The 69674-nt window shown below is 38.6% G+C and overlaps 1 long non-coding RNA gene across 1 annotated transcript; it reads left to right on the top strand.

Moving 5' to 3' along the window:
• Positions 1-28042: 28042 nt before the first annotated feature.
• LOC138368786 (uncharacterized) lies at positions 28043-32595 on the top strand. The gene is made up of 3 exons (XR_011229687.1): positions 28043-28176; positions 28873-28979; positions 32042-32595. It is a non-coding gene; the product is annotated as an uncharacterized lncRNA (long non-coding RNA).
• The last annotated feature ends 37079 nt before the right edge of the window (positions 32596-69674 follow it).

Here is a 69674-nt window from a genome sequence, read left to right as displayed (position 1 = left end):
CCAAGACATTACTTCCGTTTAAAATTAAGCCGGAATAATCCTCAGGTATGTGGAGGATGTGGGAGGCCTTTGATCAACCACCGACTTCCTGCCCCGTCGACGGGGCCATCACCCCTCAGTGTGCCCTCAGCCAAAATAATGTGAAACATGTATGTGGGTGTATTAAATATTTTAATTTATTATTTCCAAGATTTAGCTGTTAGCTCTTGGACCCCGCCTTTCTAAGCGTCGGTTGTCTAATGTACCGACTCTCGGCCTCTTTTCCTCCATCATATCTAAACAACATATATTTTTATCTAACACACTCACACATCCCCAAGATGCAGCCTTTAGCAGCTTCCTGACTTTCAGGTTCCTATTTACTGCAAGGTGAATAGAGGCATTAGTGTGTGTATGTTTGTGTCTGTGTGTGTGTGTGTGTTTGTGTGTATACTCACCTAGTTGTGGTTGCGGGGGTTGAGCTCTGGCTCTTTGGTCCCACCTCTCAACTGGCAATCAACTGATGTACAGATTCCTGAGCCTACTGGGCTCTATCATATCTGCATTTGAAACTGTGTATGGAGTCAGCCTCCACCATATCACTGCCTAATGCATTCCATCTATACCTGGTTGATACCTGGTTGATGGGGTTCTGGGAGTTCGTCTACTCCCCAAGCCCGGCCCGAGGCCAGGCTCGACTTGTGAGAGTTTGGTCCACCAGGCTGTTGCTTGGAGCGGCCCGCAGGCCCACATACCCACCACAGCCCGGTTGGTCCGGCACTCCTTGGAGGAATAAATCTAGTTTCCTCTTGAAAATGTCCACGGTTGTTCCGGCAATATTTCTTATGCTTGCTGGGAGGACGTTGAACAACCGCAGACCTCTGATGTTTATACAGTGTTCTCTGATTGTGCCTATGGCACCTCTGCTCTTCATTGGTTCTATTCTACATTTTCTTCCATGTCGTTCACTCCAGTACGTTGTTATTTTACTGTGTAGATTTGGTACTTGGCCCTCCAGTATCTTCCAGGTGTATATTATTTGATATCTCTCTCGTCTTCTTTCTAGTGAGTACATTTGGAGGGCTTTGAGACGATCCCAATAATTTAGGTGCTTTATTGCGTCTATGCGTGCCGGATATGTTCTCTGTATTCCCTCTATTTCAGCAATCTCTCCTGCTTTGAAGGGGGAAGTGAGTACTGAGCAGTACTCAAGACGGGACAACACAAGTGCCTTGAAGAGTACAACCATTGTGATGGGATCCCTGGATTTGAAAGTTCTCGTAATCCATCCTATCATTTTTCTGGCTGTCGCAATATTTGCTTGGTTATGCTCCTTAAACGTTAGGTCGTCAGACATTATTATTCCCAAATCCTTTACATGCTGTTTTCCTACTATGGGTACATTTGATTGTGTTTTGTACTCTGTATTATGTTTAAGGTCCTCATTTTTACCGTACCTGAGTACCTGGAATTTATCACTGTTAAACATCATGTTATTTTCTGATGCCCAGTCGAAAACTTTATTAATATCAGCTTGAAGTTTTTCAATGTCCTCAGCCGAGGTAATTTTCATACTGATTTTTGTCTCATCTGCAAAGGATGATACGAAGCTGTGACTTGTATTTTTGTCTATATCTGATATGAGAATAAGGAAAAGCAGTGGTGCAAGGACTGTACCCTGAGGTACAGAGCTTTTCACTGCACTTGGACTAGATTTTATATGGTTGACAGTTACTCGCTGAGTCCTGTTTGACAGAAAACTGAGTATCCAGCGTCCTACTTTACCGGTTATTCCCATTGACTTCATTTTGTGTGCTATCACGCCATGGTCACATTTATCGAAGGCCTTTGCGAAGTCCGTGTATATCGCATCAGCATTCTGTTTCTCTTCTAATGCCTCAGTGACTTTGTCGTAGTGCTCAAGTAGCTGTGAGAGGCACGATCTTCCCGCTCGAAATCCATGTTGGCCTGGGTTATGAAGGTCATTGGTCTCCATGAAATTGGTGACCTGACTCCTAATCACTCTCTCAAATACTTTTATGATGTGCGATGTTAGTGCAACTGGTCTATAATTTTTTGCCAATGCTTTGCTCCCTCCCTTGTGTAGAGGGGCTATGTCTGCTACTTTAAGTGCATCTGGTATCTCCCCCGTGTCCAAGCTCTTCCTCCACACTATACTGAGTGCCTGTGCTACCGGCACTTTGCATTTCTTTATAAATATTGAATTCCATGAGTCTGGACCTGGGGCCGAGTGCATGGGCATGTTTTCAATTTCTTTTTCAAAATTTAGTGCGCTCGTGTTTATATCAGTTATATTTACCGGGGTTTGAATATCCCTCATAAAGAAATTGTCTGGATCTTCCACCTTCATGTTGTTTATTGGAGTGCTAAACATGTCCTCATACTGCTTTTTTAGGATTTCACTAATTTCTTTGTCATCCTCCGTGTATGAACCTTCACTTGTACGAATAGGTCCAATATTGGCAGTGGTTTTTGCTTTTGATTTCGCATATGAGAAAAAATATTTTGGATTTTTCTTTACTTCCTGAATTGCTTTCTGTTCTAACTGCCTTTCTTCAGTTTCATATGAGTGTTTCAATTTCCGCTCGATTTCTTCAATCTCCCTATTTAAATTATTCCTTCTTTGACGGGAAATTCGTGTCTGCATAAGCAGTTCCGTTATTTTTTTCCTGCGTTTATAGTGTCGTCTGCGTTCTCTTTCTACGTTAGATCTCTTTCTGGCTTTCCTCAAAGGAACATGTTTCAGACAGACTTGATACGCTTCTGAAGTAAGTTTTTCTATTCCTTCTGTAGGACTTGTATTATTTAGAACAGTTCCCCATGGAATGTTTGTAAGTTCCCTGTTTATTATCTCCCAGTCTATCCTTTTATTATTAAAATTGAATTTACTGAATAGCCCCTCTCGCTTTATCAACGTTTTAGGTCTATTCTGAGTATTGATGGTCGTTTGCACTTCAATGAGTTTGTGATCTGAGTATGTGGTATCTGATATCGTAATGTCTCTGATAATGTCTTCATTGTTCGTAAAGACCAGATCTAGAATATTTTCATTTCTCGTTGGCTCCGATATCTGCTGATTGAGTGAAAATTTGTCACAATCTAAGTAGTTCTCTAATCTGTGGTTGGTTAGGTCCTGATAGATTTCCTGGTATAATATTATTGTTTGCTATTTTCCACCTGAGACTAGGCAAGTTGAAGTCACCTAGGAAAATAATATCAGGTATCGGGTTCTCCAAATTATCAAGGCTATTCTCTATTTTGCTTATCTGTTCTGTGAATTCCTCAGCCGTTGCATCTGGCGGTTTGTATATTAGTATAATCACTAAATTTATTTTCTCTATTTTTAATCCCAGTACCTCTACCACCTCATTTGTAACGTTTAGGAGCTCCGAGCATACAAGGTCTTCCCTAATATACAGACCCACTCCTCCATGTGACCTAATTTTCCTATCACACCTGTATAGGTTATATCCTGGAATCCAGATCTCACTGTCCAACAATTCCCCTGCATGGGTTTCTGTGAAAGCTCCAAATACTGCATTAGACTCCGTGAGGAGGCCATTTATGAACTGTACTTTGTTGTTCTTGTTTTCAGTCCTTGTATGTTGGCAAAGATGAATGAGGTTACTCTATTAGTGATAGTTTGAATGGGAGACTTTTTCGGCACGTCCATTAATCGTGGACATAATGAGTTTGTTCTGACCAGTACTGATTGTTGTAGGGCAGTTTTCTGTCGTAGTTGTAGTTCCCTTTCGGTGGGTAATTGTATCTGTAATTCTGGAATGCCAGTGGATCTGGCATCCAGTTCCATACACTCTCCATGCTGCTCCTTTTGAATTCTCTGCCGGTCTGGTATAAAAAATTTATAGAGTTTCCTCCAAATTCATTATCCTGCTTGCCACTCTTTATGTAGCGTTCCGTGCCTTTCACGTGAAAGTGTGGGCAGCTAAGGTCATAGCATTTTCTGTCCTCCAGTGAGGTTTGGCACATGTCAGGATGGAAAAACCTACATATTGATCCAAATCGACACTCACCTTTCCTAAGCATATTTAAACATTTTTTGGGATGTTGGTAACTGCATTCTAATCCTTTCTTATTACCAGCATATCTATGTCTGCATATGCCCTTTGCATAAAATTTGCATAAGTCTGTCCTTCTGTTCTGAATTGCTCTATCGAGAACCGTCGTGGTGTCTGTACCTATCGAGCTGTCAGTGCTGTCTGGTACACTTTCTAGTTTACTGTCATCTACATCCAGGCCTACTGAGTCAGAGTTTGCAACTTCCTGAGTTTCAGCCTCAGTTTCATCCCTGACTATAGCCTCCGCCCCTTGTATATTAGAATTGTTGTTCCTTTCCCACTCCTTCTGGATGGCTGGTAGGCTTCCAATGAATGATGTTTTCCGATCATGCGTCATGTTATCTAGAAGGTTTTTTAGGATATTCCTAGCTGGCAGGTCATTTTTACACACCCAGAGCAAGTGGCCATCTCTCAGTGCCGTAGTGTTACTCACTCCTGTACAAGCCGAATGGAATCTAGTCTTACAGATATAACATTCAATTCCCGTTACCTTCGTCTTTAAGAAGTTGTTACAGTGGCCACAAATTTGTTTATTTACTCCCATATTGCCTTGTTTTGTTGTATATATCTATATATCTATATATTTATAATATTATATGTATATTGTATATTTGTAACAATATATATGTATATATATTTATATGTTTAATATTTATAATATTATATGTATACCGTATATTTGTAATATTATGTGTGTTATTTTGTTCAAACTTTATGGCAGGTACTTAGCGTAGGTAGCGAGGCTGGTCCCCCGGTCAGTACAGGTGACCTCTTGTGGCCCAAGTTGATGTCACCAGTTTCCAGTTACCCGATTTATAACCACTGATGCCGCCTCTTGCCACTATTTTATATTTCTAGTGTTCTATATTTATAATATTCACTTCCAACTTATATGTTGTTGTGATACCCGTTCCACATCACTGTTCCACGAATCACCGTTCACTATTTTTTTTTTGTTTCGTTTTTTTTTATCCTAATACACGCATGTACACAAAGCCTCGTTCACTGGCTCACACGTGGTCTCCCGTTTATTCTCTATTTAACACAAAGTTCTATTGTTAATGACTATTTTCAATTTTCCAGCGGTCACTATGCACTTTGTTATGTCTGTAATCAGTAGTCCACGGCAGTAGTCCTACGAATCCCTGTTAATGTCACGATTTTAACGGAGCGCGCACGGTACGTCTACCCCCTCCCTCGGCCTACTTGTCTGGACTCTATCAACTACTCTGACACTGAAAAAGTTCTTTCTAACATACCAGTGGCTCATTTGGGTACTAAATTTTCACCTGTGTCCCCTTGTTCGCCTACCACCCGTGTTAAACAGTTTATCTTTATGTACCCTATCAATTGCTCTGAGAATTTTGTAGGTAGTGATCATGTCTCCCCTTACTCTTCTGTCTTCCAGTGTCATGAGGTGCATTTCTCGCAGCCTGTCCTCGTAACTCATGCCTCTTAGTCCTGGGACTAGCCTATTGGCATACCATTAAACTTTTTCAAGCTTCGTCCTGTGCTTGACAAGGTGTGTGTGTGTGTACGTGTATAACACACACGTACTTATGTGGTACGTATGTACTACATAATTGGAAGGCGTTTGCTGAATTAGAAAAGTCGGCTAGCAGTCCACCCTTAACGACACAATTAACTCATTACATAAAAAAATACGTGGCTGTGCAATAGTGTGTGGGAATTGGGGAACTGGTGTGCATTTAGACGACTGGTGAGGACCAATAATGACGTAGAAGGATGGCACCAGCGTCTGAATCAAAGGGCAGTGAGGGACAACTAGGCTTTATATATTTTAATCCCCTTACTGTACCGTGAGGCGTCCCTGGTAACCTTGCAATACCAACTGGTTTCTGATCAAAAGCTAAAGTCCAGTCGCCGCAAGGGCAATAAAGAGAAACAGGAACATTTGTGGAAGCTTTGGGACCGTTACGAGGAAAAACAGATAAGCACCTCACAGTTCCTCAAGGAATGTTTGCGTTTTATCCCAGGAAGTGCCTGAACTAGAATTAGAAAACAGCAGTCTGTTTACTGGTTGTTATTTAACTTAAGTTAGTTGTAAATGATATTGTAAAAATAGCCACTGAGAACTGATGAGTTGCCCAAGACTTTTGCTCGTAAAGAGGGAATTGATTACAAACTTGGACTGCCTTTGAGCAGCCTGAGGGCAGCAATATCCCAGGAACATCAACTAAATTTCGGAGACTTGAAGCAAAGTGAAATTCACACCAGTTACTCCATCTATGCAGGAAGAACCGCACGTCTATGGGTCATCCAATAATGTTAGCAGACTTCTAGATGTTACCACTGCTAGGCTTAGGCTCGGCTACAAGTACCTCTGGGAGTTTGTAACATCTGCTGATGTAGATTTGACTAAATACAATACAATACAATACAATTTTATTTAGGTAAGGTACATACATAAAATAAATATTTACAAGGATTGTTTGACTTATAGGTAGAGCTAGTACATACAATGCCTACCCAGCAAACACAGAACGTTTGTGGACGTTTTTAAATGGTTCCACAAAGGTAATACTGTAACTTTTGACATAAATACGAATATCTGACATTCTTAAAACCAAAGGATATAACTAAAAACATATTTTCTTATGACACAGTTTTTTAAGATTTATGTAAAAATTTAAAAATAATAGTAAATGCTATGGTATTATAATGTTTTCATGCTTTATATTTAAGAATAAATAATTTTCAGTCAACATTTAGTTTTTTTTGTTTACTTTCTGTAAAGCTATCCAATTTACGTTCTTATAACATAAATATAACATTTATATGACGTCAGTATAACGTTATTTACACGACATCATTACGTTATTATGGTGTTATATTAACGTATAATTCCTGTATGAAAACCAGAATATATATTGAACTTTATGTTTTAAACATTGTAAAGTTATCATAAAACTTGGAATAAGACGGTAAGCATGCTTTACTTATGAAAATATACAAACAAATCAACAAAAACATTTTAACATAAAAAACATGAACATAACATAAATTAACAGCATGCATGGGAGTTAACTGGAACTCTGTAATATTGCATACATGAACCTTAAGGTACAAACCCAGTGTATTTACTCATGCAGTTCTTTCCTAAATCTAAATTTTTCCAATTTTTACACTTTGTTTCGAGTTCTGTCTTGTGTTGCTACTTTTAATACCCCATTAATGTCCCCTTTGTTATGTCCATTCATCCCATTGTGCACCTCTACCATATGTCACTCCTAATTCTTTGCTTTTCTAGAGAATGTAATATAAGCTTTGACAATCTTTCTTCATATGACAGGTTAACAGGTAGAACAAAGATTACCATTTATATATGGATAACTATTATAAGTCGGTTTGAATGAGTGAATTGCTGCTTGAAGATAGGTATATACACGTGTGGTACTATCAGATTGCATCGTGGTGAGCCTAAAACCCTTCAGATCCAAGCAAAGGGTAAAATGCCAGCAGATACAATTGCGAACACATTGATACCAAAATGAAAGACATATGACGAGAATTGAGGTAACCAAAGTGAAAAGTGTGTTCACATTACATTGCACTAGAGTGCTCCTGGGTTACTTTCTCTCACTTTCTGTTTTGTGTGGATGGTCCGCCGTGCTTTCATCACGTCAGCGGGTGGAGCACGCTGCTGTTTTTGACATTTCATGCATAAATTCCGGTTGGAAATTCTATTGCGAACACATTGATACCAAAATGAAAGACCTAGGATGACAATTGAGGTGACCAGAATGAAAAGAGTGTATACATTTTATCGCTCTTGTGCGCTCCCTGGTAACACGCTCTCGCTTTCTCTGTTTGTTGCGGATGGTAAGCCGGGCTTTTGGAGTTTATATGCCTTTAGTCCTGTAGAGAATTCTATTGCGAACACATTGATGCTAAATTGAAAAACCTAGGATGAGAATTGAGGTAACAAAGTTGAAAAGGGTATACACTTTTCAGTATTATCACGCTCAGCTTTCTTTTTCTGGTACCCTTGGCCTACATTCATCTTGTCGGCGGGTGGAGCGCGCTGCTGTCTTTGACATTATATTTACATAGTTCTGTTGGGAATTCTATTGCGAACGCATTGATACCAAAATGAAAGACATAGGACGAGAATTAAGGTGACAAAGTTGAAAAGAGTATACACTTTTCAGTATTTCCGCACACTACCAGGGAATGTCCAAAAAAAAATGGAGAGAGTGGAGGGGTAACTTGCCCAAAACGCGAAATTGTTTGGGGAGATTAACTTTCGTTCAATACTATTATGCAAGAGGAGCGACACATCTATGGTTCATCCAATAAAATCAGCAGACTTCTAGATTCAGATTCAGATTCAGATTCAGATGTTTATTCAGGTAAGGTATATACATACAAGTGATGTTACATTAATGGATTGATATATAGATAGAGCTAGTACATACAATGCCTAAAGCCACTATTACGCAATGCGTTTCGGGCAAGAAAACATTAATATCTAGAACTTAATACTAATTGAGCATAAAGAATAAAAGATGTTGAGAACAAATACAAATAAAGATAAAAAAAAAAGGGGGAAACATGACTGAAAAAGCAGCACAAATACAATAGGTTGACAAACAGTGTTGATTAAAAAAAAAAAAAAAAAGAAAATAACAGACATGGGTTGACAATAGAGGAGTGAGGTAGATTACAGGGAATTTATTAGGTAGTGTTTAGTTTTTATCTTAAACTGGTTGAGAGAGGTACAGTCTTTAACATGGTTGGGAAGGTCATTCCACATTCTGGGCCCCTTGATTTGCAGAGCATTTCTAGTTTGATTAAGACGTACTCTAGGAATATCAAAACTGTATTTATTTCTGGTGTGGTGCTCATGGGTTCTGTTACAACCTACTATGAAGCTTTTAAGATCAGGATTGGCATTATAGTTTAGCGTTTTATATATGTATAATACACATGAGAGAATGTGCAGTGAGATGTTACTACTGCTCGGCTTAGACTCGGTTACAAGTATTTCTGGGAATTCTCATTATCTGCCGATGTAGACCTGACCAAATGTTAACTGTCAACAAAATTATTCGCACACCCTCCGTCACTATGTGATAGTGAATTCAGAGACAATTTTATAACCAATGTACCAACGATGTGTCAATATTTCATTCAAAATTATCTGGTACCAGAAATTTTAGCCAAATACCCCCAGTTTGCTAACTGTAAGTAGTAACAAAGTGATTGTAACCTATCCACCGCTGCCCACTGGATGAGGGGCGGTGTGCAGGACAAACATATCAATTGTGACACTAGCTCTCCACATATGTCAGTTGCTTAATTTTGAAACTGTACTTGTGATCGATCTCGAACCCATTGTTGATGTGACGACTTATACTGAATTTTGTAACTAGCTCATCAAGATTGTAACTTGCTTAGCTAAATGAATTGTGGGGTTCAGTCCCTGAGCCCATTATGTGCCTCTGCAACCCTTTCCACTACTGCCCACAAGATGGGTATGGGGTGCATAATAAATGAACTAAACTAACTTTAAGGCATCCTGAAAGAAAGCTTGGAGGGCTTGAAAAATTGCAGAACGAAGCCGTGAGGATAATCCTTGGGTGCCCTCGTACCACAAAGATACTTAATATGAGAAAGGAACTTAATATTCCGAGCGTTGTTTATCGTGTTACTGAAAATAACTGTCAAATTGGTATAAAAATGCTTAGGCTAGCTCATCCTAACCCTTGCACAGAAGCCCTCCAGAATTTCTTTATTGAATGTTGAAAACATCCCTCAAGTTGACTATTTCCGTAACAGCATGCACTCCTGTATGCTAATCCCCACAATCACCAAGCCCACCCGAGTCACTCAAACATCTGCCACTACCCTGGATCACCTTTGGACTAATATAACAGCTCCCCTTACATCTGGGGTAATTTATGACAGAACAACTGACCACTATCCTACTTTCCTCATAGCAAACATTGACACATCACCACCAGAAACCAAAAAACTTTCATTCAGGCTACATAGTGAATCAGCTTTAGGCAATCTCTCTAATGCACTTCACAATATTAACTGGGAATCTGAATTTAATAATTCACAGGATATAAACTCATCAACTAACCTCTTTTTCTCCAAAACTCTAAGCCTGTACAACACTCACTGTCCCCTCCTTACCAAACAAGTAACTGATAAAAGAAAAAATAACCCGTGGCTCACAAGTGGCATAATTAAATCAATCAACAAAAAACATGAATACGAAAAGAAATTTAGGAGTGGCCTAATTCCAATGGAAGTAGTTAAAAGGTACTCGTCAGTGCTTACCAGTATCATAAGAAAAGCAAAACTTTCATACTATGAGACTAGATTCAAAGAAGCAAAAGGCAACATGAAAAGCACATGGAATACCATCTCTAACATCCTGGGAACTAAACAACACTCCCACAACCAGATAACACTCTCTAAGGATGGCCTTACACTGTCATCTGACTTAGAAATGGCGAATGAATTTAATAGCTTCTTTTCATCGATTGGTGCTAACCTTGCAAGTAAAATCCCACAGAGTCAGACACATATCAACACATATCTCTCAGGCAGCTATCCAAACTCTCTTCTCCTCTCACCAGTCAGCCCGTCAGATGTTGTGTCCATCATACATTCACTAAAAACCAAAGCTGGGAACATCAGTGAAATCCCATCCATTGTATACAAGAGCGCCTCCCATATGCCCTTGCACCACCTATAGCTCTGCTGTTCAACAAATCCCTTGAGTGTCATACCTTCCCTGATATCCTTAAAAACGCAAGAGTAACGCCAGTTCATAAAGGAGGTAGTGGATTATGTTGCATCTCTGCTTGCCTTGATGACTGAAAGAAAGCTTAAAGGGCTTGAAAACTTGCAGAACGAAGCCTTGAAGATAATCCTTGGATGTCCCTAGTACCACAAAGATACTTAACATGAGGAAGGAACTTAATATTAACTTAATAATAGAATATGAGTGCATATTCTACTGCATTACTATTTGTAATGATCCTCATATTGTGCTTCAGTAATCCAATGTATAACCCTGAGATGTTTTCCTAATTGTACTTAGGATTCCTTGTTCATTATTGTGTATTGTTCTGATCTGCTTTTGTGTCGAAAATTCTTGCATCGTACCTGTAAACAATTTTTTGACAATTTTACTGTAATTATCCTACTTAAAATCATCTGTACTTGTAAAGTAAAGCTGTAATGTACCTGTTAAACACTTTTTATCAATTTTACATTTAATTATTTCTCTAAAACTCTGTTTAAGAATTTGCTTAAAGATTAGTTTAAGGACTTGCCCGAAACGCTATATATGCAAGCTAGTGGTTTTACAAGATTATAATTCTAACTTAAGCTCTATGTTGTCTCTTAACCCCCAATGTACGTTCTTGTATATATATAAATAAATAAAATAAATAAATAACGAGGGATCGAGGCATTAATGCGCAGTACGTGCTTCCCTCATCTGTGACGTCACAGCGCCATCTGACGACAGCATAAACACAGGCGGTCATTTTATGTTCTACCAAGATTAAAAAAAAAAATAATTTTGCCCCGAGGGGCGAGTTTATTGGGCAGCGCCCAATGTGTTCGCAATAGAATGTTCTACAAGAACATGTATAAAATAAGTGACACAGAGATTATTGATGTGTGTATTTGTGTGGGTGATTATAAATATGCATGTGTATGTATATATGTATACGTATATATATATATATATGTACATGTATGTATGAGAGTGTGTACATGTATATATAACATTAATAATTTTGTAACTAGCGTCAAAAATTGTTATTTGCTTAGCTAAACAAACTAGAGAGTTCAGTTCCTGAACCCATTATGTGCCTCTGTAATCCTTTACACCACCGCCCACGGGATGGGTATCGGGTGCATAATAAAGAAAGAAATTGAAATAATAAGGGTATGAAATGTATCAACATAAAACATTAATGTTATTGGCCATCAGGTAAAATCAGGTTATTATTTGTAAAGAATTTAAATGAGTTAAACTAAATACGAACTTAATATGTTTTGCTAACGCAAAAATATATTCCCGAGGTATTGTAATTGCAAATAAATATTTAATACAATTATTTGTATCATTTTTTTTATTTTAGATTTCCGTATTGCTTGATAATATATAATAGCGTTTAGATAATGCTAGCGCTGGACATTCTTTAGGCTCGTTGCATGTTGTGGTAGTCGCCGCCATTTTAAAACCGTGTCGAGAGGGACTGCTGCTGGCTTATCCACAAAATCCTACTGCATCTTCAATAGTTAAGGTAACTGTTTTCTTTTATTTGCTCTTAGACATGTGTAGTATATTTATAAGCTTGTGGTGGTAGGCTGGATGGTGTGTTGATGGCCCTGAAGGTGTGTTGGTGGCCCTGGCTGGAGGTGTGTTGGTGGCTCTGGCTGGAGGTGTGTTGATGGTGGTGTTGTGTTGATGGCCCTGGAGGCGTGTTGATGGCCCTGGCTGGAGGTGTGTTGGTGGCCCTGGCTGGAGGTGTGTTGGTGGTGGTGTTGTGTTGATGGCCCTGGAGGCGTGTTGATGGCCCTGGCTGGAGGTGTGTTGGTGGCCCTGGCTGGAGGTGTGTTGGTGGTGGTGTTGTGTTGATGGCCCTGGAGGCGTGTTGATGGCCCTGGCTGGAGGTGTGTTGGTGGCCCTGGCTGGAGGTGTGTTGGTGGCCCTGGCTGGAGGTGTGTTGGTGGCCCTGGCTGGAGGTGTGTTGATGGCCCTGGCTGGAGGTGTGTTGGTGGCCCTGGCTGGGGGTGTGTTGGTGGCCCTGGCTGGAGGTGTGTTGGCAGCCCTGGCTGGAGGTGTGTTTGTAACAGACTAGGCTGTTGTAAGAATTATCCAGAGTGGTTTATCGACAAAAGAGAATGGGAAGCTGAGCCGCATGGTGACCTGACCCCCAGGGAAATTCGCGGTGGAAATAACCGACGCTTTGTTCATATCTGCGTATAATGAATCATCCTATAGTATTCAGTAATTTAGAGAAAATTAGCCTTTATTCATTTTGCATTAAAATTGTATTGTATAATAGTACTGGATACAATATCAAGAGTATTCTAATTATTGAGTTTAAGTCACCATCAGTGACGTCACGAATCAGATCTAACTTTTAAAGCGGAGTGACCGGCGGTCATAGGTCATCAGGGGTTGACAGGTCTACTATTTCTCAAAGTTTTAATAACCATTTTGGGGATCGGGAACAGCTCTGCCGTTAGATGTTTGTAATTCAATTCAGTAAAATAATTCAACCAGTCTGGATCAATTAAGTACAACAGAGGTTAATTGTTATAACTTAAACCTGGCTAGTAACTTGGTAAAACTTTGACTAGGCGGAAGGATACAAGGTTCTAGTCTGGGCTAGGCCAGACGAGGACAAATCAGTGTGGTCACGGAAGCAGCTGGGATAAGAGGTCAACATCTTACCTCTCCCCAAGAACAGCCCCAACACCTAGAGCTGTGGTCGCCCAAGGTATAGTTGCTATTGTTAAGTATAGAAATAGTCTCATTTGCCACTCAGGTCAAGTAGGGAGTGTTAAAGTGATAGGGAGTGAACACATTTAGATTTTGTTTTAGTTTTCTTTTAATAAATTAAATTTGTTATTAATTTGCATTTTATTGTTTCCATGTGTTTTATGTGTATACTTGTCCTGGTCACGTGGTCCACACGAGGCAGAGTTGCATTGGGCGCCGATTCTAACATCGAATCGGAATTATCATTACCGTGTAATTTATTCCACACTCAAGGTCATCGTTTATAGTGGGGATCAAGCCCCTAGGTTGATTAATTAGCGTGATCGATCCAGACCTCGATCATTGCTCTTCTTTTACTGGTCTGGTGGTGGCAGCAGAGGTGACTCTAGGGTTTTGTTCAGAGCTTAGGTCACGTCATACTGGGTGTAGAATCCTAAGTCGGTCAATCGTATTAGGACCACGTGGCGTGGAGTTGGCTTTGGTAAAAGTTTTGGAGTCCCTTGGTAGAGAATAATAAGTAAGAATACGGGTAGAGGGCAAAGAAGGTAGATAAGTAGAGAGAGGAACTCGAACCCGTGTTACAATGGTGCACAGCGGTGGTTTCAACAATTTTGATTGAAATTGTTGAAAGGCTCACGCGTCTAGCCGTTCGAACACGTGCGCGGATGCTAAGGAGACAGCCGCGGGCCAGGATTAGCAGTGCGCCCCACAACAGTGCGGTTGAGTGGGGATTGGCGAATCTTGGGTCATGCGGGCTGATATGATTAAGGTTTAGTTAGTAAGATTAGGCTGTTAAACTAGATTTATTGAAAAGGAGACCGCTCCGAGTTGATTGGACTGGGTACCATACTCGACCCATTGCAATTAATTCAGAGGTGTTGGGAGCCACCATACTCTCAACAGCAGTTCCTTGAGGGCTGTCGGGGGCGGATATATCTGTGGGACGCCAATAGATAGTCCGAGGGCGTTATTAGACGACCCAAAACGCTAGGAAAAACGTAATCCGTGAAGGGCGTTGCGGCCTCCGAGGGACGGACTAGTAACCTACCTAGCAGCGATTCAACAACTAAGTGATCGCACACTTAGTGGAGGTTGAGTCGTCCCTAGTCATAATTGTTGCTGAAAGCTGCGTGTCGCTCTGTTGGAACCTAGATGGTGTGGCCTCTAGGCTAGGTGTGGTACGGCGAGCCGGTAGGAACAATTATAAGTTTAAGTCGAGTGCATTTTTGAATTAAGTATACTTAAATTTATAAAGTAATTTCCGTTTATTTGCGTTGTTCTAGATTAATTTTTTCCCCTAAATTCAATCCCCGGTTAAAATTTTTCCCAAGTGTTTAGCGTTTTCTTGCATATTAGGCTAAGTGCGTACGTTAAGTTTTGTTATTCCCTGTTCTATTAGTCTAAGTCAGAGGCGTTGTTGCTAGAGTGTAGTTAATCCTCTGGACTTAGGGCTATATGTCGGTCACGATAGATAAGTGAAGGAGTTTAAGGGATAATAAGTTGCGTGTAAATGCTTAATAGAGTCCGTGGTATATTTCTAAGTATTTTGGGATAAGTTTTCGGCTAAGTCGATGTCGGAAACTCGTTAACTAATTAATTTGTATTCGTGGGTCACGTGTATGATCTGGGCGTCATTAGGATTCTCCAGTCGATGCGAGTGATATTTTCTAGTTTTTACCAGTAAGACGGTAGAATTGTGTTTGTAGACTTGGAATTCTGTTTTCAGTAGAAACGTAGGTGGAAAATTTTCTAAGTCCAGCTTGGGCTAGAATCTGACTTTTTGGCGGAAATTCTAATTTTTCATGTTTCGTGTATATTCTGGGGCCAGTATTACTCTCTAGTGCGCGCAAGGGACGTAATTCTGTTCGTAAAGCATTAAACAGTGATAATTACATTTTTGCCGAATTTAGTTATTTTTCGAGAAAATCGTGTCGTAATTTTGTCAGAGTCCATTTGAGGTGAAAATCTCTGATTTTGACGAAAATTCGAATTAGTGAGTGTGGAAACCGCCCGATGTGTCAGTATTGTTCTGTATACAACGTCAGTATTAAATAATAACGTATTTATATCTGGGAACGAGAAACCCAAATTTTTGTGAATTAAACGAGTTTTGTGATATTTGGGGTGATAGAATTTTTTTTCCCTCGGAGTCAGAAAAATTGGCAGAGTCCAGCAATTGAGTAAAAACGCAGTTTTTGATAAAAATTCAATTTTTAGTAAGCATTTATAGGTCCTGGGTGTCTATATTAATCGCTAGAGCGGTTTATTAACGTAAAACTAGTTATTTTTCTTCAGAACAAAAATTTTGATTTTTCAGCGTTTAAGCGAAAAAGCGCGGGACTTAGTTTTTTTTCAGCGCAGCTGGTTCCGCTCCATCAGTCATCAGGGGCCACGCTGCTCACTTCAAGCGCGTTTAGTATTCAAGTACAGTAAATATTCTTTATTAATCCATCACGAGTGCTACGCGTTAGTTGCGTTATCATTTAAATTGTTTTATATAAATTAGATTCTTTAATTTTTTTAACGTAAAGGACTTAGGTTTCAGCAATAGAACTGCGGGATATTTCACGGTCAGACACGAGTGCGGGGCAGACACTCATTCATTGGATTCACTTCAGCGATTCTCTCGATAAATCGGTGTATTTCCTATTTTGGGAATTTAGTAGTTTTCTCTTAGAATAGAGTTGTGATTTTTTTTTTGTGTAAGATCACGGTTGTAGTGAGTCCGGGTCGAGGGTGTACTAAAGGGTAGTTTAGAAGAGACGTGGCACACCAGGAATCACAGGAAATGTTTAACCCAGATAATGGCCAGTCAGTAGGGACCAGTGGGAATGGGAGTGTAGAGGATAGAACCTCTTCCGACACCACTGGGGACCGCTCAGGTAGCTCAACTGGCACCACAGGTGGGGCCAGTGGGACTGAAGCGACGAGTTCACGGGTTCTGCATGGGACTGGGCAGTCGAGGGTATCTTTCCATCCCTGGAGAGATACTATTATTGACATGAGTGGGGAGTCTTGCGAGGAGTCGTCCCATGAGTGGGGAGAGCCGTCTTGGGTTCCCCCACAAATAACATCGACGCCATGCCAGCAGGGTAGACAGGGGGCCTCAGTTAGTATGGCAGGACGTCCCACTTCGCTCGGTAGAGAACAGCAACCCGTTCAACGGGAACATGAACAACCACACCAACAGCAGGAACTACCCAACATAACACCAATACCACAGCACCCACAACACCTAGGTACACCTCATCCGTCACTACAACAACCCCAACCCCACCTCCCATACCTACCCCATCCTCAGTTCCCATACCAACCGTTCCCCCAACCCCAGGCCACTCCATACCCATTCCAACCCCAGGCCACCCCATACCCATACCCATTCCAACCCCAGGCCACCCCATACCCATACCCATTCCAACCCCAGGCCACCCCATACCCATACCCATTCCAACCCCAGGCCACCCCATACCCATACCCATACCCATTCCAGCCCCAGGCCACCCCATACCCACCCCAACCTCAATCCACACCCCAGCCTGAGGTCACCCACACCATACCTCAACCCCAACCTCCATCCACACCCCAACCCCAGGCCACCCACACCATACCTCAACCCCAACCCCAGGCCGCCACAGCCTTAGACAGGCAGATGCGCACGGAGACGCCGGGCACTCAGTTGTCGCCATACGTAGAGGCGTTAAGTAAAGGCGAGGGAGCCAAGCCGAGGAACTGTGGCGCGGGTTCATCAGGCGGGAAGCAGCCCTCAGCTGCAAGTTCGAGCCACCCTGCGCGGGGTAACAACAGAGATCCGCGGACGTGTTACTCCTGCTGGAAGCGCGGGCATATACAGAGGGATTGCGAAGTCACTCCTACGAAAGCATGAAAGCAGGCTCCTAGTGATGGTAGGCCTACTTTTGAGGTGAAAGTGGAAGGTGTGAGATTGACAGCTTTTGTTGATACAGGAAGCCAGGCAACGGTAATTAAAAAGTCAGCCTTCAGCAATTTTAAGTATGCACGTCTTCAACGTTGCGCAAAGACATTAACAGCAGTCAATGGGGAAAAGATTGAGATCGTAGGTCAAGGTACAGTTAATTTTGAGATTGATGGGGCATTGCAGCCTCACACATGTACGATCGTAGAGAACCTTGATTTTCCTGGTCACATCTTAATGGGAACTGATTTTCTGTCGCGATTTAATTATTCCTTGTTTGCTCAAAAAGGGGCTAGGAACTGCAGGTTGCAGTTGGGACAGACTTCCTACCCAGTGGAGATGATCGACCATCCCCCAGTTGTAGCTTCAATTAAGAGGAAGCTGAAATATAATGCGCACTATCCAAAATTGATTTTTAAGTCTCTTCCAGACACAGTTAAGAGGTCATGCGCCTTGCATGCATTGACCAAACAGAGTTGCCCACCACATTCTGTTAAATTTATTAAAGTAGCCGTGGGACGTCACATACAACCAGGTACCACCCTTCAGGTGGCTGGGAGATGTGATAGTTTATTAATTCCTCATCACTTAGTTGTAGTGCTCGATAAAGGTGCACTCATTCCAGTTGTTAATCTTTCACATAAGACTTTTCGCTTCAGGGCAGGTGATAGGGTATCTCAGGGAACCATGGTGGAGGACACAGAAATCTTTCACCATGAGTCAGCTGAGACGCCAGCCGTCACTGCACAATGTAGTGCACTAAATATGTTGAACACTAAAACACCATCCAAAGTACAATACGAGACGAGAAATGTTGCACAGAATGTAGAGGAAGTAGAAAAATTAATTTCAGCACTTGATTTGCAACATGTTGCACAGGCGGATAGGAAGGCACTGAGAGGAGTTTTACGAAAATTCCCGAAATTGTTTGCGACAGAGGATGACCAGATTGGTCTCCTTGATAAGATCGAGCACACCATTCCAACTGGTGACCATTTGCCTGTGTACACAAGACAGTGGAGGTTGCCAGAACAGGCAAAGAACATTATCAGGGAGGAGTGCCAGAAAATGTTGAGACAGGGCGTGATAGAGCCTAGTACGTCACCGTGGCTCTCTCCTGTTGTGCTAGTTCGGAAACCGGACGGTAGTTATCGTTTCTGTGTTGACTACCGGAAGGTGAACGAATTAACTAAGGGTGATGTGTATCCGTTGCCCCGAATACAGGAGATAATAGATCAATTTGGTGCTGCTAAGTATTTCTCAACTCTTGACGCAAAATCGGCGTATTGGGCGATTCCGGTGGCAGAACAGGATAGGGAAAAAACAGCATTCTCGGATGGTAGGCACACTTATCAATTCCGTAGGATGCCGTTTGGTTTGAAGACAGCGCCTTCGTCGTTTCAGAGGGCCATCAACTTTATCCTTAGTCCGGTACTGGGTAGGCATTCTTTAGCGTACCTGGATGATGTTGTGATATATTCCAGGACGTTTGAGGAACACCTGCAGGACTTGACTGAGACTTTGAAGTTGTTAGATCAGGCAGGTTTCAGGCTGAATGTTCAGAAGTGCACCCTGGCGGCTCAGAAATTCAAATTTCTGGGGTTCCAGGTGTGCCCAGACGGTATCCGACCTGACCCAGATTCTTGCCGCGCCATTGCTGACATGCCTATTCCAAGGACAGCAAAGGACGTGCGTAGGTTTTTGGGGGCGGCCGGATATTTTCGTCGTCACATTGAAGGTTTCGCTGGCATTTCAGCACCCCTGACTGATCTGACAAAGAAAAATGCGAAGTTTGTGTGGAAATCAGAACATGACGAGGCCTATCGCAAACTGAAAGACCAACTAATCACGACACCGGTATTGGCTATTCCTGATTTTGATAAAGAGTGGGAAGTGCACACTGACGCCAGCGGTATAGCTATTGGCGGGTGCTTAATTCAGCGAGACGCAGATAATTTACCCCATCCAGTAGCCTATTTCAGTAGGAAGGTCAAAGGACCTGAAGTTCGTTATTCAGCTACGGATCGGGAGGCACTGGCAGTAGTAGAATCAGTTAGGTATTTCGAGCCTTACCTATTTCAGCGGCATTTTGTAATCTACACAGACCATCGAGCATTAACACACATATTTAAAAAGCGAACGAAATGCCCACGAATGTCACGCTGGTCTCACGAACTTTCGGCCCACTCATTCCAGATTTTGTACAAGCCTGGTCCAGCCCATGTTGTGCCAGATACGCTAAGTAGAAATATAGCGGCAGTACAGATTAATGAAAATATTGAAACCATTCCATCGGATAAAATGAGAGAATACCAGATGAACGAGCCGAGATGGAAAGAGATTATTGAGTATTTAGAGGGAGGAAAATACCCCAAAAAGAAAAAGAATTTACCTATACATGATTTTGAGATGAAACAGGGCGTCCTGTATTATGTTAATAGCCAGAATGATAGGGCAGTATTTCAACTCGTTATTCCGGACGCGTTGCGGTCATCAGCGTTAAAGCTTGCGCATGCTTCAAAAATTGCAGGGCATCCGGGGATCTTTAAAACGCACTTAAAAGCAAAGTCTCTATTTTATTTTCCAGGATTACTTTCTGAGGTAATCAATTTCGTGAAGTCGTGCCCTCGTTGCCAGAGGAGGAAAGGTACCCTTAAGGTACAAGCCCCACTTCAGGAATTTCCTGAAATTCGTGAACCGTTAGATCGTGTGGGGGCCGATCTGATTGATTTACACCACAGTCATTCAGGAAATAGATATGTGTTGGTGCTAGTTGACCATCTGTCTAGATACACTACACTAGTTGCATTACCTCAGAAGGATTCTCGTACGGTTGCAGATGCGTTCTTGCGTAGGTTCGTTACTGTATTCGGACCTCCTAAAGTTTTAGTCTCTGACCGGGGTCAAGAATTCAATGGGAATATATTTAGAGAAGTTTGTAAGATTTTAGAGACAACTTCGGCTTTTACAACAGCCTACCACCCACAAGCAAACGGAATGACGGAACGGACTAATCGTTCAGTCAAGGATATGCTTGCAATCCTTGCTGAACATGATGCAAACACCTGGGATGAACACCTACCCTATGTTCAGTTCGCCTTGAATACTGCCATCCACCAATCAATTAACACCCAACCACTTCATTTGTTTACTGGTAATTCATGCAATTTCCCGTCAGGTCTGCTTAACAGACATAATGTTGCATACGGGGAGGACTATCCTTCAGAGGTCCTTGGAAAAATGAGAAATGCATGGAATATTGCAGCTGAAGCGTCCAAGAAGGCACGGACTCGGTATGCTCATTTTTATGACAAGAAAGTGCGCCCTCTTGAGTTGAAGGAAGGAAGCCTCGTATTGAGAGTGAATGAGGCTGCGCCCGCCAATCAGAGCAGGAAGCTAGCTCCGAGGTGGCGAGGACCCTATAGAGTAATTAAAAGGGCGGGGCCGGTTAATCTTGTTATAAAAGGAGTGTTCGAGGACCAGGTGGAAAGGACAATTCACGTGAATAAATTGAAACATTATCATGCTAGAGAGGAATTAGAACTGCCTTCAGCGGGTCTAGTTCCTGACTCAGCAGGGCTGACTCATGGCTTCACCGACGAGTCAGAAGATGAGGATGACCCTCTGTCATCGCTCATCAGTAGTCAGGTGCAGTCTCGCCACCCTATGGTGACGAGATCTCGCGCTATACAGTAAAGTAACTTCCCTAGTTAGTATAATTTAGTGTTCATTAGATTTTCCTGTAAAGGCAATGAGATGTACTATGTCTATACTTGACTCAGGTAGCAACTTTTACCGTGCTCTGGGGTTCCACCTCCACCAAACCCAGAGTATATCTATGCTTCCGCTGTGTTGTGTCTGTCTGTTCCTAGGTCTGATTGGTACACCGACCCAGTTGTTCCAGCCACACGTGAACCCTTGTCTGTAAAGACCGAGGGGGGAGGCACGTTACACAAAGCCCTCCCCCCACCAGACCCAGTAACCCATACATCAGTTACTTTGGGGATGAGTGACTGTCCAAGAGTCACCCGGCCGACGCCTCACGTCACTAACGAGGTTGTCAGGGCCAGCGAGCTGTCCACATTATAGCAGTCACCGGAGGTGCCATACAACGCCGGGGGTAGCTGTCTCGAGATCACCAATACCCACCTGCTGCGTCATCAAGACTGCAGCCATTCCAGCAGTGTTGGAGGAGAGGTCAAGAAATGGAAAGCGCGTAGCAGTACTCAAGAATTTCGCCGGAAGATTAATGATTACGTCATCTGAAGTAACAAGAAAGCGGAAGTAAGGCGGTCACAGGTGGAAGGCACGGTTTCCCTACAGAGTACCGGGACTCGCCAATAGAAGGTCGCAAAATTGTCTCCTTTGGCCTAAAGTCGGCGGTACGAGGGTATACACAGTTGGTGTTTACGGCCTAGTAACCTGGTGACATCAAGAAACGCCTGAGATGACGTGAGCAATGATGGAAGACGAGATTCACCTGTTCTGCAAACAAGCAACCCGCCTCTACGACCTTCTAACATCACTCCTGCTAAGAGACACCGTTGGTACATCCAGTTCTGCTCTGCTGTGGTCATCTGCGACGTCAAGTTTAACATCAAGACTGCCGTGTGAACTGTGATTGATACGAAGGCGTGTGGACTGTCGAGAGCAAGATTAATGGCCGAAGTAACAGTATTCTACAGCTGTCACTTGGCACTCCGCTCTACTACACTCTGTCGTCATTCAGGAGTACCGGATGGGAGTACAAGAGGACCAGGTATTGATGTCTACACATGAGAAGAAGCAAGATCGACACCGTCATCGTCAGCGACTACATTCAGCATCCAGCAGCATCGATTTTTTTTTTTTTTTTCGATTACTCAATATGAACAATTGATACAAAACAACAAAGTTGGCTCTGAACATCTGTGTAAAGAACATCTGGACACTTTTGTTTAAATGTTGAAAAACAGAGTTAGAATCAATTCTTTATAAATGTTGAAAAACAGATTTAAAATAATTCTGGTATAATATATGAAAATTTAACTATAAATTGGTCAGTAATCAAAATCGAAGCCCCTGTGTAATTGTCTCAGCCCAGAACAAACGGTTATGGAAAATTATGTTGTGCTATTTTTTTCAGAATGTTTGAACACAGGAGAGGCGGACCAATATAAACATTGACACTTCTAGTGAGTGAGAACACTTGGCTGTACAGTCAGCTGAAACCTGTGATATAGTATAGGAATTTTTTTTTTATATTTTTAGATACATGTAATAAACGTTAGGTGTGTTCCTTAGCATGTCAAGGTTGACATTGATGGGGAGTGGTTAGTACACGGATGTGAACTGATAGTTCCGTAGTACGCTCCCGGATGACTGAAAGTTCAGTCTGATGATATAACTTTAATGTTTGTTTGAGCACGGTGTGGCCGGCTCTAGAGGACACATGGACTTGGCTAGTGAAGAGCCAAGAGAGTTTAATAGCTAGTTTTTGATGGTAGAGTAGGGACATGTTATTTAGCTATGTCAGTAAGGGTAGGATGTATGTTTCCTGATATTGGAGGATTGCTGTCAGTTGACAGCTGAGAAATTTATGAAATATGAACATGTTCATTATGATGTTGGACTATTATTTGTCAAACTTTATTAGTTAGGTTAGCTTTTGTTTGTGGCATGAGTTGAATTGTGGGTTTGGATACTAAACCTCGTGAATTTTAACAAATTAACAAGGTTTACTAAGTGCTTGTGCGGGGGGGTTGTAACAGACTAGGCTGTTGTAAGAATTATCCAGAGTGGTTTATCGACAAAAGAGAATGGGAAGCTGAGCCGCATGGTGACCTGACCCCCAGGGAAATTCGCGGTGGAAATAACCGACGCTTTGTTCATATCTGCGTATAATGAATCATCCTATAGTATTCAGTAATTTAGAGAAAATTAGCCTTTATTCATTTTGCATTAAAATTGTATTGTATAATAGTACTGGATACAATATCAAGAGTATTCTAATTATTGAGTTTAAGTCACCATCAGTGACGTCACGAATCAGATCTAACTTTTAAAGCGGAGTGACCGGCGGTCATAGGTCATCAGGGGTTGACAGGTCTACTATTTCTCAAAGTTTTAATAACCATTTTGGGGATCGGGAACAGCTCTGCCGTTAGATGTTTGTAATTCAATTCAGTAAAATAATTCAACCAGTCTGGATCAATTAAGTACAACAGAGGTTAATTGTTATAACTTAAACCTGGCTAGTAACTTGGTAAAACTTTGACTAGGCGGAAGGATACAAGGTTCTAGTCTGGGCTAGGCCAGACGAGGACAAATCAGTGTGGTCACGGAAGCAGCTGGGATAAGAGGTCAACATCTTACCTCTCCCCAAGAACAGCCCCAACACCTAGAGCTGTGGTCGCCCAAGGTATAGTTGCTATTGTTAAGTATAGAAATAGTCTCATTTGCCACTCAGGTCAAGTAGGGAGTGTTAAAGTGATAGGGAGTGAACACATTTAGATTTTGTTTTAGTTTTCTTTTAATAAATTAAATTTGTTATTAATTTGCATTTTATTGTTTCCATGTGTTTTATGTGTATACTTGTCCTGGTCACGTGGTCCACACGAGGCAGAGTTGCATTGGGCGCCGATTCTAACATCGAATCGGAATTATCATTACCGTGTAATTTATTCCACACTCAAGGTCATCGTTTATAGTGGGGATCAAGCCCCTAGGTTGATTAATTAGCGTGATCGATCCAGACCTCGATCATTGCTCTTCTTTTACTGGTCTGGTGGTGGCAGCAGAGGTGACTCTAGGGTTTTGTTCAGAGCTTAGGTCACGTCATACTGGGTGTAGAATCCTAAGTCGGTCAATCGTATTAGGACCACGTGGCGTGGAGTTGGCTTTGGTAAAAGTTTTGGAGTCCCTTGGTAGAGAATAATAAGTAAGAATACGGGTAGAGGGCAAAGAAGGTAGATAAGTAGAGAGAGGAACTCGAACCCGTGTTACATGTTGGTGGCCCTGGCTGGAGGTGTGTTGGTGGCCCTGGCTGGAGGTGTGTTGGTGGCCCTGGCTGGAGGTGTGTTGGTGGCCCTGGAGGCGTGTTGATGGCCCTGGAGGTGTGTTGGTGGCCCTAGCTGGAGGTGTGTTGATGGCCCTATATATACATATATATATATATATATATATATATATATATATATATATATATATATATATATATATATATATATATATATATATATATATTATGAATATCAGAGGTCCCAGAACAATTATTGTGCATGTGTAGTATGTATATTTATGTAGTATATTTGGCATATTTAATGGCATTTAGTTAATGCCACTTAGTGGCATGTCTCTGCACCGTTTCCAGTTTGTTGATATGCTTTCTAAGATATGGGCACACCATACAACTGCTGCATACTCCAACTTTGGTGTAACAAAAATTGTGAACAATTTCAAAATTTCTGTTGAAGAAATCCTGTTTCCTAGTTCTGCATCTGTTTTGGTATAACACCTCCTTTTTTACTAGGCCTGCAATTATGAATGCCTTTATAACCAGCTAAGTTGTAGAGTTGGGTATAGTCTTTACTTAGCCAAGTTTCTGTTAAAATGAGGGTCCGTCTAATTACCACAAGCTACACAAGCTTCACAAAGCTTCCTGGCAATACGTTAGTAATGAATAAATATAATAGGTTAGGTTGACCCAACTTAACCTAACCGACGCTTGGATCGTCGACTTGATTTGGCGTCACCAGCTCTTTATTTTCGTCTAATTTCTTAATAAAAAGATCCTTTTTCAGATTAAAATTATGTTTTTTCGTGTTGTACATTCAGCACCAACATTATAATGAGTAAATATATCATATTTATTCATTACTAACGTATTGCCAGGAAGCTGAGTGGGTAGGTCTCGATAAATTTCCTGGTATAATATTATTGTTTGCTATTCTCCATCTTAGACTAGGCAAGTTGAAGTCACCTAGGAAGATAATATGAGGTATCGAGTTCTCCATTTTGTTTATCTGTTCTGTGAATTCCTCGGCCGTTGCATCTGGCGGTTTGTATATTAGAATAATCACTAAATTTATTTTCTCTATTTTTAATCCCAATACCTCTACCACCTCATTTGTAATGTTAAGGAGCTCCGAGCATACAAGGTCTTCCATAGTATACAGACCCACTCCTCCATGTGACCTAATTTTCCTATCACAGTTGTGTACTTTTCGAGACTACATTTCAAATATTCCCTAACATACATGGCTTCTCCCCCCTCTTTGTGTAAAATAGTTTAAATCCATTTATGGGACATTCAGCAAATAGTTCTCTATTTTTTACATTCATCAATGTTTCGGTACGTGCAATAGTATGTATTGTTTCATTGCAGATAACAGCATTTAAATTTTTTTTGTTTCTTAGACTTAGACTCGTACTACCAAGTTGCTGTTGGCAATTGGATAATTTTTTTATGAAGTCATTTGTTATTTTTTCCCCTACTTTAGTAATTTATGCTTTTGATCTCAATTAGTTTTATATCCTAGCTTTTTAATTTTTTCCCCTTATATATTGCCATCTTATCTGTCTGCTTTACATGGCTTAAGCAGAGTCATGTCTGCTTAAGCCTTTGTTTTTTACTAATTTACCTGTTTTAATTATTATTTGTTTTCAAAGTTTAGTTTACCCCATTTTATTTGCTTTTTGCAGTACAATACTTTACTAATAATCTTGTAATAGTAATTGGTAATGTAGCACTTGGCCTTTCTCCTTCAGAATGTATGCACACATTATAGAAAGAAGAAGAGAATACCACACAAGATGGCAGCGTATGTCACGGGCCAAAAAGCGACGCCTAAAAGAACAGGTAAACCTCGAAGTCTTTCAGAGGTTGATAGATGGAAAGCGACTGAATACAGGCAACTCCTTCTCTACACCGGTAAGATTGTACTGAAGGGAATCTTACCCAAAGAATTGTATGACCATTTCCTGACTCTGAGTGTAGCCATTTCTATTCTTGTATCACCTAAATTGATTCAGTTAAATTACAGCCAATATGCACATGATCTTTTGCTGTACTTTGTGTTAAAGGCTCGTGAGCTGTATGGTAAGGATTTTTTAGTGTACAATGTACACTGCCTAACACACATATCCTCTGATGCCAAAGAGTTTGGTAGTTTGGACAGATGTTCAGCATTTCCATTTGAAAATTACCTGCAGCAGGTTAAGAATATGGTTCGATCAAGTAAAAACCCTCTTGTTCAAGGAGGATTTAAGGGATTTACTGGAGAACTTGGCAAAGGTATATTCACAATAGTCGTCTCTATTACTAATGACACTATTGCAGATGAAGGTATCTTTGTAAGATATTGCTATGCCACCTCCTTTTTTTATTAGGCCTGCAGTTGTGAATGGCTTTATTATCAGCCAAGTTGTAGCATACAACATAGCATATATATGTATATGGCATACATATATATATATATATATATATATATGTCGTACCTAGTAGCCAGAACTCACTTCTCAGCCTACTATTCAAGGCCCGATTTGCCTAATAAGCCAAGTTTTCCTGAATTAATATATTTACTATAATTTTTTTCTTATGAAATGATAAAGCAACCCTTTTCTCTATGTATGAGGTCAATTTTTTTTATTGGAGTTAAAATTAACGTAGATATATGACCGAACCTAACCAACCCTACCTAACCTAACCTAACCTATATTTATAGGTAAGGTTAGGTTAGGTAGCCAAAAAAAGCTAGGTTAGGTTAGGTTAGGTAGGTTAGGTAGACGAAAAAACATTAATTCATGAAAACTTGGCTTATTAGGCAAATCGGGCCTTGAATAGTAGGCTGAGAAGTGCGTTCTGGCTATTAGGTACGACATATATATATATATATATATATATATATATATATATATATATATATATATATATATATATATATATATATATATATATATATATATATATATATGTCGTACCTAGTAGCCAGAACGCACTTCTCAGCCTACTATACAAGGCCCGATTTGCCTAATAAGCCAAGTTTTCATGAATTATTTGTTTTTCGACTACCTAACCTACCTAACCTTACCTAACCTAACTTTTTCGGCTACCTAACTTAACCTAACCTATAAAGATAGGTTAGGTTAGGTTAGGTAGGGTTGGTTAGGTTCGGTCATATATCTTCGTTAATTTTAACTCCAATAAAAAAAAATTGACCTCATATAGAATGAAATGGGTAGCTTTATCATTTCATAAGAAAAAAATTAGAGAAAATATATTACTTCAGGAAAACTTGGCTTATTAGGCAAATCGGGCCATGCATAGTAGGCTGAGAAGTGCGTTCTGGCTACTAGGTACGACATATATATATATATATATATATATATATATATATATATATATATATATATATATATAATATATATATATATATATATATATATATATATATATATATATATATATATATATATATATTCAAAATTCGTCAGTGTACTACATTTTTGTTGTTGCTTTTAGGTGATGCTTTTAACCAGTGTACGTGGGTCTGATTGTGCAACCATGGTTCGAAGAATAATGAAGATATGAACAAACGGCCTGTGGTCACTATACAGTCTGGAAGGGCAAAAGAAGAAATTGGCATTTCTACAAAAACAAGAACTATATAATGTTATTTTAAGTAAGTAACCAAAAAATTAAATAATTTTTTTAAAGTTTAAAATTCACTTAAAAATTTAAATTTTAAATTAAAAAATTTTAACCAAAAAACTTAATATTTTTCATATTTGGAACCATTCCATAATATTTTCCCAAGCATAAATGATTATATTTCTATCACTTGCTCTTAAGATTGTTTCATTTAATAGAGGTTGGGCATAATTGTTCTCTGCTGCTAATAGAACTGACTGACTTAGCTATAGGAAAATGTAAACTTAATTGGTTTATCCATTACAATATTGTGCAGTTTATTTCATGATCCTGTGCTTAATACTTGCATAAATAGTAGATTACAAAATGCATTTTTATATCATTAGTATTGAATAATAATAATGCAAATAATTGACTTATAAATGATGTACAATTAATTGGTAGGTGATATTATATTATTAATATTTTTTCATTCTTGCAAAGCCTTAACAAAGCCATTAACATGTTAATATAAACTTGATCACCTTCCACTTATTTTCTCATGTGCTACCTACATGTACAAAACCTTATTCCTAAATGCATATTTTGTTCTGAAGCTTGTCCTTTATATGTTGTGTATCACCATCTCTGGAGAGTTTTATCTGATTGATGTATAAATTACTTTTAATTTTACAGAATATTATTGTTATACTGAATTTATTATTATATAAATAACTTAATTTTACAGAATCATCTATCAACGCACATCCACAAGTTGAGGAGGAGGATGTGACCTTCCAGATTTCTCAAGTACTGAAACATAGACCAAACAGGCCTGGTAGATCTAGGTACAAGGTAAAATAATTTAAATTTTTTTTTTTTTTCCTAATTGTCCGATATATATATATATATATATATATATATATATACATATATATATATATATATATATATATATATATATATATATATATATATATATAATGTCGTACCTAGTAGCCAGAACGCACTTCTCAGCCTACTATGCAAGGCCAAATTTGCCTAATAAGCTAAGTTTTCCTGAATTAATATATTTTCTATAATTTTTTTCTTATGAAATGATAAAGCTACCCATTTCATTATGTATGAGGTCAATGTTTTTTTATTGGAGTTAAAATTAACGTAGATATATGACCGAACCTAACCAACCCTACCTAACCTAACCTAACCTATCTTTATAGGTTAGGTTAGGTTAGGTAGTAGAGAAAGTTAGGTTAGGTTAGGTTAGGTAGGTTAGGTAGTCGAAAAACAATTAATTCATGAAAACTTGGCTTATTAGGCAAATCGGGCCTTGCATAGTAGGCTGAGAAGTGAGTTCTGGCTACTAGGTACGACATATATATATATATATATATATATATATATATATATATATATATATATATATATATATATATATAATATGTGTGTGTGTGTGTGTCGTACCTAGTAGCCAGAACGCACATCTCAGCCTACTATACAAGGCCCGATTTGCCTAATAAGCCAAGTTTTCATGAATTAATGTTTTTTCGACTACCTAACCTAACATTTTCAGCTACCTAACCTAACCTATAAAGATAGTTTAGGTAGGGTTGGTTAGGTTCGGTCATATATCTATATTAATTTTAACTCCAATAAAAAAAGAATTGACCTCATACATAATGAAATGGATAGCATTATCATTTCATAAGAAAAAAATAGAGAAAATATATTAATTAATGAAAACTTGGCTTATTAGGCAAATCGGGCCTTGCATAGTAGGCTGAAAAGTGCATTCTGGCTACTAGGTACGACATATATATATATATATATATATATATATATATATATATATATATATATATATATATATATATATATATATATATATATATATATATATATATATAGTGTGTGTGTAAATACCTAAGTGTAGTTACAGGATGAGACCGTCTTCCCAGCACTCTTTGTCATATAACGCTTTGAAACTACTGACAGTCTTGGCCTCCACCACCTTCTCACCTAACTTGTTCCAACCGTCTACCACGCTATTTGCGAAAGTGAATTTTCTTATATTTCTTTAGCATCTGTGTTAAGCTAGTTTCAATCTATGACCTCCTGTTCTTGAAGTTCCAGGTCTCAGGAAATCTTCGCTGTCGATTTTATCAATTCCTGATACTATTTTGTATGTAGTGATCATATCACCTCTTTCTTCTGTCTTTTAGTTTTGGCATATTTAATGCCTCTAACCTCTCCTCGTAGCTCTTGCCCTTCAGTTCTGGGAGCCACTTAGTAGCATGTCTTTGCACCTTTTCCAGTTTGTTGATGTGCTTCTTAAGATATGGGCCAACTTCTGTTGTTGGGCACCACACAACAGCTGCATATTCTAGCTTTGGCGTAACAAAAGTCATGAACAATTTCTTTAGTATATCACCATCCATGTATTTAAACACAATTCTAAAGTTAGAAAGCGTAGCATAGGCTCCTCGCACAATATTCTTTATGTGGTTCTCAGGTGATAGTTTTCTATCTAGAACCACCCCTAGATCTCTTTCTTTATCAGAATTCTTTAAAGATTTCTCACATAATGTATAGGTTGTGTGGGGTCTATGTTCTCCTGTTCCACATTCCATAACATGGCATTTATTAACATTAAATTCCATTTGCCAAGTGGTGCTCCATATACTTATTTTATCCAGGTTTTCTTGAAGGGCATGACAATCATCTAAATTTCTTATCCTTCCTATTATCTTAGCATCATCAGCAAACATGTTCATGTAATTCTGTATACCAACTGGTAGATCATTTATGTAGACAATAAACATCACTGGTGCATGAACTGAACCCTGTGGTACTCCACTTGTGACATTTCTCCAGTCCGATACATTGCCTCTGATTACTGCCCTCATTTTTCTATCAGTCAGAAAATTTTTCATCCATGTTAGAAGCTTACCTGTCACCCCTCCAATATTTTCCAGTTTCCAGAACAACCTCTCTATATGGAACTCTGTCGAATGCCTTTTTTAGGTCCAGATAGATGCAGTCAACCCAACCATCTCTTTCCTGTAATATATCTGTTGCTCGATCATAGAAACTGAGTAAATTCGATACACAGGATCTTCCAAATCGAAAACCATACTGTCTGTCTGAAATTATATCATTTCTCTCCAGGTGTTCTACCCATTTAGTTTTAATTATTTTTTCCAATATTCCAATTCCAATTTTTTCCAATAATGTGTGTGTGTGTATGTATATTTGTGTTGTTGAATATGACCGAAAGTCATAGTCTTTCTGCCCCTCTCCTTACTGCTATTGTTGTTTCTCGCATCTTTGTATTGCTTGTATGTTTGGGCAATTTTTCCCTTTTTCCTAGTTCTGCATCTCTGCTTTAGTATAAATTTTGTTGTGCCATTATCATATATTTCACAAAACTTGACATACATCTCATTTACTTCATGTCCTAACAGCAAGTGTTTGTCAAATTCCTTAAGGAAATATCTGAGTTCCCCATAATGACCTCTCCACAAGTCAGGTTTTTCAACTGCTTCAAGCTCATTTTCTTCCAGATTATAATGCATTGCATACTTTATTCCCAAAAAGACATGGTCACTTTTACCCAAGTGACAATGTCACTTGGGTAAAAGGAGGGAGGTACTGAAAGGAGGAAAAGGGAGGTACCAAAGGAGGGAGGTACTGAATGATAAATATATCTTTCTCTTTCCTGGTAAATATAATATCCAGCATGGAGGGAACATCCCCTTCCCTCATCCTCGTAGCTTGTTTAACATGTAGAAACATGAATGTTTACAAGGTGAGGTTTACGAAATTATATATATATATATATATAATATATAAAGTTTGTGTGTGTGTAATTTATATAAATAAATAATTAAATATTAATTTTGTTAATATCTTTTCAGGGAAAGCTTGCAAGTACAATTCGTATACAAGAGGGGCAACAAGAGCCAGAGGATGTCTACTAAGAAAATATATAAGTCTTTATCCTCACACTCTTGATATATGGTCTTCTCTGGTCTCTTTATTTTCTCTCCTCACAAATGTCCCTTTTTTTTATTTCTTTTACGTTTCTCTCCTGTTTTTCTTAACTTTTAATCTCTCCTTTCCTCCTCTCTTCTAACACCTCTCGTTTCCTGTCTCTTCTAGCTTCTCTCTTCCTTTACTTTTTATATTTGTGGTATTCATTTATGTCATTTTTATCTTGTATATTTTTCTTGTATCTTTTTCTTATCTTGTGTTTCTCTTCCCCTTCTCTTCAATGATTTCTTATTTCTCTCCTCTCTCTGTTGTTTCTGTTCTGTCTTCTCTCTCCTTGCCTTAATTTTGTTCTGTCTCCTCTTTTGTTGTGTGTGTCTTTCTGTCTCTGTCTGTCTCTCTCTCTCTCTCTCTCTCTCTCTCTCTCTCTCTCTCTCTCTCTCTCTCTCTCTCTCTCTCTCTCTCTCTCTCTCTCTCTCTCTCTTTCTCTCTCTTTCTCTCTCTTTCTCTCTCTTTCTTGCTCTCTCTCTGGCTCTCTTGCTCTCTCTCTCTGGCTCTCTCTCTCTCTCTCGCTCTCTCTCTCGCTCTCTCTCTCTGGCTCTCTTGCTCTCTCTCTCTCTGGCTCTCTCTCTCTCTCTTGCTCTCTCTCTTGCTCTCTTGCTCTCTCTGGCTCTCTTGCTCTCTCTCTCTGGCTCTCTCTCTCTCTCTCTTGCTCTCTCTCTTGCTCTCTCTGGCTCTCTTGCTCTCTCTCTGGCTCTCTTGCTCTCTCTCTGGCTCTCTTGCTCTCTCTCTGGCTCTCTTGCTCTCTCTCTGGCTCTCTTGCTCTCTCTCTGGCTCTCTTGCTCTCTCTCTGGCTCTCTTGCTCTCTCTCTCTCTCTGGCTCTCTGGCTCTCTCTCTCTGGCTCTCTCTTTATCTCTGGCTCTCTCTCTCTCTCTGGCTCTGGCTCTCTCTCTCTCTCTCTCTCTCCCCCTCTCTTTCTCTCTTTCTCTGGCTCTCTGGCTCTCGCTCTCTCTGGCTCTCGCTCTCTGGCTCTCTCTCTCTGGCTCTCTCTCTCTCTCTCTCGGGCTCTCTCTCTCTGGCTCTGACTCTCTCTCTAGCTCTGACTCTCTCTCTGGCTCTGGCTCACGCTCTCTCTCTCTCTGGCTCTCTCTCTCTCTCTCTGGCTCTCTCTCTGGCTCTCTCTCTCTGGCTCTCTCTCTCTCTCTGGCTCTCTCTTTCTGGCTCTCTCTTTCTCTCTGGCTCTCTCTCTCTCTCTCTGGCTCTGGCTCTCTCTCTCTGGCCCTCTCTCTCTCTCTCTCTCTCCCCCTCTCTTTCTCTGGCTCTCTCGCTCTCTCTGGCTCTCGCTCTCTCTGGCTCTCGCTCTCTCTGGCTCTCTCTCTCTCTGGCTCTCTCTCTGGCTCTCTCTCTCTCTCTGGCTCTGGCTCTCTCTCTCTAGCTCTGACTCACTCTCTCTCTGGCTCTGGCTCACGCTCTCTCTCTCTCTCTCTGGCTCTGGCTCTCTCTCTGGCTCTCTCTCTCTGGCTCTGGCTCTCTCTCTCTCTGGCTCTCTCTTTCTCTCTGGCTCTCTCTTTCTCTCTGGCTCTCTCTCTCTCTCTCTCTCTCTCTGGCTCTCTCTCTCTCTGGCTCTCTCTCTCTCTCTCTGGCTCTCTCTCTCTCTCTCTCTCTCTCTCTCTCTGGCTCTGACTCTCTCTCTCTCTGGCTCTGGCTCACGCTCTCTCTCTGGCTCTCATATTTCATTTGATTTAAAAATGTCTGAGATTTTTACTTAATCTAAGTTATATTGCATGGTGCTAATATGAATATTATACATGACTTTTTTCTTTTCTTTCTCTCTCTTTCTCCCTTTCTTTCTTTCTCTTTCTTTCCTTCTCTCTCTTTTTCTTTCTCCTTCTACATGAATATTATACTTGACTGTTTACATTCACTTGTAGATTTTTATTTTTAGTTAATTAGTCCTAAACTTTTGATTAATAGATTTTTATTATTAGTCATAGAAAAACTATAGTGTTATATGTATACTCGGAAAATTTTACTTGTTTTAGTTTTAAGTAACAATAACTGCTTGTAACGTCAGACTGATCTCAGCATGACATGAATCACAGGCTGCTTGATCACAAAATCTATTGTGTTCACATATTGCATATATAGATTTTTAAAGATTTTTAAATTTTTACTTTTATATTCTGTTATAGATATAGTCTATATATTTCGAGCTATTACATATATTTTGTTGTATTACTCATTCTTAATTAAATATAATATTTTAATTCTCTTTTTGTACCCTATTTATTTGTAATTTACACATACATATATAGGATGTCCATTTCTTTCTCAGATATGTCTTCTTTCTTTCTCTCCCTTTCTATTTCAGATATGAATTAAAAAATTATTATACCCTAATTTACCCTAAACGTTTTAATGTAGGTAATTAAAAGATTATAAAAAAGTTTTTAGAAATGTTAATTATTTACGTTCTAAGGTTGTATATAAAAGTTCTCAAAAAACCTTTTCTAAACGTAATTATAAACGTGCTGAAAACAATGAAATGTCGTTTTTAGGATGTTTTAAAAACATGAAAATGTTTGCTGGGTAAAGCCACTATTACGCAAAGCGTTTCGGGCAAATGTAAACTCTATCAGCAGAACTATTCGCTTACTTTGCGTCATTATATAATGGAATGTGAAAAAATCGCGGAATTTAGAGATAACACCATCAATAGTGTCCAAGAAATGTGTAAGTACTTCATTCATAATGATGTGCTGCTCGAAATCTTAGCGAAGTATCCAAAATTTGCTTACTGTAGGTAATGCATGCACATGACTGTAAAGCTGCTGCCCAGTTGGGTGGGTGTGGAGCACATGACTGTAAAGCTGCCGCCCAGTTGGGTGGGTGTGCAGTGTGCAGCAAGACTAGTAACTGTGTGACTCACCATAGATGTAAAGTGCCTTGTATAGTGACTGTTGTGAGCCTCTTGTTGATCACTTGTGACACAAAGATTATTGATGTGTGTATTTGTGTAGGTGATTAGATATGTATGTACGTGTATGTATATATGTATACGTATATATATATGTACATGTATGTATGAGAGTGTGTACATGTATATATAATATTAATAATTTTGTAACTAGTGTCACAAATTGTTATTTGCTTAGCTAAACGAACTAGAGGGTTCAGTTCCTGAACCGATTATGTGCCTCTGTAATCCTTTACACCACCGCCCACGGGATGGGTATGGGGTGCATAATAAAGAAAGAAATAGAGTTGAATTGGCCTGATTAAGACTTTAAGACCATGTAATCTATGTTTTGCTCCACTACTTACTGGTTGAGTATGGGGTGCATAACAAATAATAGCCTCCTTCGGGGGCGCCCTGTTTCTAAACGTGTTAGTCTTAAATCCTTTAATCTCAAATCTTGCTACAATGTACCTCTTAATATATGTTATGTACTCTCGCAACCCAATGTACCTTCTTGTATATAAATAAATAGATTTCAACTGTAAGGGGGGTATAGTTTGCACCTTGTTATTCTAATAATGGATAAATAATTCTAATAATGGAAGCGCTAATTATATGAACAAGTGCCATGTATTTATTCAGACGAGAACAACAGCGAACACAAACCAGCGCATATACGAACGGAATGGTTTGTATGTACAAACTTCTCAGTGAACGAAGTTGTTTCTAGCCCGGTATCCGAAATTGCAGTATACGACTTGACCAGTCCCCGTCTAAACTGCCACTTTTATACAACTACAAATATCTGCGGTTTTACTTAAAAAATATTTGTCTGGGAAAGGTTTTATATAAAGTTTCTATTACTGTCATTCTTGTGACTAATAAATAATTTAAGTTATCAAGATGTTTTCAACCATATTTTTTCAGCGTTCGTCTATTCCAACATGGGCGACCATTTTGGAAACGCGATACTTGGGTTGACCCAACTGATAATTGGGTCAATTCCATTATGGTTCGGAGCACATCCACTATGGGAGAGCTGTTTCCTTCAAAAAAGTATAATCATGTAGCATTATGTTTAAAGAAACAATTCCAAGTATATTCTTTGATTGAAAAACATAGGGATAAATACAAGCGTTAATTGTAAATGACCAATTTTAAACAAAAATAAGAAGTAGGAAAAATGATATGTGGAACCAAACAAAAACATTGGAACGCTTAGGTGATGAGAGGGTAAACAACCGTCGCCATTTTAGCAGCACCCGCCGGTGATGTCCAGCACGAGCATTAAGGGAAAACCTTGACACACACTGTACCTATCATAAAGAAGATGCACCACCATTGACCGCCAAGTGCTCACATCACGTCTAACTCTAAGAAACAACACTCAAGCCTTGACGCTTCTCCCAACATCCGGGGGAGAAAACCTTCACACAAACTGCACCTGTCATAAAGAAGATGAAGACTCACCAGTGTCCACAGTGTCCGAAGGTATTCACCCGTCCTGGACATGTGAAACGTCACATGTTAGTGCATTCAGGTGATAAACCTCATGAATGTCCAGAGTGTGGGAAGAGATTCAGTGAGCATGGAAATATGAAGACTCACATGTTAGTGCATTCAGGTGACAAACCTCATGAGTGTCCAAAGTGTGGGAAGAGATTCAGTCAGCGTGGACAAATCAAGTCTCACATGTTAGTGCATTCAGGTGACAAACCACATGAGTGTCCAGAGTGTGGGAAGAGATTCAATCGTGTTAGAAATATGAAGACTCACATGATGGTGCATACGGATGAGAGACCTTTTCAATGTGCCGAGTGTGGCAAAAAATTTAGAGAACGTGGAACTATAATAAGACACATGTTAGTACATTCAGGTGATAAACCTCATGTGTGTCCAGAGTGTGGGAAGAGATTCAGTCATCTTGGTTATATCAAGTCTCACATGTTAGTGCATTCAGGTGACAAACCACATGAGTGTCCAGAGTGTGGGAAGAGATTCAATCGTGTTGGAAATATGAAGGCTCACATGATGGTGCATACGGATGAGAGACCTTTTCAATGTGCTGAGTGTGGCAAAAAATTTAAAGAACGTGGAATTATAGTAAAGCACATGTTAGTGCATTCAGGTGATAAACCTCACGAGTATCCAGAGTGTGGGAAGAGATTCAGTCAGCGTGGAAATATGAAGACTCATATGATGGTGCATTCAGGTGACAAACCACATAAGTGTCCAGAGTGTGGGAAGAGATTCAATCGTGTTGGAAATATGAAGACTCACATGATGGTGGTGCATTCAGGTGATAAACCTCATTAGTGTCCAGAGTGTGGGAAGAGATTCAATCAGTGTGGAAGTATGAACACTCACATGTTAGTGCATTTAGATGATAAACCTCAGGAGTGTCCAGAGTGTGGGAAGACATTCCGTCACCGTGGACATATGAAGAGGCACAAGATGACACATGCAAATAATAGGCTAAACACTTTGAGTGTGGAAGATAATTAAGAGAATGTTAAAGGATAATGAGGCACATAATGGTATATTAACTTTAATCTAACAGTGTGTTATCACACTGTCAGTTGGATCATGTCGTAGCTCAGTCGATTAAGGCAGTGTCTGGGATGATTTTGGATGTAGGTTCGAATCCTTGTCATGGCCCTTGTGGATTTGTTCAGTTGAATGTTCTTCAGAGGTAATTATATTTTGTTTGAGAAATACACTAAACAATGAAAGGTAAAGATCTAAAGATATTTTATTATATTGTTCTTTTATGAAAGTTAGATGACCAAGCAAGAACTAGAGAAGCTGTCACTGTAGGAAAACTCAAAATTGCTTATAAGTATAGAAAAATCTCTTTAGTTTAGCAAAGATAAAACAAAGCTTTAAATGTTTTTCTTCATATTTATGTAAATAATAATGTGCTTTGTTTTTGCTCTCAGTGGAAATTTATTTAAAATTTAATATACTCTGTAGCTAAGTTATGGACATTTTTGTTGTAATATTATTTAGCATTGGAGTTGGTGAAGAAGACAGTCTGAGACATACTTAAGATGAGACCATTTCATTGGAAGGGAAATGTATACTAATCAAGGAATTTTCTCATCAGATTCATATGCAAACTGATGTCCATTTTTTATTTTTTGCTTAGGCTTATTTACACTGAGCTTTAAATTTCCCCTGTACCTAGTGTTACCCAATCTCCTAATTTTTATGTAGTATTAAACAACTTTATCATTGTGTTCATTGCTGTCTTCTTTCATGTGCTAGCCATATGCTGTATTGTGACTACCAATTTTTGTCAACTACCATTCAAGCTGTCATTGCAATCAATTTTAGCTACCTATGTGCTTTAATATACTGTACCTACAATTTTCTCTCATCTTCTTTTTTTCATTCCATGTAACGGTTATCATTTTTTTGTCTATAAATTTTGCAAGTATTTACCTCCTTAAAATTTTCTTAGATTAAGTACATGCCCGAAACGCTGCGCGTACTAGTGGCTTTACAAGACTGTAATTACCATATTATGTATCCTCACATTCCCAATGTACATTCTTGTATATGCATAAATAAATAAATAAATAAATAAATAAATAAATAAATAAATAAGTTCCTCTCTTGATTATAAATATTTCACCAAAGAGTTTTATTGAAGGCAGACTGGCATTTATAACTGTCAGTGAAGTGAATATGAAATTTAAATTTATATTACTATAGAAATTTATATCACTCAAAATTAACCAGAAATTTATATTACTGTACCCTATTTTATCAGTTATGCTGTAATTGTCTGGGAATAAGACTTTACCCGATTTACCTGAGGGCCACTAACCCTAGTGGCTTCAATGAGAACAGGAAGCTGGTGGCTTGTTGAAGGTCTCACCCCTATCCCCTTTTGCCTTGATGATCTGTTCCAATTATATTTTGAAATTCAACACAGTTTTGGCAGGTTAAGGCTTCGACAGGTAGGCACTTCCATCAATCAATAACCCTGTGGGTGAAAAAGCCCAATTCGAAGTTATATATTTGCCTGATTGGCAATTATATTAGCCTTATTGGTAATTATATTGGCCTGACTGGCATAATCCTCTCTGTCAATTATATTATCCAAACTGGCAATTATATTAAGATGATTGTGAATTACATAAGCCTGACTGGCAATTAAATTAGCATGACTGTCAATTTAAATCAACAAAATATTTATTTATGTTGTGGTGCTCGTGGGTTCTATTACATCCATCAATGAAGAGTTTCAAATCAGGATTAGCATTTAGGAACAAGGTTTTGTACATGTAAATAGCACAAGGAGACCCAGGAGTCTCCTAGGGTGACCCAGGAGCCTCCTAGGGTGACCCAGGAGTCTTCTAGGTGACCCCAAGAGTCTCCTAGGGTGACCCAGGAGTCTTCTAGGGTGACCCAGGAGTCTTCTAGGGTGACCCAGGATTCTCCTAGGGTGTCCCAATGTCTCCTATATATATATATATATATGTCGTACCTAGTAGCCAGAACTCACTAATGAGCCTACTATGCAAGGCCCGATTTGCCTAATAAGCCAAGTTTTCATGAATTAATTGCTTTTCGACTACCTAACCTACCTAACCTAACCTAACCTAACTTTTTCGGCTACCTAACCAAACCTAACCTATAAAGATAGGTTAGGTTAGGTTAGGTAGGGTTGGTTAGGTTCGGTCATATATCTACGTTAATTTTAACTCCAATAAAAAAAAATTGATCTCTTACATAATGATATGGGTAGCTTTATCATTTCATAAGAAAAAAATTAGAGAAAATATATTAATTCATGAAAACTTGGCTTATTAGGCAAATCGGGCCTTGCATAGTAGGCTGAGAAGTGTGTTCTGGCTACTAGGTACGACATATATATATATATATATATATGTCGTACCTAGTAGCCAGAACGCACTTCTCGACCTACTATGCAAGGCCCGATTTGCCTAATAAGCTAAGTTTTCCTGAATTAATATATTTTCTCTATTTTTTTTCTTATGAAATGATAAAGCTACGCATTTCATTATGTATGAGGTAAAAAAAAAATTATTGGAGTTAAAATTAACGTAGATATATGACCGAACCTAACCAACCCTACCTAACCTAACCTAACCTATCTTTATAGGATAGGTTAGGTTAGGTAGCCGAAAAAGTTAGGTTAGGTAAGGTTAGGTAGTCGAAAAACAATTAATTCGTGAAAACTTGGCTTATTAGGCAAATTGGGCCTTGCATAGTAGGCTGAGAAGTGCGTTCTGGCTACTAGGTACGACATATATATATATATTTATATATATATATATGTCGTACCTAGTATATATTTATATATATATATATTTATATATATATATATTTATATATATATATGTCGTACCTAGTAGCCAGAACTCACTTCTCAGCCTACTATTCAAGGCCCGATTTGCCTAATAATCCAAGTTTTCATGAATTCATTGCATTTCGACTACCTAACCTACCTAACCTAACCTAACCTAACTTTTTCGGCTGCCTAACCTAACCTAACCTATAAAGATAGGTTAGGTTAGGTTAGGTAGGGTTGGTTAGGTTCGGTCAAATATCTACGTTAATTTTAACTCCAATAAAAAAATATTGACCTCATACATAATGAAATGGGTAGCTTTATCATTTCCCAAGAAAAAAATTAGAGAAAATATATTAATTCAGGAAAACTTGGCTTATTAGGCAAATCGGGCCTTGAATAGTAGGCTGAGAAGTGCGTTCTGGCTATTAGGTACGACATATATATTTATATATATATATGTCGTACCTAGTAGCCAGAACGTCGTATTCGGCCTACTATGCAAGGCCCGATTTGCCTAATAAGCCAAGTTTTCCTGAATTAATATATTTTCTCTGATTTTTTTCTTATGAAATGATAAAGCTACCCATTTTATTATGTGTGAGGTCAATTTTTTTTTATTTGAGTTAAAATTAACGTAGATATATGACCGAACCTAACCAACCCTACCTAACCTAACCTAACCTATCTTTATAGGTTAGGATAGGTTAGGTAGCAGAAAAAGTTAAGTTAGGTTAGGTTAGGTAGTCGAAAAACAATTCATGAAAACTTGGCTTATTATGCAAATCAGGCCTTGCATAATAGGCTGAGAAGTGCATTCTGGCTACTAGGTACGACATATATATATATATATATATATATATATATATATATATATATATATATATATATATATATATATATATATAAATAGTAGATATGCCTCTGTAAACAGAGGCAATAAGCCTTCTGCAGCCTCTATGTTTCACCTCACATTTATCCCTTATGTATCCCCCCATGTTTTCACCTTCATTGTATTATCACCTGACCTAATGCGGGTATAAAATCAACTAGTATTGTAAGATCTGTTCACTTGAGAATGAACCATGGAGGTTCGAAACGTCGTGCAAATTATACAAATAAGTGTAATACACTCTATAGTAAATCACTTCTTTTCTTCACCTTAAAAGTACGAAAATGAGTTTTGGAGAACTCCTATTTCAATTAAGCCCTGATGCTAAGAAAATAGTTAGAGGGATAGAAGCCCTAAACCAGAAAATAATAAATACAGAATATGCGGTCATATTCAATGAAACATGTTTGAAAGAAAACCTGCTGCCAGTATACACCAATATATATAAATATATATATATATATATATATATATATATATATATATATATATATATATATATATATATAATAATAATATATAATAATTTTTATTTAGGCAAAGGCACATACATAAAGAGATTTTACAAAGTTTGTTGGCTTTATAGATAGGAGCTAGTACATACAATGCCTAAAGCCACTATTACGCAAAGCGTTTCGGGCAGGAAAAAACACTACTGACTAAAGCTTAAAACTAATGGGTAAAAAGAAAAAAATGCGTTGAGTACAAATAAAAATAGAGGTAAAAGAGGGGGGGGGTATATAGTATATATAAATATATATATATATATATATATATATATATATATATATATATATATATACAAAGCTTCATGTTATAGTGAACATAGATGAACAAGCTTGATAACAAGCAAACCAGGTTGTTCAAACACATGTGAACTCCACTGTTACAAGCCAATGTTAGGGATAACATTTCTCAACTCATCATTTTTGGGGAACCTTGATGGATATAACACACACATGTGTCACCGAACACCTGTTATGTTTACCACCTGTTCTGGTGAACAATTGTCAGCGGGTCCATAGAATTACCCCAATCATCCCAAATCAGGCCAAAACTACCCAAAACGTATTAGCATTACGTAAGTAATGAAGAAATATGGTATATTTACTTACTATAATGTTGGTGCTACACGTAGAACATGATCAAACCTATTTTTTCTCTGAAATAATCTAATTTCATAACGAAATGAGACGTAAATATGTGAGAGGTGACGCCATAGGAAGTCGACGGTCCAAGCGACAATTGTGTGGAGCGACTTATCCAAGATATATGGTCGCCTGGAGAGTGTTTGCTGCCATAACAGCCTCCTGTACACAGTGATCCAGTCGTCGTATTTCATGGCTCAAATTGTCGCAAATTTAATTGGTAATATTAACAAGTAGAATGTGTATTTATAATAATATTTTTCATAAACAGCCACAAAATATTTAATATTTATTAAAAAAAAGTGTCTGGAAGTTAAATCAATTCCACATGACAATAAATTTGTTATATAGATACTAGCGTTATTCGTTGGTATGCGTTCGCTATTTAAACTACTCCAGTCCTTTTCGTTCATAGAACACCGAACCCTACACGCTCTCTGATATATTGCTTAATTAACAAATATTCACAAATAAAGATTATATTTATATATGTTATCAGAAAGGCAGATATAAAATAGTTTGTGTTAATGCATCACAGAGATTATACCTTATTAGAGAGGAAAAATATTCATATTTTAAACAAGGCTTCTTGGCCGACGCTCTCCCTTTCGATGGGAACTATGACCTTTTGAAAATCAATGTTAATTGAATCTATATATTATAAAAAACGAAGTTTTTTATGTCATCAGAAAGACATATAAGCTGCATGTTAATACTTTGGTATAAATATAACTGAAGTGAAAGTGAAGATATATGCCTTTTTATAGTTACTTGATGGCTCGCTCAGGGAGTGTGAAGGCCTGCACACAAGCCAATCAACATGTATGTATTATTGTACATGTATGTATGATTATGTGTACATGTATATATAACATTAATAAGAGGAAATGAAGATGAAGAAATGATAAAAAGAATGGCAATAGTGGATAGTAGTAACACACTTAAGAATTATTCAGTAATAAATACAAACTCGTCCTTCACCTATGATAAAGGAAAGTCAACTTGGAAGGATTCAATTTACATGAGATTAAGATTAGGATACAAATATATCTGGCAATACGGAGTTGATGTCAGTGAAAAAGATAAGGAGTGTAAATTATGTAGTATGCCGCACGCCCACACCTTAGAACATTATGTATTATAGTGTCAACTTATTGATAACTATAGAAATAAGGAAATAAGTAATGTACCACATCAAATTGTTTGTATGTGTGATAATGGTATGATAGACAGTATACTTAGGAGCTACAAAAATTTTGCCCCAAGAGTGTAACAATTGTATGCTGTACTTACTATATTAACCTGCAATGTTAAATGGGATTCTTGTAATGTTAATTGTCTATTTGTACTTACTGAATTTGTGCGCCCCTTGAGGGACTTGAAGTAGAGGGGGTAGAAATAGCCTAAGTTACTCTATCCCTTTGAGATGTATTTTTTTCTTGTCTCAATAAACATACTTGAACTTGAACTATAAATATTTTTGGCTTCCTGACCATAAAGTTACCGCCGCAGTCGAGGGTAAGAGACCGGATGTACCCCATATACAAGCCGCACTAGCTATTAGTTCATAAAAGCTGACAACTTACCCAGATAAACATTACTTCCTAATTATATATATATATGCAAATAATACAATTAAAATGTTTAAAACATGATTATATATATGTATCATGTGGACAGTTTTTAATGTAATTTTTTCTCCTGATATTCGGGTTCTAATTATGCTTCATCTTGAGGCAAAGCCCAATACCTTACGCCATATTGATGCTCTGTCCACAGATCATTCTCTCTCTCAAATCATATACATTGATGGTTTCCTACACCGCCACACGGGTGCAGCTGCAAGTGCAGTTGCCTCTACCCATCAGACAGAACTATTTGCCTTGCTTGTTACACTAAAATGTGTACAAGTGTGTGTGTCTATGTATGTATTAACACGATATACTGAACGGGGTGAGAATAGCTTGAGCTACCTCATCCATTTGTGTGTATTTTACCTCAATAAACTTATTTCAATTTCAATTTCAATTCAAGTCTCCAAACTTGATGCATTAATTGTAAGTGATTTTCTACCATCCTGCATTAATTGTAAGTGATTTCTATCATGCTTAATTGCGCGCAACTCTTTAAGACACAATTGTAACATAACCGTGTCTGAAGCTAGACAGAAAACACAACATTATTAGTGATGGTAACATAAGCCATTTCATGTGAATTCCATCTTCGTTGACCTCCGAAACTTGAAGAATGGTCCAGAAAATAGCTACTAAAGTTTAAGTCAAGTGTGAAGATACTTTAGTTGATACTTAGATACTTCCAATAAGTGTAAACATAAGTGCTGACGATGCTACCTTTGAGTGTATAAAGGTTCCTGCAAATGTTGAATTTTCTGAGGACAAGACGGCTGCAGAAATCCTTAAAAGTTGTGGACGACAAACGATAAACAGCCGTATGCCAGTTCGTGTTAAAGGGGATGGGAATTGTTTATTCAATGCCATCTCACTTGCTGTGTGTGGGGACGAGACAAGATCAGGAGAAATTAGAGCAAGAACTACTATTGAAATAATAGACCAATGCGACTGGTATATGTCACAGCATGATAATACGGATTTAAACCTGGTGTCTCCTGATTTCAATGAAGTTTGTCTGTATTCTGCCATCCCTGGAAAAGATTCATCAGTTATGACAATGTATGCAGCAAGTTCTGTTGTAAACAGAGAAATAATATCTGTATATCCGTCTGTCAACGGCATGCTTGACAAATGTATAGGTATTCTCAATACCAAAATTATCCCTCGGTGTGAGGGATACAGGCAGGATCCCATTTATATTATGTGGAGCGGCAATCTCAAGGAAGGGGATAAATCATGGACACCTAACCATTTTGTTCCATTAATGTCCTTGCCTCCACTGGGTCACATATCCATAAACAGTACCCAGTTACTAAGCACTATTACATCCACACCTCTAAGTTTGTGTCAATCACCATTATCTGTACCCCCTATGTATACATCAACTCCAGTCGGAAAGGATTTTACTACTTTTGTGTCCAAAATACAGTATGACTTTAAGGAGACACACACTTTGTTAAAAAAAACCTCAATTGTCGACTGATAACGATAGCGAAAGCTCTGGCAAGCTTCGCAATGGAAAATTTTTAGCTGTAGAAGAAGTCTATTGGCATTTGCGAGAGAACAAGGTGTTTAAAAGTGTCCCAAATGGGCCTAAAGAAGATACATTTTATGTGGTTGACAATTCACATAATCTTACTAAGGGCGCCAAAACACGGTCGACCTTTCCAGACGACTGTGGAGTGTGGAACAGTGCCAGAGGTACTACCGTGAACTCCTTATTCATATGGGATAATAATAATCGTTTGAGGATAATATATTTGAGAAATGAGATATTTTGTAAAAGAGTATTATCAAAAGGGAAAACGCAGTGGGTTCCCTTAGAACCTCAGCCCTCCCCAGATACTCTCATCACAATGCACCGTTATTACACAGTCCTCAAAGGGCAGGAAAGCTTTAAGAAAAGAGTAACTGTTATTAAAGAGCTGGAGTCTGTAGCTATTGTAGAATACTGTGGCAAGCAAACAGGAGAGACGATGCATGGAAATTCACAAAACAACATTCCATATGTTCGGACCAGGCCTGAAGTTTTAGAAAATATAGGCAAGATGGTTAAGATCCAACCTCCACGAGAGGTTTATCAAAATCTGCTTATGGAAGAATCATGTTTAGCCCCAAGAGACTTCCAACAGGTAAGGAGTAAAAAATATCATGACAAGATAAAGGAACGCAAACCTATTCATAGGCACAATGTTGCTGATGACGTTTTACATGTAATTAGCATGATTAATACCCATGATTATGTAAAGAAGATAATTATTAAGCCGAACAAAGTCCCCTGTGTGGTACTGTATTCCAAGGAACAACTTGAAGATCTCAAGCAACATTTGAGTGCTGCAGGAATGGAAAACCCTAATGTTATCGGTGTTGACAGGACTTTCAATCTTGGCCCTTGTTATTTAACAACACTTGTGTACAAGAACACTACTGTAGTAACAAAAGAAAAATCAAGCAACCCTATATTCCTCGGGCCCATGTATTTACACTGGGATGGTGAATACGAGACTTACTTATCATTTTTCTCCCACCTAAGAGGCAAACTCGATAACTGTATTAACAACTCGAATGTAATGATTGGTAGTGATCAGGAAATCGCGTTAAGAAAGGCACTTATGTGTTGTTTTCCGAAGGCAACATTGTTATTGTGTAGTAACCATCTGAAAGAAAATGTTCGCCACTATTTAACGGATAATATAGGATGCACGAACACCGATAGGATTCGTATCCAAAAGAAAATATTTGGTACAAATGGGTTAGTTAGAAGTGTTTGTGAGGATCAGTTTGAAAGGGGAATCAACAATCTCATATTTTACTTTTACAAATACCCAAAGTTCAAAGATTATTTTGATAGTCGTTTGAAATCTTCTTTATGGAATTATGTGTGTGTACCTCACGCAAAAGCCAAAATGGACACGTTATGGACTAATAACAATTGTGAGTCACTAAACCATATCCTGAAACTGACTATTGATTGGAAACCCCAAAAACTGCCAGAATTAATTGAAAAAATTTGCAATGTTTCAACGCTCCAAATGCTAGATCTGAGGAGAGCATTACACGGAGAAGGCAATTATATAATATCATCCAATTTAGATAAGTACCTGGTTCCTAAGGAAGTTTGGGACCAAAAAACTAAAGATGAAAAGAGAGATTACTTATGGTGCTTTATATCAAGAAAACCTTATAATGAAAATACTAAAATGTATGACAAAAACAAAATTTTTTCAATCCCAAAAACATTTGGAATTGCCAAAAAACCATATCAGCGTAAGCGCCCCCGAAGTGAAAGAGCAGTTTAATGCTATATAATAAATGTGTTTTGGAAATAGTAGCTGACGATTTTGTGTTGATATTGCATATCTCTTACCTAATTTGTATTATGAAATATGACATGATAGTGCGTTACAGACTTCAGTTAGGAAATAATTGGACTTGTAATGTGATTACTGATCCATCTGTATCCCAGTCATTTTACTATGTTAATTTTATGTAATTTATTCTTAAGCTTAATAACATTATTTAAATGTGCTAAATTTCCATTTATATATATATATATATATATATATATATATATATATATATATATATATATATATATATATATATATATATATATATATATATATATATATATATATATATTATGTTTCCAAATTTCTGATGATATACAACATATTGTGGTTTATAATTAAGTTCTTAGTAATAGTGATCCTGCATCAAAATTAACAATGTTCAAATTCGGTTTTGTATGTTAAAATTAACTACATTTTTATGTTAATTTCTTTCTGTAAATAATGATGATAAAGTGCAATAAAGGTATGATTGAGACAATGTTAAATCGTTAAATCCTAAATATATCTTGAGTCTTATACTTGAAATATTAAATGAACATATAATGTGTAGTGTAGTGTTTCAATTATTATTAAGAGGGAAGGGTTGGGGGTAATGGTTCATATGTCCACATTCGAATGCCCCTCTTCCCAGGACTGGGGGTGCGGGAGTGTACAATAAACTATACCCACCTCCGGCAGCAGCTTGCCGAAGGCGGAAGTGGAGTCTAGGCCGTTTGTCATGAAAATTATAGTGTGATGGCTCTTATTTTTATTATGGGTACATAATAAGATTATGCCTTTATTCTTAATTTATATTACAATGCTGGTAAAATACACTTCTTGATGAGTATGGAGTACAAATGAACTCATTGTGTACCCTATACTCACAGGATGAGTATAGGGTACACAATAAACTACCACTCACATCATGGGTATGGGTTGCACAAGAAACTATCGGAGAGCAGAGTATGGAAAGCAAAGTAAACAAAGATTCACACGATGAGAAAGGGTTCCACAATGTCCTATGACTCACAGGATGAGTATGAGGTGCATAATAAATTACCATTCATAGGATGAGTATGGGTTTCACAATAAACTAAAGGTAACAGGATGAGCATGGGTTGCACAAACTATTGGTAACAGGATGGGTATGGGTTGCACAATAAATTACTGTGCTAGGATGAGTGTGAGTAGGATATATATATAAACATATTGTGGTTTATAATTAAGTTCTTAATAGTGATCCTATCCTGCATCATAATTTACATAATATATATATATATATATATATATATATATATATATATATAACTGAAAACTCACTGGGGACCATTCAGGCTTGTTCGCATATATATATATATATATATATATATATATATATATATATATATATATATATATATGTATATATATGTATATATATATAATTAGGAAGTAATGTTTATTTGGATAAGTTGTCAGCTTATATGAACTAATAGCTAGTGTGGCTTGTATATGGGGTACATCCGGTGTCTTACCCTCGACGGTACCCTCCTTACCCTTATCCGCGGCGGTACCTTTATGGTCAGGAAGCCACGGATATTTACAATGGGGCTCGGTCAGTCAATATGATTCCTTTGACATCACTAAACTAACTCTTATGTATTCTGTTCTCGTATTGACAATTTGAATGACATCAAGAATATTTTGAATATCTTCTGATATAGATGGTGCTGTAGTTGATTGTTGTTCATGACAAGTCCAATGGGTCATTAGCATCGCTCAGATTAGTGGGAAGAAATTCTTGCTGCAACAATGTGTGTTCTCAGAGCTAACTATTGTAACTAAAATACTTATTTCCTAAATAAATACTTTAATTGTAAATATTTGAAAATATATGGTATGTATCAGAATTTCTGACGATATAAAACATATTGTGGTTTATAATTAAGTTCTTAATAGTGATCCTATCCTGCATCATAATTTACATAATATCTACTTCTGTTTTGTGTATTAAAATGACTACTTTTTATGTTAATTTCTTTCTGTAAATGATGATGATGATGATAAAGTTCAGTAAATGTAAGTAAGAACATAAGAATGAAGGTAACTGCAAAAGACTTATTGGCCCATACGAGGCAGCTCCTCGTATGGAGCTGCCTTTGATAAGTAATTACCAAAGAAGGCACCAAGCCGGGAAGGCTGTGTAGCACAATCAAATAAGTCAACTGCTCCTGAAGAGGACGGTATTACTTACAGTTTACTGAGGAAGTAAACTGGTCTCACAAGTACCAGGTAATCCACTTTTAGTGTTGTACAGAATGAGTTTAAGTGAAGGAGTATTACCTGATGATTGGACAGTGTCATTGTTCCCATCCCCAAAGCACACTCAGATAATTATAGACCCATATCTCTAACATAATTTTGTCTATTAGCACAGTTTTCGGCGTGAATGCATTTTGGTTCTACAAGGTAGCCAACTCCATCAAAATATTAAATGTGTACCCAACTCAATTAACGATTAATCAACCAATTACTCCATGGGATAACTTGGATCTAGCAGTTGATTTTGTAAATGCACCCAAGAAAGATAATGTACACTCTACATTATTAAAACAGTTAACACTGTGATGCATCACTGAAAGTACTCAGAGTATGGGTAACGATGTGTATCAGTGCTATACCGACGGTTCTGTAGAAGAAGGTGGACGATGTACCGGATGTGCATGTAATATATTTGAACAATCTTCTCTCTTACATACATGAATGAAGCGCTATGCTAAACTGTGTAATTACTATTTGAGTACTGGAACACTTGATGATATATTGAACTTGTACCCTAGATTGACGATGTAACGTATCAATTATACAATGAATGTATGTGATGTAACTCTATAACCTGAGCTTGTGAAAGCACCTTAATCACCTTCAGTGATTAAGTGCTTAATTGCACACTAGTTTCTCTATCAGTTATCTCACCTTGTCAGAGTAAAAGAGACAAATATATGTGTATGTATGTGTTCAGAATTCAATTTCACCTTTGTAAATGCACGTTAATGACACTATGTAAAAGACACATCGAACACTTTATGTAGGGCATACGTAAATCTGTGTATTTATGTATTTACGTATGTAGCTATGTAGCTTAGCCTAGCATTTTAAAAACACTACAATCACCTTATGTGGTTGATTGTTCAATAAATCCCTGAACTATATGTTTAACAAATCTCTAACCCTATCAATGGAGTTAGTTTAGTTCTTATATTATGCACCCCTATACCCATCTTGTGGGCGGTAGTGGAAAGGGTTAGAGTCCATGGCGGACTGAAGAAAATGTATATATGATGGTTAGCATTGTTAATGTGTGGCCACGTCTGTGGTAGAAAATAATACAAAAAAATCAAATAAAGGTATTATTGAAACTTTATACGAAAACATTAAATCCTAAATATATCTTTAATATTATACTTGAAATATGGTATACTTTGCTCTCTCCATCGTACTTCTGCACCTGCTGGCAAGTGGTTCGGTGCAGTGTGCAGGTGATGTTCATTACTGGGTGAGCTGGCAAGTGGTGCTCACCTGCCAGCTCACCCAACGAAAATTTGGTTTTTAATACACTTACACATTTATTGGGTCTTTCCTTCACCTTCATTCAAGCACTAGGGTATTACAGTAAGTGTTTTAATTATAATATTTATTAACGTTATTATTTTTAATTTTTATTATTATTAGTATTATTATTAACAGGAGAGGATCGAGTGTGTGTGTGTGTGGGGGGGGGGGGGAATAATGGTACACATGTCCACATCCCAATGCCCGCCCTTCCAGGACTGGGGGTGCGGGGGTGTACAATAAACTATACCCACATCCGGCGGCAGCTTGTCGAAGGCGGAAGTGTAGCCTAGACAATTTGTCATGATAATTAGTGATGACTCTTATTTTGATTATGGGTCTGTAATCCAGTTAAGCTTTTATTCTTAATTTATATTACAATGCTGGTAAAATACACTTCTTGATGATGAGTATGGAGTACAAATGAACTCATTGTGTACCCAAGTTCAAGTTCAAGTATGTTTATTGAGATAAGCAATAAATAAATCTCAAAGGGATAGAGTAGCTTAGGCTATGTCAACCCCCCTCTAATTCAAGTCCCTCAAGGGGCGCACAAATACTGTGACTACAAATAGACAAATAACATTACAAGAATCCAAACAAGAATTGTGAACCCTATACTCACAGGATGAATATAGGGTACACAATAAACTACCACTCACATCATGGGTATGGGTTGCACAAGAAACTATCGCGCAGAGGATGAATATGGAGAGCAAAGTAAACAAAGATTCACACGATGAGAAAGGGTTGCGCAATGTCCTATGACTCACAGAATGAGTATTAGCTGCACAATAAACTACAGGTCACAGGATAAGTATGGGTTGCACAATAAATTACAGGTCACAGGATGGGTATGGGCTGCACAAACTACCGGTAACAGGATGAGTATGGGATGCACAATAAATTACCGCACAGAGGATGAGTATAGGGTGCACAAACTGGTTGGGTAAATGGAAATGGTTTGGTACATTTCCTTTCACCTAATGCGACTATTCATGTGTCCAGACACCTGCGATTGTGTGGTATTAGCTATTTATTTAACCATAACTTTACATTCATTTAATATTTATATTAAGATATGTTTTCCTTGAAATGTAGTTACATTATCGTCTACATGGCTTTATTCTGACATAAAGACCTATGGCGTTACTTTGCATATATGCAAAGTAATTATAAAATTGATTGGCTTGTGTGGAGGCCTTCACACTCCCTGAGCGAGCCATCAAGTAACTATAAAAAGGCATATATCTTAACTTTCAATTCAGTTATATTTATGCCAAAGTATTAACATGCAGCTTATATTTATGTCTTTATGATGACATAGAAAACTTCGTTTATTACAATATCTAGATTAAATTAACATTGATCTTCGGAAGGTCATAGTTCCCATATCGGTAAGGAGAGCGTCGGCCATGAAGCCTTGTTTAAAGTATGAATATTTTTCCTCTCTAATAAGGTATAATCTCTGTGATGGATTCACAAAAACTATTTTATATCTGCCTTTCTGATAACATATACAAATATAATCTTTATTTGTGAATATTTGTTAATTAAGCAATATATCAGAGGGCGTGTAGGGTTCGGTGTTCAATGAACGAAAAGGACTGGATCACTGTGTACAGGAGGCTGATATGGCAGCAAACACTCTCCTGGCGACCATATTTCTTGGATAAGTCGCTCCACACAATTGTCGCTTGGACCGTCGACTTCCTATGGCGTCACCTCTCACATATTTACGTCTCATTTCGTTATGAAATTAGATTATTTCAGAGAAAAACTATGTTTGATCATGTTCTACGTGTAGCACCAACATTATAGTAAGTAAATATACCATATTTCTTCATTACTTACGTAATGCTAATACGTTTTGGGTAGTTTTGGCCTGATTTGGGTGATTGGGGTAATTCTATGGACCGATTGTCAGCTGATCTGATCAACAATGATCAGCTGATTTGGTAAACAATGATCAGCTGATCTGGTGTAAACACTAGTCAGCTGATTTGGTGTAAACACTAGTCAGCTGATCTGGTGTAAACACTAGTCAGTTGATCTGGTGTAAACAATGATCAGCTGATTTGGTAAACAATGATCAGCTGATCTGGTGTAAACATTAGTCAGCTGATCTAGGAAGGTTCAGAGGCATCACATGTAGTTCATCATATATGTTTTATAATAAAGTCAACAAAATTAATGTTGCTTTCTTTCCCTTCACAAATAATTAAACCAGATATACCAACGTCGCCAGTCAGGTATATATATATATATATATATATATATATATATATATATATATATATATATATATATATATATATATATATATATATATATATATATATATATATACAAGCAGTCAATAGGTACCTGGACCTAGATTCAGGAAGCTCTGTGTATTTCTTCGTAAGTGGGTTTGCTACGAAGGTTCCTAAGTGCGCCCTAAGAAGATGCTTAGGTGCGATTCAATAAGGTATACTTAGGAAGAAAATTGTTGGTTCACCTGCCTGCCGATAGAGGTCACTACTGTGTTTTGTTTGGCCAATCAGAGAGCAGCAACATTCTTCATATTGAAGATTTAGCGCTGGCTTATAGGAGCTCTACTGCCTCCTATTTACGTCGAATTTTCTTATAAAATTAGTATATTTCGAAGTAAAACAATGTTTTTTCAACTTCTACAGCCAGCACCGACATTGTAGTAAACGAATATGTTACATTTGTTGTTTACCTACGTAATTCTAAGAGATACTGTGTAGCTGTCCTTGTTGCTCGGAAGATGCGCTGACAATTATTGTATATATTTACTGAATTTACCCAATGGCCACTAACTATCTAGTGACCTCGAAGAGGACAGAAAGCCGGCGGCTTGTTAAAGGGCCCGCCAATTGAATTAATGTTATTTTTTAGCTGGAATTTGGCATTTACGGCTTCAGCGGGTAGGCGGTTCCATGGGTTTATAGCCATCTTGGTGGAAAAAAAAAACATCTGTTTTCAGTCCTACTTGAGAGAACATACTCTCCAACACTATATCTGTGATTGTCCTGTTATCAGTGACTTCATACCAAATGGTATGAGGTACTTTGAGTTCTGTAATTACTTCATACACTCAGGAATATTGGAAGATATTCTTGTGCTGCACCCAGATTTTGCCAGTGGAGGCTAATAGATCAGCATTAAGTATTTTGTTCTCTCCTAATTCCATGTATGACTGGCCATCCTGTGAGGTGAGGATGTTGGGTGAGCTTGTAGCTGGTTTTTTATCTACACTGTGTGGTCCTTTATACAGAATAGGGAAGCAGCACATTGCTGTGTATACCTAAACATGTTTAAAAATACATTGTTTGAGAGGAGTTTTGTAGAAACTGGTAAGAGTAATTATAATATAATGTTTCCATGATTCAGTGCTTACCTCTTGTGAAAATTGCTTAGAGTTGTTTAGTCAGAGTTGATTTGTTTTTTGTATTGAGGCTGGTATTTTCTAAATTGATTCCATGTACAGTATGTCTAACCATCCTGTGAGATGGGAGTATTAGATAAACATATAGCTAGTTTTTTATCTACACTGTGTAATATTCCATATAGAATAGGGTAGCAGCACATTGCTGTGTATACCTAATCTTCTTAATAAAAAAAAATCAGTAATAAAGATTTTAAATTATAGTTTGTATTATTACAAATACAGTACTGTATTATCCTTATTAAATCATGTTGACCATGGATCATTAAGATCTCATGTTGATATGTATGTTATGATCTCAGCCTACAGGAGAAACGAGTCTCCCTCCTTGAGAGTTATTCATCAAGCCTGATCCTGATTAGAAGGTCTAGCATATATTGAGGTGATAACCCATATGTAAAATGGCTGGTTGGATATGTATAACAATTTAAGATTATGGGCAATGAAGAAGAAAACAGATAAATGACTGGCTAGGAGATGTGGACATTTTGCTGGAGGCGTGAGGCTCGCTTCTGGAGGGGCTTTGACCTCACTTGAGTGCCAGACATCGCAGGGGGAAGCCGCGCTCCGTTGAGCTCCCGCCAGAAGGGAACCCCTAGTGATATATCTCTAAGAGAAGAGAAGTGTGCAGACGTGCCAGCTGTGGAATTGAGCTGAGAACGTTGTGGTGTCAAGTCTTGGACGGCGAGGAGAGTTTAATAAGCTGCTCAGAGGCATTTTCGTGGGCTGTGTGGAGCGCCCTGACCAGACGCCGTCAGAGGGAAAGCGCCCTCGATCAGTTAATCTGTGGTAAGCACGATATACGCCAGTTCATAGTGATTGCTTGTAGTTGGTCGTGTGCCCAGCGACAGTAGCGATGTTTATTTTATAAGTTAGACATGTTTTAATAAGGCAGAAGGCCTGAAATAGGAGAGTGAAGAGGGAGGAACACGGAGCGACGTCCGTCCTCTCTGAGCTCTGACGGACGACTGAGGGAGCCCGGCTCCTGACAGAGGAAGACCCTCCCAGCGAGTGAGGACCGCCGCCAGGCGAGGTGGAGTATGGACCCGCCCAAAACGGGGGAGTACACTCTCACTGTATGTACAGGACAGATAGAGGTTGGAGGCAAACATATTGTGTGAATATTTTTTGTTTATGTGTTAAAGGGGAACATTTTATTGGAGTGTCGATGGGTTGCAGGTTTGTTCTTTGGGGAAGAAGTTGCTGAGAACTTCGAAGCCAGCCTAGAAGAAGTAATTGATGAGACTCCAAGGTAGTGAAGCAGAGGACCTCGAGCTGTGAGGAGAAGCAGTGAAGAGGAGTGTCACGTGCTTCTGTAGAGGTGGTGTAGCAGCCAAGAGAGCTGTGGAGGAACCTAGCAGAAGGGTGAAGCACCGTAGTTGCACAAGGGAACTTCATGATAGCAGCCTGGAGAAGCTGCAGAGGATCCTGGTAGTGAAGCCCGGAAGAACCTAAAGATATCAGGGTAGTGAACTTCCAGAGGTGGAAGGGAAGTTCTGGTGGATCACTTATAGGGAGTTGATAGTGTTTGGTTGTCAGTAGTGTGCAAGACGCAGTGAGAGGTGAGTGATTGTTGGTATTCTGATGTCAAGGAGTGTTTTACACTGAAGTTTAGAGTTACAGTCGTAGGCTGGATTACCTACAGACGTATGCGTTCTAGGACTGATAGAGTGATCGATGGATCATTGTTGTGTATCAATGAACATTTATACTGATATGTTATTGCATTCAAATGCTGATTTTCTTGGTACACATTTATAGATACATATATATATCCTCTTGCTGATGGTGCAACAGTGTATGTAGACTTGATCAACTTGAGGAGGTTGATAGTATCAGGTGGTGAACCAGGAGATAGGATACCACTTGATAAGGTGATGATGGAGTTCTGATGGAGTTGGAGTGCATCCTGATTGTAATATTATAGAGTGTAGGATCCATTATTATTATATGTGTGTATGTATTGTGTATGTGCTTTGTCCAGTAAATGTATCACAATTTGCTGGTGTTTGCCCTTGTCCTAGTGAGGCTTCCCAGGAGGTAGTAAAGAAGGAGAGAGAAAGAGAGAAAGAACCAAGAACCACTGCTGTGGACAGGGGTAGGAGGTAATACTAGTAAGTCATAGGGGATTGAGGAGATCATATCTCATAAGGAGAGAGTGGGGAGTCACAGCGGCTCGAGTGGGTGTGTGCACGTGACAACGAGGCTAAGTATTGGAGCCGCATCCCCTAAACGTGTGACGTTGAGCCCCTCTCCAAGAGCCAGAAGCGCCTGGTGTGATCTCCTAGTATAAGCACTCTACCGAGTTGTGGGTTGGGTTGTCCATAGAGAAGGATCAACGACGACAACACCAACCAACCCACAGTCTATAATAGTAATACAAGTCATATTGTTTTGAACTGCTAATCCATGCTAATCATTCATTAAATTGTGCATTATGTCTTAATTTTTCACTTCCTTGGATATACTGTACAGTACAAAAAGATAGGATAAAAATAAACCAGTAATATTTCTTTCATTATATTTTTCATTTAAATAACTGCATCAATATTTTTACAGCTGACAGCATTTGTTTTCCCATACAGGTGCATTATTTGTTAAAAAAAATTTGGTTTATTGTTACACACAATGGTGCTACATAGCCTTCCCAGCTTGGTGCCTTCTTTTAATACTTACTGATTAAAAAATAAATAATAAATACATTTTATTCAGGAAAAGTACATACAGTTGATTTACAAACATAATGTTGGATTTATAGGCAGAGCTAGTACATACAATACCTAAAGCCACTAATACTCATAGCATTTCGGGCAAGGTGTGGGGGGAAAAAAACACAGACTAAAACTTAATAGCAATCGAGATTAGGTATAAATTGTGTTGAAAGAAGGAATAAAAAATACAAAAAGGGGGTTAACATAGCATAAATCAGCAATTGCACATGTTGGTGAACAGCGTTGTTTAAAAAATAGCAAGACATGGGTTGACATTTAGGAGGTAAGTTAGGTTACATGGAGTTAATTAGGCAGTACTTGGTTTAACTCTTAAACTGGTTGAGAGAGGTACAGCCTTTGACATGATTCGGGAGGTCATTCCACATTCTGGGTCCCTTGATTTGTAGAGCACTTCTAGTTTTTTTTTTTTTTTTTTTTTTTGAGATATATACAAGAGTTGTTACATTCTTGTACAGCCATTAGTACGCGTAGCGTTTCGGGCAGGTCCCTGGAATACGATCCCCTGCCGCGAAGAATCGTTTTTTCATCCAAGTACACATTTTACTGTTGCGTTAAACAGAGGCTACAGTTAAGGAATTGCGCCCAGTAAATCCTCCCCGGCCAGGATACGAACCCATGACATAGCGCTCACGGAACGCCAGGCGAGTGTCTTACCACTACACCACGGAGACTGCTAGTTTGGTTACACACAGCCAAATTGAGTAACAGGAAGAGGTCTTGGACACAAATTTGTTCCATGCTAAATGTAGAGGAATCAGCTGAGTATTTCTCAAATAAAATACTAATATCCTCCGCGAGGATATTAGAAACTACAAGGCTAGCCAAGACCAACTACAGCATGATTTGAATGATCTCCATGAGGAAAACAACCTTCGGAAAACTGATGAAGCCTTAAAAAAGCAGGAGGAAGCTCTCAGCAAAATGACTGCATGTATCAGTACATTTTCAGCTCAACGTTCCGTCTCCCAGGAGGAACAAGACCAGCAAAAGCTGCTAGACTCTGTTATCGTGTCGTCCCAAGATATACCTGTGGAACATGAAGGTGAAAATTGTTTCGAAATAGCTCAGGATCTCTTAAAAAACAAATTGCAGCTCAATCTAAACAAAACTGACGTTATTGCTGCCTACAGAGTAGGCAAAAAGAATCCATCAGGTCTAAATCAACGGAAAATTCGCCTGAAGCTGTCTTCCCAGTTCACGAAATCCAATCTAGTCCGGACAGCTGCATCCCTACGGAAGGGATTATACATCAACGAGTGCTTGACCAGGAACAGACAGCAAATCCTCTACCGCCTGCGTCAAATCCGGCAACAAAACCCAGATGCTATTCATCAGTGCTTCGTTAGAGATGGTCTGATAAAGGTGAGAAAAACCGCAGAGGGCAAAATGTTTACTATTACTAGAGAAGAAAACCTCAACACTTTCCTCTCCCAATGTGGTTTGTCTCACCTTATCACTCCCAATGAATTAACTTAATTAACCCCCTGTCAACTAGTGGGGCTAGGTATCCTAAGTCTCCTTGGTTCATTTTCTGACTTAATTTTTAACTTACTCTTACCTAGTCATTTACCGAAATTATTTAATTGAGTTATTAAAGTAGTTCTTCAGGTCTTTTTAATTATACAGTCATTACTGAACTATCTATAGTTATTAATCATTAGCTCAAATTTGCCTATGTTTATTATTCAACTTTTCTTTGATTTCATTTATTACCTAGGTTGCCTAGCCTTGCCATGCTCCCTTACTCCATTGTACCCCTGGCTTTGCCTGCATCTCAAATTGCAAATTATTACTTACAGTGTACCTGTGAGTACTCGTAAGCAATCTACCTCATTTTTGCTCAATTTGTTTTTTTGTTTTTTTTTTCTTGTATTGCTTAGTCTTGCTTATATTTTTTGTTTTTGTATTTCCATATCTTGTGTTTTGTATAGTCCATGTTTACATGTTTTTTCTCTAATCTCATTAATTGCCTAGGTTGCCTAGCCTAGCCATACTCCCTTACTCCATTGTACCCCTGTAAGCCCCTTTTGTGTTTGTTTTGTACAGTATTGTGTATATATTTTTCCCTATTTTATAGCTTTTTTCTACTTATTTCTGATTCTACAATCAGCTTCTTTTATGCAGTCAAGTATAGACCCAGAACTTAACCTCTTATCCACTATCTATGACAATAATCACTTTAATGATCTAAATTGCAGATATTTTGCAGCACATGATGTAAACAATGTATTAACTCATAATCACAATATCTCTGTAATCAATTTGAACGTTAGATCCCTAGGTAAACACTTCGATGATGTTAGTGCCTTGATTGAAACTATTGGCAACAAATCCTCTTTTATTATACTTACTGAAACATGGTTGAAAGAGGATACTACTCAACTCTTTAACATGCCTAACTACTCAGCAATTCACAACTGTCGTCAACTTCAGAGAGGTGGTGGCACTGCTCTTTACTACCACCAAGAACTAACATGCTTAAAAGAAATTAGAACTAGAGACTGCTATGGGGAGTATATCTTCGTCAGCTTCAGAGTCAAGGGTGCCGAGTCTGTCCTGTCTGTGGGTGCAGTCTATAGAATTCCCAACACTGATGTGTCTGTATTCAACTCAAACCTTAGAAATCTAATACTTGATAACAGACTGAACAAAAACCACCTAATTATCGCAGGGGACTTTAATATTGACCTCTGCGAGCCAGAACACCCTACTGCTGTTAGCTTCCTCAACTGTATGAATTCCTGCCTCCTCATACCCTTAATCACTAGACCTACTAGAATCACTGATAGCACTGCCACGACTCTAGATCACATCTGGACCAACATAACCTCTCCGCTTACTTCAGGTATAATCACCGATAGCACTACAGACCACTACCCCACATTTCTCTTAACTAACATTAGCAAACCACCTCTAGAAACAAGGGAGTTAAGCTTTAGGCTGCACAATGAAACTGCTATAAACAATTTTATAACTGCTGCCGATAATGTCAACTGGGAGTCCGAGTTAGGTAACATAGGGGACATCAACCTAGCAGTGCAATCTTTTCTACAAACAACTCTTAGCCTTTATAACACCCACTGTCCTAGGCTTACAAAACAAGTCACAAGCAAAAGGCTTAACAATCCTTGGCTTACAAAGGGAATACTGAAATCCATTAACAAAAAACACGACCTTGAGAAGAAGTATAGGTTAGGAATTGTCTCCAAAGAATTCTCAAAGAATTACTCATTATTGCTAACTAAGATAATTAGACGAGCCAAAACTAATTACTACGAAGATAAATTTACTCAAATAAAGAGCAACATTAAACAAACTTGGAGCACAATTTCACAAATATTGGGATCAAAGAAATCTTTAAATAACAAACCGACTCTCCTGTCTAATAACGATGGTCAGCTTTCAGCCTCTGATTCTGCTATTGAGTTCAATAGGTTCTTCTCTTCCATTGGTTCATCCCTTGCAATTGATATTCCATCTTCCAGTACTGACATTAAGGACTATCTTACAGGTAACTATCCACAGTCTCTGTACCTAAAGCCTATTAACTCCACTGACGTCAATGAGATAATCCTTTCCCTTAAAACCAAGTCTGGTGCCCTTGAGGAGATACCAACTTTAATTTACAAAAAAGCCTCCAGATCTTTAGCCCCTGCTATTGCTTTGCTCTTCAACAAGTCACTTGAACTCCAAACCTTTCCAGATATTCTAAAAAAAGCGAGAGTAACGCCTGTCCACAAATGTGGTGACCCCACAGATGTTAACAACTACAGACCTATATCAATCCTGCCAAACTTGTCAAAAATTTTTGAAAAACTTATATACAAGCAGCTTTACTCATATCTAGCCAAACTCAATATACTTAGCCCTTGCCAATATGGCTTCAGACCCAAAAAAAGCACTAACGATGCACTTATTAGTATGCTTAACTCGATTCATACAGCCCTTGATAAAAAGGAGCTCCCTGTTGGGTTATTTGTGGACCTGCGTAAAGCTTTTGATACTGTCAACCACCATAACCTTCTTCTTAAATTACATCATTATGGAGTCAGAGGACACTCCCTACAATACCTCGAGTCCTACCTTACTGACAGGCTCCAATATGTTTCTGTGAATAATACAATTTCTCCCACCCTACCCATCAACATTGGTGTTCCTCAGGGCAGCATACTTGGCCCTCTCCTCTTTCTCATCTACATTAATGACCTTCCAAATGCCTCCCAACACCTCAAACCAATTCTATTTGCTGACGACACAACCTTCATTTACTCCAGTCCTGACCCTCTTGCTCTAAATGCCACAGTAAATACTGAGCTAAATAAAGTCCATCTTTGGCTAACTGCCAACAAACTCACCCTTAACATTGACAAAACCTTCTATATTCTGTTTGGCAATAAATCCTCTAGTCTTATAAATCTCAAAATAAACAATACCCAAATTTGTAACAAATTAGATGGCAAATTCCTTGGCATTCTCATTGACCATAAGCTGAATTTCCAGGGACACATTCTAAATATAACAAAAAAAGTTTCAAAAACTGTGGGCATTCTTTCTAAGATCAGATATTATGTACCACGCCCTGCTCTGGTGACTCTCTATTACTCCCTTATCTATCCTTATCTCAACTATGGTATTTGTGCTTGGGGTTCTACTACCCAAAATCACTTACGTCCTCTAATTACCCAACACAAAGCCGCTATTAGAACAATATCCAACTCTGGCCCCAGACATCACTCGGTACCCCTACTCATATCTCTTAATATGTTAGATATTAAGTCACTGCACATTCTCTCATGTGTATTATACATATATAAAACGCTAAACTATAATGCCAATCCTGATCTTAAAAGCTTCATAGAAGGTTGTAACAGAACCCATGAGCACCACACCAGAAATAAATACAGTTTTGATATTCCTAGAGTACGTCTTAATCAAACTAGAAATGCTCTGCAAATCAAGGGGCCCAGAATGTGGAATGACCTTCCCAACCATGTTAAAGACTGTACCTCTCTCAACCAGTTTAAGATAAAAACTAAACACTACCTAATAAATTCCCTGTAATCTACCTCACTCCTCTATTGTCAACCCATGTCTGTTATTTTCTTTTTTTTTTTCTTTTTTGTAATCAACACTGTTTGTCAACCTATTGTATTTGTGCTGCTTTTTCAGTCATGTTCCCCCTTTTTTTTTTTTATCTTTTTTTTGTATTTGTTCTCAACATCTTTTATTCTTTATGCTCAATTAGTATTAAGTTCTAGATATTAATGTTTTCTTGCCCGAAACGCATTGCGTAATAGTGGCTTTAGGCATTGTATGTACTAGCTCTATCTATATATCAATCCATTAATGTAACATCACTTGTATGTATATACCTTACCTGAATAAACATCTGAATCTGAATCTAAAATAAGTTGCCTCAGCTTATAAGGTAAATAAAATAAGCATTTCTCAAATAAGTAGCTGCCTCACCTCACTGCCTTACTGCTACATAGCCTTCCCGGCATGGTGCCTTCTTTTGATAATTACTTGTTCCACACCCAAATTGTATAACAGGAAGAGGTCTTGGACCCCTACTTCCCTCTCTCTTTTTTAGTAGTCTATATAGTCATAATTATAGCTTTAAGTATTCAATGAATAAAGTTTTTGACATTTTTACCCTTTTCCTTACCTAACATCATTTGTGCAGCATATTTTTATTTTATGTCTCACCCAGATTTAATTTCAAAATAAAACCAAACTAAATAAATTAGAAATGGGTATGTATAGCTAAGGTACACCCTTACTACTAGGTGAACAGGGGCATTTGGTGATAGTAAATGATCCCATCAGGCAGGGCTCATCACCTTCTCTCATATTTCATGTTCACCAGTGTTTATTTACTTAATAACTACTGGTATAATATCTTGCTATTATAAAACTAATTCTACTATCATCAAACACATATTTACTTCAAGTTTAAAGCAGAGAATGCATATATAACTAACACGAAGGACTCCTCTCCACTAGATTCACCAGCTATAATATTTTGGTCATGTTCCAATATCATAAATCGATCCCAGTGTTATGTAGTAGAGAAAAAATGACTTATATCCAGTTTACGTAAAGCTACGAGTGGTCGAAACCACACTTAAATCCCGGAATGAACTTACGAAGATTTTTCCACTTAGGGTAGTTAATTGAATAAGGACGTAGCCGCCACGAAGGCGCTAAGACGGAAAACGCTCTTAGCTAAGAGGAAAAACCTTCGTAAGTACCTTCCTGAATCCGGCCCCTGGGCGTTAGACAGCTGCTGCTTCATGGGGATGTGTAACAAAAAGGTGGAGGCCTGGTCGAGGACCGGGCCGCGGGGACGCTGAGTCCCGAAATCATCTCGAGATAACCTCAAGATAACCTTCAAGATAACCACAAGATAACCTCAAGATAATCCTCAAGATATAACCTGGTTGCTGCTCTTGTACAACATTGCCGGAAAAAAAAAATCAACAGGGCAAATGAGGAGACCTTCGACAAGCAGCTGGCTTCCTGTCCCCGTCGAGGCTATTAGCATTGTTAGCGGCCTTAAGGTAAATTCAGGTAATTTACGAATTCACATAACCTGAAATATTAAGGCAATACCAGTCACCCGGACCGTCTCATTACCCAAACCTACCTAAATTTACCCAAATCTACCCAAATTTATCTAAATCTACCCAAATCTACTCAAAGCTACCCAACACTTTATAGCATTACGTAAATAATGAATAAATATAATATATTTACTCACTATAACGTTGATGCTAAAGGTAGAACACGAAAAAATACAAATTTTTACTTCGAAATAATATACGTTTATAACGAAATTAGACGAAAGTAAGTGGCATGAGAGGCCATAGGAAGTCATCGATTTAAGCGACAATGTTGTGGAGCGACTTATCCAAGATATATTATTGGCTACAGGTTATATTTAGGTTAGGTTTGGATAGGTTAGGTTAGGTTAGGGGGTTTGTTAGGTTAGGTTTAGTTAGGTTAGGTAGGTACAGGAGGCTCATATGGCAGCAAATACTCTTTAGGCAACAATGTGTCTGGGATAAGTCGCTCCACTACCCGGAGCCGGTCCGTCTAATCACCACAAGCTACACAAGCTTCAGAAAGCTTCCTGGCCATACGTTAGTAATGAATAAATATGATATATTTAATCATTATAATGTTGGTGATGAATGTACAACACGAAAAAACATAATTTTAATCTGAAAAAGTATTTTTTATAAAGAAATTAGACGAAAATAAAAAGCTGGTGACGCCAAATCAAGTCGACGATCCAAGCTTCGGTTAGGTTAGGTTTGGTTTAGTTAAGTTAGGTTAGGTTAGGTTAGGATAGGTTAGGTTAGATTAGGTCAGCCTAACTTATTATATTTATTCATTACTAACGTATTGCCAGGAAGCTTTCTGAAGCTTGTGTAGCTTGTGGTAATTATAGACGGACCGAAACGTCGTCGTCCCTTCAACTTCTAGTGTGTGGTCTGGTCAACATACTTCAGCCCGTTATTGTGACTCATTGCCTGCATGATACTGGAAATCTGCGGAGGTACGACTGCACCCTGCGTGACAGGAGATGTCTCCCGTGGTGAGACTTCTCATGCGTTTGCTTAAATATGCGCCCCCCCCCCCCCCCACTGCGCGCGCAACTATCACGGAGCGCTGCGTATTTTTTTTTTTTTTTTTGAGATATATACAAGAGTTGTTACATTCTTGTACAGCCACTAGTACGCGTAGCGTTTCGGGCAAGTCCTTATCCTATGGTCCCTGGAATACGATCCCCTGCCGCGTAGAATCGTTTTTTCATCCAAGTACACATTTTACTGTTGCGTTAAACAGAGGCTACAGTTAAGGAATTGCGCCCAATAAATCCTCCCCGGCCAGGATACGAACCCATGACGGATACAAGACACTCCGTACATTGACAACATCGCACACTAATATTTTTACCACTTCGGACACCAGCTTTAGACATTTCGCATATGTGTACGTGTTCCATATTAAAACGACAATATAATGTTATTAACAATTAAAATCTTCTATTTAACAGGCATATAGTTATTAAATGAAGTTTAGTGATGTAATAGACATAATCCGGAGTTGGTAAGGACGCCGCCCGCCAGCGTAAACATAACACACCCGAATGCCCACAAACACGATACAACGCACAAAACACAACACTTCTGTCAGTTTTTGGATGAACTCCTTTTATATTTATTATGTGAGAGTTATACTTGTATAAAATGATAACTATTATAGGTAAGCGCCTAATATTTAATATTAATCAATAAAAAAGAAGTCAGAAGCCACACGCCTGTCTGTACATGTCTTTTGTGTAAAAGTATTTTGGGCGCTCATGTACTTGTGCGATAGCTGGCGTTCACAACTGTTCTCGCCTACAAGCATTAGAATTAAACAAACGAATTTATTTTTTCATTTATATACAAGAAGAGAAGGCTACCCTTGAGTCTGTAATATTCATCTGATCACTGGTCTCCCATTTGGTCCTCATTGCTGTATCTTACTATTATTGAATGTCAATAACCGTATTATGCAATTTCAATTTCTTCTATTTCTTTCTTTATTTTGCACCCCATACCCATCCCGTGGGCCGTGGTGTAAAGGATTACAGAGGCACATAATCGGTTCAGGAACTGAACCCTCTAGTTCGTTTAGCTAAGCAAATAACAATGTTTGACGCTAGTTACAAAATTATTAATGTTGTATACACATGTACACACACACTCATACATACATATATATATATATATATATATATATATATATATATATATATATATATATATATATATATATATATATATATATATGTGTGTGTGTGTATATCACGAAAATAAACATGTGATTAAGAATGTGACAATGTCAGACCACGGAGGAAAAATGAAACAGGAAATTTCCTTAAGTACTTTCGTATATTAAATACATCTTCAGAAGGTCCCAAGGTTGGGACCTTCTGAAGATGTATTTAATATACGAAAGTACTTAAGGAAATTTCCTGTTTCATTTTTCTTCCGTGGTCTGACATTGTCATATATATATATATATATATATATATATATATATATATATATATATATATATATATATATATATATATATATATATATATATATATATATGAGTGAGAGTATTAACTGGTCTAATTATTTTATTAGACCAGTATATATTATTAGATTATACTGGTATAATTATATATATATATAAATATATATATATATATATATATATATATATATATAATTATATATATATATATATATATATATACACCAGTATAATCTAATAATATATACTGGTCTAATAAAATAATTAGACCAGTTAATACTCTCACTCGTTGTGTTAGGATATGTTAGCTTGATAAAACTGACTGTTCATTGTTAAGAAATGTGTTAACAAACAATATATCTGACTTTATCAAGACTGTAGCTTGCTTAGGAAAAGAAACTTTTTTTAAATTTGGGTTCAGTTTAACTACCGCTCAATGGATGAGTAATTGGAGCATAATAAAGGAACTAAGCTGATAAAATGAAAGATGGGAAAACAACATTAGAAAGATAAACTCGAGAGACGTTTTCATGTTAACCCGAAAATTATTTGAGGAGCAAGACGGACTGCGGGTCAGGCAATTGGTCTTCATGCTATCGTGATGGGGGATCAGCCATTATACGTGTTAATGACTCTTGTATAGTTGTGTAGTTAAGGACAACAGGGTAAAGGGGTAATGGGCATTGTGGTTGATTGTTCTACTTGGGAATCCTCCACTGTTTTATATCTTATGTATGTATGTACTAACCTAGTTGTGGTTGCAAGGGTTGAACTTTGGCTCTTTGGTCCCGCCTCTCAACCGTCAATCAACTGATGTACAGATTCCTGAGCCTACTGGGCTCTGTCATATCTACACTTGAAACTGTGTATGGAGTCAGCCTCCACCACATTACTGCCTAATGAATTCCATTTATTAACTACTCTGACACTGAAAAGTTCTTTCTATAATCTCTCTGTGGCTCATTTAATTGGGTACTCAGCTTCCACCTGTGTCCCCTTGTGCGTGTACCACATGTGTTAAATAAATGTATGTATGTATGTATGTATGTATGTATGTATGTATGTATGTATGTATGTATGTATGTATGTAAAGAGGAGAGAGAAAGAGATGAAGATCGAGACAGAGAAATAAATATAGACAGAGTCAGGGAGAGAATGTTAGACACAGAGACGTATAGATAAGGATATGCAAAGTCAGTGAGAGAATGACAGAGATAGAGCGAGGAAAGAGACAGAGAGATAGCCTGACACAGAGAATGTCAGAAACGAGGAGAGGCAGAGACAGAGGGACAGGGACAGACGGACAGGGCCAGAGGAGGGACGGGGGAACAGAGGGGGAGCAGTGGGACAGGGAGGGAGACAGGGACAGAGAGGGGGACATGGACAGAGACAGAGGGACAGGAACACAGGGACAGAGACAGAGGGACAAGGTCAGAGAGGGGGGACCGGGGGACAGAGGGAGGAGAGGGGGGCAGGAGACCAAGAGAGAGGGGACAGAGGAGAGACAGGGGATAGAAAGAGTGGGCAGGGGGACAGAGGGAGGGACAGGGACAGACAGAGAAGGACAGGAACAGAGGGACAGAAAGGGCGGACAGAAAGGGTGACAGAGAGAGGGACAGGGGGTAGAGATAGGGACAGGGGAAGAGAGACAGGGACAAGGGGACAGAGATGGATAGGGGGACTGGAGGAAAGGGAGGGGGACAGATGATGGACAGCGGACAGAAAGAGTGGGCAGGGGGACAGAGAGGTACAGGGGACAGAGAGATGGACAGGGGCACATAGAGGAACAGGGGGACAGAGAGTGACAGGGGGACAAAGAGAGGAACAGGAGGACAGAGAAGAACAGGGGGACAGAGAGAGACAGGGGGGACAGAGAGAGAGACAATGGGATAGAGGGGGACAGGGGGACAGAGAGATGGAAAGGGGGGACAGGGGGACAGAGAGATGGAAAGGGGGGACAGGGGGACAGAGAGGGGGACAGGGGATAAAGAGGGGGAAAGGGATCTGGGACAGAGGACAGAAAATGTGGGCAAGGGGACAAAGTGAGGGACAGGGGACAAAGATGGACAAGGGGACAAAGATGGACAGGGGGGACAGGAGGAAAGGGGGGAGATGTATGAGGGGAAATGTTTGCGAGAGATGGAGAAGGGGTATTTAGAACGGTAAGTTAGAGAGGGGGACAACTAAGGCCCATCATTGAAAAACAAATGAGCAGCATTGCAATAGCAGGAGCCACGCACATCTTTAGCCTGCGTTGTTGAGACATTGTCAATTAAGCGGTGTCCAATAGCAGTATCTTCGGTATTTAAGCGATACCTTAAAAAATACTGGAAATATTGAAAGATATTAATCCAGATATTAATCCCCTTGTGCAACGCACACAAGAGGCAACAGCTTCTAGCTCTACAAGCGGCAATATAAAATAGAGAATAGGCGATTGTTTTCACTCATAGTGTAATAAACCCACGGACCCACCCACCCGCTGAAGCCGTAAATGCCAAGACATTACTTCCGTTTAAAATTAAGTCGGAATAATCCTCAGGTATGTGGAGGATGTGGAAGGCCTTTGATCAACCGCCGACTTCCTGCCCCGTCGACGGGGCCATCAGCCCTCAGTGTGCCCTCAGCCAAATTCATGTGAAACATGTATGTGTGTGTATTAAATATTTTAATTTATTATTTCCAAGATTTAGCTGTTAGCTCTTGGACCCCGCCTTCCTAAGCGTCGGTTGTCTAATGTACCGACTCTCGGCCTCTTTTCCTCCATCATATCTAAACAACATATATTTTTATCTAACACACACACACATCCCCAAGATGCAGCCTTTAGCAGCTTCCTGACTTTCAGGTTCCTATTTACTGCAAGGTGAATAGAGGCATTAGTGTGTGTATGTTTGTGTCTGTGTGTGTGTGCACGTGTGTGTGTGCGTGTGTATACTCACCTAGTTGTGGTTGCGGGGGTTGAGCTCTGGCTCTTTGGTTCCACCTCTCAACTGATGTACAGATTCTTGAGCCTACTGGGCTCTATCATATCTGCATTTGAAACTGTGTATGGAGTCAGCCTCCACCACATCACTGCCTAATGCATTCCATCTATTAACTACTCTGACACTGAAAAAGTTCTTTCTAACATCCCAGTGGCTCATTTGGGTACTAAGTTTCCACCTGTGTCCCCTTGTTCGCCTACCACTCGTGTTAAACAGTTTATCTTTATGTACCCTATCAATTGCTCTGAGAATTTTGTAAGTAGTGATCATGTCTCCCCTTACTCTTCTGTCTTCCAGTGTCATGAGGTGCATTTCTCGCAGCCTGTCCTCGTAACTCATGCCTCTTAGTCCTGGGACTAGCCTATTGGCATACCACCAAACTTTTTCAAGCTTCGTCTTGTTCTTGACAAGGTGTGTGTGTGTGTG

The sequence above is a fragment of the Procambarus clarkii genome, chromosome 26, assembly GCF_040958095.1.
Source record: "Procambarus clarkii isolate CNS0578487 chromosome 26, FALCON_Pclarkii_2.0, whole genome shotgun sequence".
Taxonomy (NCBI): Eukaryota; Metazoa; Arthropoda; class Malacostraca; order Decapoda; family Cambaridae; genus Procambarus; species Procambarus clarkii.
Note: the sequence above shows the minus strand (reverse complement) of the source record. Positions and strands in the feature narration are given on the sequence as shown.